This window comes from Patiria miniata, unplaced genomic scaffold (assembly GCF_015706575.1).
Source record: "Patiria miniata isolate m_02_andy unplaced genomic scaffold, ASM1570657v1 HiC_scaffold_10, whole genome shotgun sequence".
In the NCBI taxonomy this organism is placed as follows: Eukaryota; Metazoa; Echinodermata; class Asteroidea; order Valvatida; family Asterinidae; genus Patiria; species Patiria miniata.
Window position 1 is genome coordinate 16715835 of NW_024037048.1, and position 72089 is coordinate 16787923.

General features: G+C 39.6%; 1 protein-coding gene and 2 long non-coding RNA genes across 3 annotated transcripts in view; 1 reads left to right on the forward strand and 2 right to left on the reverse strand.

Annotated features, from left to right (window-relative positions):
- Positions 1-18989: 18989 nt before the first annotated feature.
- Positions 18990-35202, reverse strand: LOC119739055. The gene is made up of 3 exons (XR_005272530.1): positions 35162-35202; positions 21422-21488; positions 18990-19028 (listed from the first exon to the last, which is right to left on the reverse strand). It is a non-coding gene; the product is annotated as an uncharacterized LOC119739055 (long non-coding RNA).
- A 10585-nt stretch (positions 35203-45787) lies between these two features.
- Positions 45788-53576, reverse strand: LOC119739060 (intraflagellar transport protein 56-like). The gene is made up of 8 exons (XM_038213897.1): positions 53448-53576; positions 51732-51956; positions 50587-50647; positions 50132-50215; positions 48848-48914; positions 47782-47888; positions 46934-47068; positions 45788-46084 (listed from the first exon to the last, which is right to left on the reverse strand). Exons 2-6 carry the CDS (start codon positions 51842-51844, stop codon positions 47806-47808), a joined length of 408 nt encoding a protein of 135 aa, XP_038069825.1. The 5' UTR covers positions 51845-51956; positions 53448-53576; the 3' UTR covers positions 45788-46084; positions 46934-47068; positions 47782-47805.
- Positions 53577-66103: 12527 nt separating this feature from the next.
- The window catches only part of LOC119733988, a 15915-nt gene continuing 9929 nt past the window's right edge, over positions 66104-72089 (forward strand). The window contains exon 1 of the long non-coding RNA XR_005272000.1: positions 66104-66134. This is a non-coding gene — a long non-coding RNA (uncharacterized LOC119733988). The remainder of the gene's footprint in view (positions 66135-72089) is intronic.

The following is a 72089-nucleotide window of genomic DNA, read 5'->3' on the forward strand; positions in this document are numbered from 1 at the left end:
ACCAAAAAGATTGAATGCATAGAAAAAAAGGAACAGTCTCCTACCACATCACTGCTCTATTCTGATGCTTGAATGAAGAAAATTTTAACAGACACTCACCTAAGCACAGTTCTTGAATTCTCTCGCCGAAGCACTCTTCAACACTTGAGCGGATTGCTGGCTGAAAACAAATACCAACAACAATATGAGTCATTAAAAATCCTCTAGGAGATAACTTGGAGTCTGGTGGGGAGGCAAAGCTTAATTCCACAAGTACAATACGGCCAAAAAAATGTCTGTACAGTGAAAATGTAATTTGGGTTGACTATTTATCTCAAATGCGTTCTCCAAAAATCAAATCTATCCATGAATTCTACAAAATGCATCCAGCTATTGAACTTGTATAAAACTGTGTGCATCATCATGATCCAGTGCGTTTGTATTTGCGCCCTCTAGTCTATTCTGACCAGTGACACTTTTATCCTGCAATGCTTAAAAGTAACTTGATGAAACCGGAATGGCGCACTGTGAACTATAGCAAAATGCCAGTTGAACAACAAAGTTCATAGGCACTGAGAATATCCACAAATAATAACACAAATAAGACCGGCATTTTGAGATGTCCGGATACCTGTATACGTTCTTCCGTGGCCAACTTCCGCATAACTTTTCAATCTGATTGAGTTTGGGTGATATCCAGAAATCATGTGAGTACATCGCACTAGGATTTAATGTTTGGAAATTTAAACAATAAAGTCAATAGGAAAAAAGGAGGCAAATAATAAGAGTGTGCTTGACCCTGCCAAAAAATTGGCCAGGTTATAAAGAGTCCAGGTTTTGCGAGACTTTTTTTTTTGAAACGGAAAATGTGAAACACCGATTTGTAGTTCCTCTGAAATATATTTTGAATAAGCAGGTATAATCATACTGTTCTGAATCACAGCAGGGAACTTGCGAAAAAGTGCGGTCAGAAAACAGTCCAACATAACAGTCGAACCTAAATTTAAAAAAGTCCATGTGACTTTACAGTGTATTATCCATATCGACAAGAATCCAAATGATTTTTGTTGAAGAAGTAAAGAAACCAGTTAGTATTTTGACAATTTGTTATTGAGAGTGCACAATGGAAGAAGTAACGGAAATATTGCCAGACAGGAATTCCTCATTGTTGTTGACTTAAAATTTGACCTCACAAAACCGTGGTCTGCATCCGCACCAACTGTTAACAGTAAGAGCTAAAATAAAATAGCTCGATAATTTACAAAAGTGTTTGAAATTAACTCTTTCAGAAGGGCTTAGTGCATGTTATGCACAAACAAAGCTCGTCTGAACAAGTTAATTTCAAACACATGTGTAAATTATCGCGATATATATCAACTCCAAAGTGGTCGTTGGGAAAAGGCACAACATCTGGATTGGAATTAGCGCGCTGGTTTTGCTGTTAGCAGACGTGTATTAGTGAAATAAAAAAGAACAATTTGTTCATAAAAATCTTGGGTTTCTTTCAGTCCTCAAGCTACCACATTTTACAAGCACACAAAGACGAGAAAATATCAAGCCAACCACCGCGCTCGCTGTTTGGAGAATCATTGAATCAGCAACATTCAACAAAATCTGAATCCCGCATTGATTCAAACACATTGTGCAAAAACAACAAATTTCTTCAGAGGAAAAATGATTGTTTCAAACACTCACCGAGCAAAATCTTGTTCTTGCAGTCAGTTCTCTCTCTGGTTGTCGTCCGAAGGTGTTGATGACCTGTGGTGGCTGTGAAGGGTGGACGGCCCCACATGTCTTAAATAGTGCCATCGATTTCCTGAGCAGTGACTAAAAACTCGGACCTGGATTGTGATTGCATGGCTCCTGTGCGCTGTAAATCACACATCACCGACTCGCTTCATATTAATGATACGAAAGCAATGTTATGTCGCTGAGGCTATAAAATCACCATAAAAAAACTTGTCACCGACATTTAAATGGCCGCTTCTTATTGGTGGATATTGTATGAACGTCGGTGACACATCCAAACATGGAATTTATGATTGACACACACAACCTGTCAGTCACAGACCACTCACTTGTGGTCACCGACTTGTCGTCACCGACTTGTCACCGACAAACTGTGATTGGTGGATAGACAAGTGACGTATACACTGGCCATGATTCATTCATTGTACAGTTGGCGCTTCAGTCTATTAAATTGTGCGGATTTATTCGGGATTATATGAGGAATTAAATCGTACTCAAGCCAGCGGAGAAACTTGGGTTTAACTTGGGGTAGGGCACCTGGGGTGCGTTATTTTTTCAAAGGCTGCACTAAATGCAAAATAAAAGTATTATTACAACAGTGAATGTAATTCAGGTTTTCAAAATGGGGCGGGGGTGGGGGCGGCTTCCACTGAGAGTGGGGAATACATGTGCCTCCGTTTTGGTGCTTTATCAGCGACTTTGTGGGTCCTTTGCAAAGAAGATCCAGGCCCCACAATGCAGAAAAATCAGCATTCTGGTGGTTCACGATCGCCTGTGTAACCGCGGCGACTTCCCATTCAATTCAATACAAATCAACCGTCATCCGCAATAGCCCTCAGCGAACGCGGTTTTAGTTGATTTTGTGGCCTGAGTGGTTGCGTCCCCTTACATTAGAAAACTGCACGGTGGCCTCGGCGTACACCGCACCAAATATCAGTTCATAGGTGGGCCCATCAATAAAGCCAATTCACTGAGAAATTCGGAAACATGTAAAATGGAAGTATTTGTGAACTCTTGCTGCACAAATAGACACATGCCATACAGAAACAGTGAATTGGAACAAATTGTTAGCTGATCCTACGCATACAAAACACACAGAGCGTGAACCTTGCAAGTGAAGTGTTTCGTGCATGGTTCACGCTGCATTGCTTTGAATAAATTGGCCGTCCAGAAACATCGGCATTGTGGCCGTTTCACCCGCTTACTGCCACACCGCGCTGTTTTCACGTTCCCATTGAATAACGCACGGTGAGCGGTCCACACATTGCGCCGCATCAACCCCTCAGTGAACGCGGTTTGAGGGGATTTTGTGGCCCGTGCGGTGCTATATCCCTCACATTAGAAAAAAAGCATTGAACTCTCCACATTTCAGGCCATATCGGTGTTTCTGTAAACGCTGCGCCGACGTTGGGCCAGCTTTGGGCCAGCATCAAAACGGAATCGCTGAGACATTCGGAAACTCGTAAATTCAATCATTTGTTAAAATACATCAGACATGCAACAAATATTGACATGGTAGAAACAGCGAATCAGAACAAATTTAGCTATCCTGGATGCGTGCACAAAGCTACACGAAGCGCACACGGCGTGAACCTGGTAAATGGACATTTTTGTGCATGGTTCACGCTGCATCATTATGCATAATTTGACTTCCAGAAAGATTCAATATTTCAGCGGTCCATTGATATGTGTGAGCACTGCGCTGTGTTTTCAGTTTGTGTCCCGTTGAAATTGAACTGTCGACGGCTCCACAAGTACCGCCACATCAGGCCCTCAGCGAACGCGGTTTCGGGGGATTTTATTTCCCTTTAAAAAAAATCCTTCTAGCCAAAGTCTCCTCCATAATTCCCTTCTAAAATTATTCTCCTAGCCAAGATAGTGAGTCTCCTCTGTAATTTCCTTTTAAAAAAATATCCTCCTAGCCATGATGGTTGGTCTTCTCCATAATTCCCTTCTAAAAAAAAACCTCAGAGCCAAGCTGGTTAGTCCCCTCTATAGTTCCCTTCTAAAAAGAAATATCCTCCTATTCATGATGGTTATAGTCTCCTCCATAGTGCCCTTCTAAAACATATCCTCCTAGCCAAGATGGTCAGTTTCCTCCATAATTCCCTTCTAAAAATATCCTCCTTGCCAAGGTGGTTAGTCCCCTCAGTAATTCCCTCCTAAAAATATCCTCCAAGCCAATATGGTTAGTTTCCTCATTAATACCTTCTAAATAATACCCTTCTAAAAAATATCCTCCAAGCCAAGATGGTTAGTCTCCTCCATAATTTCCTTCTTAAAAAAACACCCTCCGAGCCAAGCTGGTTATAGTCTCCTTCATGAGCAGAGTCCACATTTGATGGAGCTTCTGACAGACTCTCATGAGAAATGGGTGGATGTTCAGAAGATCAAGGCATTCCCAGCCATGGTAGCAAGCCCTACGCTAAGAACCGGGGCACAGGCACTCATGCAGGTAGGCTTATGAGGGGGATCAGGGTCAGACCTGAGTATGCGTGGATAGCTCAAGTTTTGTGCATTTTGATGAGTTGTGTACCTTTTGACAACTACATGCGTTTCAGACTAGCATTCAGAGAAGTGCCGAACTAAATTATTCCAAAGAGTTGAATTAAGTTTGACGTTTGAAACATTGAAGAGCAACTAGTATGAAAGTCGTCCAAAGATTAAGTGGAAAATGAATACAAGAACTTTGCCTGTGTTTGCAACTTGAATCTATTTACGTTGAGTTTAGTTAAGTTAAGTTAGGGACTCTGGAACACCAGTTTTAAATGGATTGAGGTACTGTTTGATAACTCCAGTCTTTTAAGTCGAGTCTGCTTGACGAGTGAAGCAGTCTGCGATAAGTCGAGTATGAGTTGAGCATTTTTTTGACAAGTAGACTACCTTTTACTGAGTACTACATTTATGAGTCGATTCATTTGTTTTCAATGAATCCTGAGGTTTTGTATTAGTTGAGTACCTTTTTACAAGTCTTGTGTACCTCTGGTGAATTATTTTAATGAATATTTCGATGAGTATTAAGAGTACCGAAATGTGTACTCACAGTTGAGTACTTGAAGAAGACTTTGCGGAATGAATTTTGATGAACAGTTTGAGTAAAATGCAAGCAGGTCTTTAAAAAATTAAGTCAAAGTTGCAAAATGTATAACAAGATCATTAAACCAGATTTGTCCAGGTTTTTCGTTTTTTGCAGCGCTAACGTTGGTCTTTTCCAAGACCTGGTCACAATTTATTTAGAGCAAATGCATTCAAATTTTCTTTCCTGATTGGTTTTCGTCTAGATTGGTGGGTTGGGTAAGATCAAGACCAACACAATCATCAAGGAGCTCTCCAAAGCCTGGATGCGGGATGAGGAAGCAGCCTGGAGACCAATAGTTTCCTTGGAAGATCAGCAAGGAAGAAGTCACCACGCTCAAAGAGAAGGTAGAATCAGGTAGTTGGTCAGTAGTGCAGAATGATTCACATGTTAACTAATGCATGCAAAATAGAGAAAAAAGTGAAAGTTTAACGACTATCATCCTACTCTATATTTTTAGGCTATAGAAATGTCAAACCCCCAAAACAGATTTTTACCTACCCTACCACACAGTTGTTTTTTTTTATATGTAATAGAAAACACCACACTTTTTGTTCTTGGTTGGCGATATTATTTTAATATGTTTCAGTGTCCAATTCATTTCATGGAGCCTTTCAGAGATCTCTCAGGTTATTCTGGATGGCTGCATGTCTAAGGAAACACATGCTTTATGTCAAAGGGAAATAATGCTCCGTATAATTTTTAGTTGTGAACCCCTCCCACCCCCCCCCCCCCCCCCACACTTTGAAGGAGCAAGTGGACAGGGAGAAGATGAACATGGCCAACATGCTCAGCAAGTTCTGCATCAACTGCTCGGACGTGGAGGTCAACCCGGACCTGAACAAGAAGCCCAAGGAGTAGAGCCTGAGATGGTTCAAGGAGCTGTCCAAACCCTGGATGCTGGATGAGGAAGCAGGGGAAACCACGGAGAAGTTTCCTTGGAAGATCAGCAAGGAAGAAGTCACTACGCTCAACGAGAAGGTAGAATCTCCTTCTTTCGCTCAAGCACAGAGAAACTATAAACGAGGGCCATTTGGGTGCCATCATGGCTTATAAATGCTGGTACCAAATACACGATAACCAGCATGAGTGAACCAGTGAAGTGTCCCTCATTCCGGCTTCTGCTTGTTTGACTATTACGCGCACCCTCTTTTGTCCAAGCATGGAGACAATTACACTTAAAGCTTTCCCAGTATTCTGGTGGGTGACTTTTAATAATGAGATTGATCACTTTCAATCCATTTTTCCGTACAACTCTGAGTATACAGCACGCTAGCACAGAAATCCTGCGCTATCCCTGTAAGCACAGAAGTAATCCTCTCTGTTAAGGCCTTTTTCAAAAGCCGTAATTTCTAAGTGTCATGCAAAAATGTCTGTTGTAGTGTTGGCAATTCCCATGAAAATAATGAGTGGCTAAGGCCAAAAAAAAAGTCTCCGGCTTCTGGTATGGAGCTTGTCCAAAAAGTGGTGCGGCGACGCGGCTTTTTTTTGTTTACCCGACTTTTTTGCTTCAAATGTCGGCTGATGACTGCAAATGGTGCCCGACTAAACTTAGTGCAAATATATGGGAGTCCAGAGAGGCCACATAAAGCTTATTCTCGATCATAACCCCATCTAAAAACACGTTGAAATTGCGCAGCAGCAGAATTCCAGTCAAACCAGTGAGTTTGGCGGTTTTGAGACGTCATCTTTCACTGAAAAAAAAACCTTTTCCATTTTGCCGACGCGCATGGCTACGGCGATGCGCGCGCATACCAGAAACCGGAGACTTTTTTTTTTTGGCCTAATCTAAGGGCACTTACTTCACAATTACGCAAACCTATACTCACTATAGCAGAAACTAGTGTGAAATCCTAAACAGGGGTGGATCTAGCTTTAGCTGGGGGGGGGGGGGGGGGGTGCGATGTCAGGTATGGGGGGGGGGGGGCGGGGTCTGGAAAATGTTTCGATTGACCTTCCTTCAAATTTCAAAATCCTTTTTCCTTATTAACAAAGTAAGCCCCCTAGCATGCATTACAACTAATTCGTCCTTTGTCATGATATTTAATACTTGATGAATTTTATAAATAATACAACAATTAATAAAAAATGGAAAAAACACAATATATCCTCCTAGCCAAAATGCTTAATATCCTCTTTAATTCCTTTCAAAAAATATCCTCCTAGCCAAGCTGGTTAGTCTTCTCCATAATTCCCTCCTAAAAAATATCCTCCAAGGCAAGATGGTTAGTCTCCTTCATAGTTCCCTTCTAAAAAATATCCTCCTAGCCAAAATGGTTTGTCTTCTCCATAATTCCCTCCTAAAAAATATCCTCCAAGCCAAGATGGTTAGTCTCCTCCATAGTTCCCTTCTAAAAATATCCTCCTAGCCAAGATGGTTTGTCTTCTCCATAATTCCCTTCTGAAAATTATCCTCCCAGGCAAGATAGTTAGTCTGATCTCCTCCATAGTTCCCTTCTAAAAAAAAATACCCTCCTAACCAAGATGGGTTATCTACTCCATAATAAAAATATCCTTATTACCAATATGGTCGTCTTCTCAGTTATTCCCTTAAAAAAAGTCTGGGTCTTGCGCGTAACTTTGTACACACCTGTCCCAAGTTCTTTCCACTGACTATCCCTATTGCCGAGTATGACATGTCTATATCTTTTATAAACAGTCGTCATGCTCATTCAAAGGCATATTCATAGAAAGGTCGAAATCTCCTTGCTGCCACGGTGTCAGATTTAACGTTTGGTATACCGTGAGGTATATCTAGGTTGTGTTAGCTTAATGATTTACTGCGATCTTAACGATAACCAAGTTAACGATCATTAAATAACAATTGACTGGTTTTTCTTTTTCTGCAGGCTGGTACAAGGACAAGATTGTGCCCAAGATGGAGTTCTGTGCTGTTGGTTCTAGGCCGGGGGATGAGCCACGTAGAGCCCACATCCTGGTGTTCTTTATCACAGCTGCCTGCATAGCCATTGGTCAGTCAACACAATCTCCCTTCTTGTGATATTTGCAGAGTCGCATAACCTTCAATTTAGGATCAGCAGATAATCAATGATAAATGAACGTAGCTCGTCTATAGAAGCATGTTCACTTAGCCATTATCCAAATGATTAAAAAAAGCACTAAGCATAATCCAATGAAGCCATTAGTCCCTGCCCCTCAAAGTGCCCTGCCTGTTACTCCTTATACCGCCCCAAACCGCCCCAGCACTCTATGGTTGTATGGATTCATCCAGGAATAAATACAGTGTTGTACAATGGAATACAGAATTCTACAAAATATGACACTCATTCTTTAGAAACTGAACTGCACAAGCTCGCACATGAGGTGTTGCTGATCGCTGACAACATCAAAACCACATTGCATTATACAGAACTGTTTCTGAATTTTTAAAAGTGGGCAAGTATCTGTTTAATTTTAAAAGGAGGGTATACATTTAGACGGCGTTGATATCCTATAGCTTAATAAGAAATCGCCCAAAGCCAATGATGAAACCACGGATTGAAAATGCGTTTAAAGTCCGCTTCCGGAATATTTTGTGCGTTCCAGAACCACAAGGCGGGAGTCTGTGACACGTTGTATGTTTGTACACTACAAGCGGCGGCTGTACCGTACTGTATTTGCAAAGTAACGTGAACATAAATTCTGCATAAAATTGTGACTCGAGTCGACTCGAGTCATTACAACTCTGACCAATGCCTATTCTTAACATAGACATTGACGTGGGAGACTAAACACAATGGAGCTTGGTAGCTCAGTTGGTAGAGCACTGGAACGGCAATGCGGAGGTCCCAGGTTCTATTCCCTCTTTCTTTAAATTTGTGGATGGTTGTATTTCCCTGTACAGGCCACAGATTATTGCATTGACTGGTCGCCCTGGATGCAGGCCTGCCCTGGTTCACTTCGTCTCCCATATCACCAAGAGCACAAGCCTTCTCATATGCGGAGCAGTGCTGATCGTAAGTTATTGCTACAGTCGCAGGTTTTGTGTGATTTGATGAAAGCTTATCCTTATGAAACATTATGATCATCAAACAAGATTTGTCCAGGTTTTTGGCTTTTTGCAGCGTTAACGTTGGTCTTTTCCAAGACCTGGACACAATTTATTTAGAGCAAATGCATTCAAATTTTCCTTCCTGATTGGTTTCCGTCTAGATTGGTGGGTTGGGTAAGATCAAGACCAACACAATCATCAAGGAGCTCTCCAAACCCTGGATGCTGGATAAGGAAGCAGCCTGGAGACCACGGAGAACTTTCCTTGGAAAATCAGCAAGGAAGAAGTCACCACGCTCAAAGAGAAGGTAGAATCTCCTCCTTGCGCTAAAGCACCCCCCCCACAGTAAAAACTATCAATGTTAATTTTGGGTAAGTTGGTCAGTAGTGCAGAAAGATTCACATGTTAACTAATGCATGCAAAATAGAGAAAAAAGTAAATGTTTAACGACTATCATCCCACCCTATATTTTTAGGCTATAGAAATGTCAAACCCCCCAAAACAGATTTTTACCTACCCTACCACACAGTTGGTTTTTTTTTTATATGTAATAGAAAACACCGCAATTTTTGTTCTTGGTTGGCGATATTATTTTAATATTTGTTTCAGTGTCCAATTCATTTCACGGAGCCTTTCAGAGATCTCTCAGGTTATTCTGGATGGCTGCATGTCTAAGGAAACACATGCTTTATGTCAAAGGGAAATAATGCTCTGCATAATTTTTGTTTGTGACCCCCCCCCCCCCCCCCAGGCGTGACCCTACTCATCCCTCACCTCATCTCCATGAAATCCAACTGGGAGAAATGCAAGCTGCGCGTCTTTGCCACCACGGGCAAGAAGGAGCAAATGGACAGGGAGAAGATAACATGGCCAACATGCTCAGCAAGTTTCGCATCAACTACTGGGACGTGGAGGTCAGCCCAAGGACTGAGAGCCTGAGATAGTTCAAGGAGCTGTCCAAACCCTGGATGCTGGATGAGGAAGCAGGGAGACCACGGAGAAATTTCCTTGGAAGATCAGCAAGGAAGAAGTCACTACGCTCAACGAGAAGGTAGAATCTCCTTCTTGCGCTCAAGCACCCCCCCCCCTCCACAGTGAAAACTATAAAACTATAAACGAGGGCCATTTTCAATTCCCATGAAAATAATGAGTGGCTAATCTAAGGGCACTTACTTCACAATTACGCAAACCTACTCACTATAGCAGAAACTAGCGTGAAATCCTAAACAGGGGTGGATCTAGCTTCGGCTGGGGGGGGGGGGGGTGCGATGTCAGGTATTGGGGGGGGGGGGGATCTGGAAAATGTTTCGATTAACCTCTTTCCTTCCTTCCTTCAAATTTCAAAATCCTTTTTTTCTAATTAACAAAGTAAGCCCCCTAGCCTGCATTATAACTAATTCGTCCTTTGTCATGATATTTAATACTTGATGAAATATTCTTCTATAAAAATAAAACAATTAAAAAAAAAATGAAAAAGCAACAACAATAATTATATCCTCCTAGCCAAGATGGTTAATATCCTCATTAATTCCTCTCAAAAAACAATATCCCCCTAGCCAAGATGGTTTGTCTTCTCCATGATTCCCTTCTAAAAATATCCTCCCAGCCAAGATAGTTAGTCTCTTCCATAAATTCCCTCTAAAAATGTCCTTTTAGCCAAGGTGGTTAGTCTTCTCCATAAATCCCTTCTAAAACAAATATCCTCCTAACCATGATGGTTCCTCTCCTCCATAATTCCCTTCTAAAAAATATTCTCCTAGCCAAGATGGTTAGTCTCCTCTGTAATTCCCTTCTAAAAAAATATTCTCCTAGCCACGATGGTTAGTCTCTTCCATTATTCCCTTCTAAAAAATAATCCTCCTAGCCAAGATGGTTAGTCTCCTCCATAATTCCCTTCTAAAAAATATCCCCCTAACCAAGATGGTTAATCTACTCCATAATAAAAGTATCCTCATTACCAATAATTATGGTCGTCTTCTCAGTAATTCGCTTAAAACAAGTCTGAGTCTTGCGCGTAACTTTGTACACACCTGTCCCAAGTTCTTTCCACTGATTATCCCTATTGCCGAGTATGATATATGTCTATATCTTTTATAAATAGTCGTCATGCTCATTCAAAGGCATATTCATAGAAAGGTCGAAATCTCCTTGCTGCCACGGTGTCAGATTTAACGTTTGGTATACCGTGAGGTATATCTAGGTTGTGTTAACTTCAGGTTTACTCTGATCTGAACAATAACCAAGTTAACGATCATTAAATAACAATTGACTGGTTTTTTTTTTTTCTGAAGGCTGGTACAAGGACAAGATTTTGCCCAAGATGGAGTTCTGTGCTGTTGGTTGGGTAAGATCAAGACCAACACAATCATCAAGGAGCTCTCCAAACCCTGGATGCTGGATGAGGAAGCAGGGGAGACCATGGAGAAGTTTCCTTGGAAGATCAGCAAGGAAGAAGTCACCACGCTCAAAGAAAAGGTAGAATCTCCTCCTTGGGATCAAGCCCCCCCCCCCCCCCCACAGTGAAAACTATAAACTTTATATTTATTTTTGTGCAAGTTGGTCAGTAGTGCAGAATGATTCACATGTTAACTAATGCATGCAAAATAGAGAAAAAAAGTAAATTTCAATGACTATCATCCCACCCTATATTTGTAGGCTATAGAAATGTCTAATCCCCCAAAACAGATTTTTACCTACCCTACCACACAGTTGTTTTTTTTTATATGTAATAGAAAACACCACACTTTTTGTTCTTGGTTGGCGATATTATTTTAATATAATGTTTCAGTATCCAATTCATTTCATGGAGCCTTTCAGAGATCTCTCAGGTTATTCTGGATGGCTGCATGTCTAAGGAAACACATGCTTTATGTCAGAGAAATAATGCTCTGTACAATTTTTGTTTGTGAACCCCCCCCCCCACCTCCGCCCAACACCTCCCCCCCCCCCCCTCCCACCAAGGCTTGACCCTACTCATCCCTCACCTCATCTCCATGAAATCCAACTGGGAGAAATGCAAGCTGCGCTTCTTTGCCACCACGGGCAAGAAGGAGCAAATGGACAGGGAGAAGATGAACATGGCCAATATGCTCAGCAAGTTCCGCATCAACTGCTCGGACGTGGAGGTCATCCGGACCTGAACAAGAAGCCCAAGGAGTAGAGCCTGAGACGGTTCAAGGAGCTGTCCAGACCCTGGATGCTGGATAAGGAAGCAGGGGAGACCACGGAGAAGTTTCCTTGGAAGATCAGCAAGAAAGTAGTCACTACGCTCAACGAGAAGGTAGAATCTCCTTCTTGCACTCAAGCCCCCCCCCCCCCCACAGAGAAAACTATAAACGAGGGCCATTTGGGCGCCATCATGGCTTATAAATGCTGGTTCCAAATACACGATAACCAGCATGAGTGAACCAGTGAAGTGTCCCTCATTCCGGCTTCTGCTTGTTTGACTATAAAGCGCCCTCTTTTGTCCATGCATTGAGACAATACACTTAAAGCTTTACCAGTATCCACTTTACGCTTAGTCCCTGGTTTGTGTGATTTTAAGTCCAGTCTTGCAACATCTGTTAATTGTGTCAAACCTTTGACATTCTGGTGGGTTATTTTTCAAATATTAGTATTGATCACTTTCAGTGCAAATTGAACAACCCTTAAGTAGTTCATTTTATTTGCCAAGTGGAACTCGACATATTAAACATCAATATTCCAGTCCATTTTCCACCTAAAATCTTTGGTCTTCTTCATAATTCCCTATTAAAAAAAATATCCTCTTAGCCAAGATAGTTAGTCTCTTTCATAAATTCCCTCAAAAGCTCCTTTTAGCCAAGATGGTTAGTCTTCTCCATAAATCCCTTCTAAAACAAATATCCTCCTAACCATGATGGTTCCTCTCCTCCATAATTCCCTTCTAAAAAATATTCTCCTAGCCAAGATGGTTAGTCTCCTCTGTAATTCCCTTCTAAAAAAAAACCTCCTAGCCAGGATGGTTAGTCTATTCCATAATTCCCTTCTAAAAAATATCCTCCAAGCCAAGATGGTAGTCTCCTCCATAATTTCCTTCAAAAAAAGCACCCTCCGAGCCAAGCATGATTTAGTCTCCTCCATAATTCCCTTCTAAAAAATATCCCCCTAACCAAGATGGTTAATCTACTCCATAATAAAAGTATCCTCATTACCAATAATTATGGTCGTCTTCTCAGTAATTCGCTTAAAACAAGTCTGAGTCTTGCGCGTAACTTTGTACACACCTGTCCCAAGTTCTTTCCACTGTTTATCCCTATTGCCGAGTATGATATATGTCTATATATTTTATAAATAGACGTCATGCTCATTCAAAGGCATATTCATAGAAAGGTGGAAATCTCCTTGCTGCCACGGTGTCAGATTTAACGTTTGGTATACCGTGAGGTATATCTAGGTTGTGTTAACTTCAGGTTTACTCCGATCTGAACGATAACCAAGTTAACGATCATTAAATAACAATTGACTGTTTTTTTTTCTTTTTCTGAAGGCTGGTACAAGGACAAGATTTTGCCCAAGATGGAGTTCTGTGCTGTTGGTTGGGTAAGATCAAGACCAACACAATCATCAAGGAGCTCTCCAAACCCTGGATGCTGGATGAGGAAGCAGGGGAGACCATGGAGAAGTTTCCTTGGGAGATCAGCAAGGAAGAAGTCACCATGCTCAAAGAGAAGGTAGAATCTCCTCCTTGGGATCAAGCCCCCCCCCCCCCCCACAGTGAAAACTATAAACTTTGTATTCATTTTTGTGTAAGTTGGTCAGTAGTCGGCAGAATGATTCACAAGTTAATTAATGCATGCAAATTAAAGTAGAGAAAAAATTAAATTTTAATGACTATCATCCCACCCTATATTTTTAGGCTATTGAAATGTCAAACCCCCAAAACAGATTTTACCTACCCTTCCACACAGTTGTTTTTTGTATGTAGTAGAAAACACCACACTTTTTGTTCTTGGTTGGCCTTATTATTTTAATATACGTTTCAGTGTCCAATTGATTTCATGGAGCCTTTCAGAGATCTCATAGGTTATTCTGGAGGGCTGCAAGTCTAAGGAAACTCATGCTTTATGTCAGAGGGAAATAATGCCCTGCATAATTTTTATTTGTGATCCCCCACCTCCGCACCTCCCCCCCCCCCCCCCCCCTGCCCAGGCGTGACCCTACTCATCCCTCACCTCGTCTCCATGAAATCCAACTGGGAGAAATGCAGGCTGCGCGTCTTTGCCGCCACGGGCAAAAAGGAGCAAGTGGACAGGGAGAAGATGAACATGGGCAACATGCTCAGCAAGTTCCGCATCAACTGCTCGGACGTGGAGGTCATCCCGGACCTGAACAAGAAGCCCAAGGACTGAGAGCCTGAGACGGTTCAAGGAGCTGTCCAAACCCTGGATGCTGGATGAGAAAGCAGGGGAGACCACGGAGAAGTTTCCTTGGAAGATCAGCAAGGAGGAAGTCACTACGCTCAACGAGAAGGTAGAATCTCCTCCTTGCGCTCAAGCACCCCCCCCCCCCCCACAGAGAAAACTATAAACGAGGGTCATTTGGGCGCCATCGTGGCTTATAAATGCTGGTACCAAATACACGATAACCAGCATGAGTGAACCAGTGAAGTGTCCCTCATTCCGGCTTCTGCTTGTTTTTACTATAAAGCGCCCTCTTTTGTCCATGCCATGCATGGAGGCAATACACTTAAAGCTTTCCCAGTATCCACTTTACGCTTAGTCCCTGGTTTGTGTGATTTTAAGTCCAGTCTTGCAACATCTGTTAATTGGGTCCAACCTTTGACATTCTGGTGGGTGATTTTCAATAATGAGATTGATCACTTTCAATCCATTTTTCGTACAACTCTCAGTTTATTTGATTTGCCAAGTGCATGGAACTCGACTTTAGTAAACATCAATAAATCACGCCATTTTTCGCCTGAAATCTTTTTTTTCCTTTCAGACCAACAGACAGATGCGGATCCGTGAATTGCTTCGCCAACATTCCCAGGAGGCTCAGCTCATTGTCATGTAAGTACAAACCGGCGATAATGGCCACTATCGGACAATTAACCTATCACGGTGGAATTGCGTCAACGCAGCTTGTAAAATATTGTCTATACATGATATACAAATGGACGCAGAACGCCAAAATCTGAGACAAACAAAAATTAACGTACAAAATTCCATGAGCCGTTTCGCGGATACCGCCATCTTTGAAATGGGGGGGGGGGGGCATTACATTGAAAAGTCATCCATTCATTCTCAGCTACAGTTGCATGATGAGACGTATTTTCATTGTAATGCCCCCCCCCCCGAAAAAAAAAAAAAATTCAAAGATGGCGGTATCAGCGAAAAGGCTTATAGAGTTGTCTAAGGGGCGTGGTTAACTCGCAAACGGCGGTAGGTCAATGGGTGGCGCTTTTCATGGCGGCACAATTGCTGACGTATACACGAAATACCAAAAATTCTTTACAAGCCGCTGGCGTAACAAGAAACTTTTTAAAGAAAACTAAGGACACTTGTGTAAAAACTAAAACGTTACTTGTGTAAAAAGGGCACTCTTTACAGAATACTTGGGGGGGGGGGGGGTGTTAACCGCTGGTGCAAAAAAATGGGGGCGGGGTGAGCAATAGATCTAACAGTGCTTGTGACCCAGTCTGACTGAGCTACTGTGGTCACCTGATCAAAAGTGATGATCTGATTGGTCGGTGTGCACTGTTGATTGACGTGCAGGAAGGGTCCATTATAACCTTTTCTTTGATTTCTTGCAGGAGTCTACCTATTCCCAGGAAGCGTACTTGTTCAGCCTACATGTACATGTGCTGGCTGGAGACATTATCCAAGGATATGCTGTCAGCAGGGATGCCAAATATGGCATCCAAATAAAAGTCAATACACAGAAATTCACTTGAAATGATAAAGTGACATAGGACAATTCCAACCAGTTGAAAGACCCTCCTCACTTGAATGGAATTGTGCTTTGTTTTGATTGATTTCGTTGAGATTGTTTCTTTACCATCTAACGGGCTGACACTTTCACTGATGTTTTCAAAGTGAGTTTCTTGAATGCAATCAAGTAATGCTGATTAAGAACAATAAAAGTCTTCAAATAATTTGGAGTCTTTTGATCAAGAAACACTTGTCGCACTTTTACGGGTTTAAAAACAACAGCCAACTCCACTTTTTTCATTACTGTGGGCACGTTTCTGTTTCAACTGAAACTAATTAAAATCATGGGGTTTTTTTCATAACGAAGCCAAGCGAAAAAAAGAGAGTATTTATCAACAATGGTGGTGCTTTTGGTAATCCTCAGAATGAGGTTTTATGCATACTGTTTTCATAGCCAGTCAATTGTTACTTTTACATAATTCTCACATATTGTAACGTTTAAAATAATGCAATCATTTAATAAAATCCAGTGTGTTCTATTTGCTGTAAATAGCATTAGCATATTTCAAACAATTGTTAATCCAAATGCCAAGCTTAAAGTTTATATGAAAATCAGATTCACTCACTCGAGACTTTTTTCGTGACATGAAATAAAAATTGATACATGCAGGGGATTGATTTAATTGACATCATCTGTGCTGGGCATACAGGGAACATAAGGCAAAGAAAATAACAAGTTACAGTAAACGCCCTAAAATTATCCAGGTATGTAGCAAAATATTTTGTTTGTTTGTCTGTATGTCTTTTATACTTTGTTTGCTTTAGGATACAGTTATTGTGTTTAATTAATCTGTTTTAAATACCCAATACTACAAACAAGTTGCATTTATTTTTGGAAAAAAAAACACGTTATTTTTATGTTGACCAAATGTGGCAATAAAAAAAATGGCGGTCAGAAACATGCCCTTAAAAATCCAAGTTGGTCGAGATAACACCATAAACACATTTTTTTTTTAGTTGTTAACATTTCTGGATACATGGTGGCACTGCTTTATTGGAAACCTTTTGTTTCAAAAAAAAAATGATGACCCAGCTTGCTTTGAAAAAATATTAAATCAAAATACTTCTCGATAGGCCTACAATGGGTACAAAAAATCATTGTTAAAAAATGTAACGCATACTTTTCACTATATGTCAGTACTCATGCATAAAGCTAAATATTTTGTTTTGCAGAAAGTCAAAAAAAATTGGCAAATCCATTGTAGTATACAGATCGGCGCATGCGCAATGCAACAACATTAATAATAATAATTTGTGACATTGTCCTTGATCATTATTTGTTTTAATTCATTGGTTATTGTTTCGGCAAAATGGAAAGCGATTAAAAAAATCAGCAACACGATGCTCGTGTATCTTTATGTGTTGGATTGTGTTTATTCGGGGTAAAGGAGGAAGCCACTGAATGAGGTGTAGTGATTGGAATTACTATACGCCCTACCGGACATAGTGAGATACATCGTATCTCCACGCTGCAGAACCACCACCGCGCTCCCAGACACCTGCTCATTGTGACTTGAATCATTGCTATAGCCAGAGACAACCGCGTCGCCGTTCTTCCGGAGATGAACGTACAGGCGGCTGCTGGAAGGATATTTGCACACAGAAAACATGAACACGTAGGTGCCCGGCACACCACACGTGAACGTGCCGGTCTCGAGATCGAAGCTGGTACCCGGCAGAAGCGTCTCGGTCGCCTGGAAGGGCAAACGGTAGTCGTAACTCGTAGAGTCATCCGAGTGGCTCGTCCTCACCACGGTGAATGCTACCCGCTGGTTGGAGTCGTCTGGTGCCTCCCCTGGCTCACCCTTTTGACCTTTGACACCAGTCTGACCGGTTTGCCCGACTGAACCTTTAGGCCCAGTGTCACCTTGACGGCCAATCTGTCCGATTAGCCCTGGCTCGCCTGCAATACCAGTACGGCCTTGGAGCCCCAACTGACCTTTGACACCACGTGCTCCCCGCTGACCCCGGGGGCCGATATCACCCTTTTGACCTTTGACACCAGTCTTACCGGTTTGCCCGACTGAACCTTTAAGCCCAGTGTCACCTTGAGGGCCAATCGGCCCGATTAGCCCTGGCTCGCCTGCATGACCTTTGACACCATGTGCTCCCCGCTGACCCCCTAGGCCGATATCACCCGTTTTACCTTTGACCCCAGTCAGACCGGTTTGCCCGACAGAACCTTTAGGCCCAGTGTCACCTTGAGGGCCAATCGGTCCGATTAGCCCTGGCTCGCCTGCATGACCTTTGACACCATGTGCTCCCCGCTGACCCCCTGGGCCGATATCACCCTTTTGACCTTTGACACCAGTTTCCCTGTTGGCCCCACAAAACCTCTTGGTCCCATCTTGCCCGGCAGGCCTCTGCCGTCGTCACCCGGCTCTCCTTTTGACCTGCATCACCCTTTGACCCTTGTAAAATTCCGACAATTGCAGCTGTTTCCTGGCAGCACGTTTGGCCCGCCTGAGACGCAGGACCATCACCGTCCGAGGCAACCGGCCCAGTAACGGAAGCTCGGAGGTTGACGGAGTTACCCAGAAGGAGGGCGATTGAAAGAACGGTTGCCACGAAGATCTTCATTCTGTACAGAATAACAATGATTAAACTGAAACAAATCAGGTGAGAATTTCTTTTAAATAAAATAGTTAAAAAAAATAGCGACGAGTACAGAAAAAGGGAAAAGTGTTGCAACCTGACGCCACTTTATCTCAATGAAGGTCATTCATTGAAAAAATGGTGATAAGACATGAATCTTGGACTGAGAAACATTTCCATTTTTGTTAGGAAATACTTTTCTAGATCCTCCATAAACTTTGTACACAATCGCGGAAGTGGCGTCAGGTTGCAACCGTTTTTTTTTCGAGAAAAATATTGATGTCAGATAAACTGCAGAGTTAGTCTAACTCATGACAATCGGATTTGAAAACAAAACAAAACATGAGATTGAAGAAATCGCTGTTCAGAGAATGTGTTCTTCGTGATAACAGTGACGTATCAGGGGGCTGGAGCTAACATTGATGAAAAGCTTAATTTTTAAAACTGGTTGTCATGGCAACACATTGAATTGTTTAATAAAGATCTCCAAATTGCATGCCGATAGGATAAAGCGCATTGGAGCTGTAGTATTTTTTTTTGGGGGGGGGGGGGGGGGGGGGGAGGCGGAGCACATTTTGCCCCTTCCCAGGCCCTTATAGAATCATTAATTAAACCTCACCACACCCACCTCGATGGTTCGTCCTTGAAGATCAGGTCCAAGAAGAGATCACAAGGAGTTCAGTGAAGGCTGAAAAACATACGAAGGAACACTGATTACCTTTTATACTTTAGTAAGAAATAATATTTTAGTATTCAATTTAGATAAACTCGTGAGTTTTTTTCTCATTTAATTTTGATGGCACAAACTGTTTTTATGGCACATTGTTGGATTTCTCACGACATTGACTGATGCTTGAAATTAGTCCAATATTTCTATTGAAACGTTTATTCAAATCGCCTGCATCTACTTATGACGCAGTAGTAAGTCTTTCAAATTTCAATGTCACATATTTAAAAAAATGGGCAAGCGCTTTGAACACCCGGTTGAATTTAGCGAAAGTTCACAATTTTTCAGAGTATTTTCATGCACGAGTAAAAAAGTAGGCATCAAAACGTGACTTGTGCCTTGATTTTCTTGCGCTTTGGATTTCAGTCCCGCTCGAGAATTCAATTTGATGCGTACGTTTATTAAAGTAGCACATGTTCAATGACATAAGTTGCTTAAGATGTTGTGTTATAGTGTTGCAAAACAGTTTAAAATTAATGACATGGCTTTTGAAAAAGTTTGATAAAGGAATTTACAGCTATTTCGAAGAAAATATTGAATGCCTAACAAATTTCAAAACAGAAGTTTGAAAATGTAAGGTGTCAAAGTGATAGAAGAAAATACATTCTGAGCACTCAAAAGACAGATCTGTAAACCGAAGTGAGCAGTTAGTTTATTGTTGTTATCACTCTGTGGAAATAAAAAGAGCGAATTATTAAATTTTCTTTCTTAACGCCAATGCGATTGACGTTTAGCGAATCGCTAATGCCAAATTAAGTTGACCCCTAATTTTACTGCACTTTCGCTGAATATGAATACTTCCTCTATAACAAATACGCCTACTCGGTGAAAACTCCAATAAAAAATTGAATGATTTTTTTAGCACGAAAAATGCTGTCCACACGCCTTTTGTTGTTGTAAATATCCCAAAAAATCGAACGCTCTAACTGCGACCATTTGAAGAGTAAACATTGCGACTTCATGAGTAAGTTGCGAAATTGGATGGGAAAACTATATTATGATTTACTGACGTTATAAACAATCACAAACGAATAACAACGTGATCAACGAACAACAAAGAATTAGAACGGTAATTGCGGACACAATTTAGTAAATCATGAGAACATGATTAAGAATATAACATTACATGTATATACATGCTAACTAATCCGCTTAAACAATAACTAGCAATTGATGCAATCAATACTTATTTTCATTTAGTTATTTTTTTACTTTTGCGAATCTAAGGCCAAAAAAAAAAAAATCGGTCTCTGGTCAGACCAAAGTTCCGGAATTGACGCGGCCACGCGGCTTTTTTTTTTTTTCTTCAAGCTTGGATTGTACAGACAAGGTGGGTACTATTTTGCTTTTTTGGTGTCCTCATGTACATTGGTGTCCTCCATAATTTGCCTTGGTGCTTTCGATCATTTGCCTTGGTGCAATTTCCCATTCCTTGGTGCTCTTTGGTTAAAAACACATTGAGGAGGTGCGGAAATAGAGGGCGCTGTTGGAGCTACCGCGGAACATTTTGGAAAAAAAAAGATCGACGCGCATGATTAAAATCGACGCGCGCGCTGACCAGAGACCGACTTATTATTTTTTTGGGGCCTAATTGTGAATAGATAAAACAAAATGACAATTAAACTTTAAGTTAGCGTGTTTCGCCATTAGTTCGAGGCACCCTGGAGAATTTGACGAGGAATCTGATTGTCTGAGAATGAAATCTCAATTGATGGTGTTGCTATACAAAAAATGGCATGTCTAGCAACGGTTTGAGTGTCTGTATTATCAACATTGCTTTAGTTTAAAGATGCAGTTCCCGTACTACCTTCGAGTTTCACCTCCACAATTTGATTTCAATTGCTATTTTTCTGAAAATATATAATATATTTACTTTTGAATTAGTAATGGAACGGAAAAAAATCCGACAAAGTTTAGTTACTGAATTATTGCTTCACAAACTTTAAATTATTGGCTGTCAGACAATAATTCGCTTCTCGCAGGGCGGGTTCAATTGTGCGCAAAAAATGAAAATTCCTTTGGCATGCAGACGCCCAAAATCGGATCAAAGTAGTTGTTTTTACCTTAATAAACAAAACACATATACACATCGACAATTCGTAAGAGAAACAAATCTATTTTGAATAGCAAGGGGTATGCATCCCTTACTTTGAATAAAGGAAATTGAATTTGAATGCACATTGGACAAATTCGATCGGAAAACCTATATTAATGATAAATTTCCTTCAAGGACGTTCTCTGTTACAGTTTTGACAACAATGTTTATCGATGCACACAAAAAGATAAAGTCTGCCATTAAATAAACGCTCAATTCTGACAGTTGTGTGAGGATATGTCAAATAACAGATACTCACCTGAATCAGTGTAACGTTCTTGAATTCTCTCACGAAAGGAATCCTCAGCACTCGAGCAGATTGCTGGCTGCAAATAATATCAACAAAAACGAGTCATTGAAAGTCAGATGGGAGATAACTTGGGGTGGTGGGGGAGGCATAGCTGAATTGTATCAGTAAAACGCCGCAAAAAATCTCTGTCGGGTGAAATGTGATTTGGATTGATTATTTATTCCGGTAGGAATTCGTTCATCAACGGCCCTGACTAGACTCACGCACGGGCGTTTTTTTTTTGGAGAAACATCTAAACAAAAACAAGTTAAAATTAGTTAAGATCATTTGCAAATGTACAGAAAGTGTACTTCACAATAGAACTGGTTTCAAACAACCTGTAAAATTATTCCACCTGATTAAACGTAAAATAAAATAAGTAAAATGAAGGCTTTGCTGTTTTCAAAATAGTGTGCCGGCGGGCACACTCTTTTGCGTGTGTAAGAAACGGCATCCACTTACGATAAAGCAAAAGTTGTGCATACGCATACATTGAGGAAAAAGTTTGATAAAGGAATTTACAGCTATTTCAAAGAAAATTTTGAATGCCTAACAAATTTCAAAACAGAAGTTTAAAAATGTAAAGTGTCAAAGTGATAGAAGAAAATACATTCTGAGCACTCAAAAGACAGATTTGTTTATGTAAACCAAAGTGAGCAGTTTGTTTATTGTTGTAATCACTCTGTGGAAATAAAAAAAAGAGCGAATTATTAAATTTTCTTTCTTATCGCCAATGCGATTGACGTTTAGCGAATCGCTAATGCCAAATTAAGTTGACTCTTAAATGAGAAGATATAGAGGATATTTTTTAGAAGGGATGATTGAGGAGACTTACCATCATGGCCAGGAGGATATTGTTTTAGAAGGAATAATTGAGAAGACAAACCATCATGACTAGGAGGATATTTTTAGAAGGGATTATTAAATGAAAACCATCATGGCATGGAGGATATTTTGAAGGGATAATTGAGGAGACGACTCATCACGGCTTGAAGGATATTTTTAAGAAGGGATAATTAAGGAGACTAACCATCACGGCGAGGAGGATATTGTTTTAGAAGGGATAATTGAGAAGACAAACCATCATTGCTAGGTTGTTTTTTTTAGAGGGGATTATAAAAATAAAAACCATCATGGCATGGAGGATATGTTTTAGGGTAGATAATTGAGGAAACTAATCATTTTGACTTGAAGGATATTTTTTTTCTAAAGAGATTATTTAACACACAATCCATCACGGCTTGGAAAATATTTTTTTGAGAGGGGATAATTGAGGAGACTAATCTTCACGGCTAGGAGGATATTTTTTCAGAAGGGATTATTGAAATAAAAACTATCATGGTTAGAGGATATTTTTTAGACGAGATTATTGTACAGACAATCCATCATGGATTGGAAGATATTTTTAACATGTGATCATTGTGGAGAATAAACATCATGACAAGGAGGATATTTTTTAGAAGTGATAATTGAGGAGACTAAACCATCATGGCCAAGAGGATATTTTAAGAAGGGCTAAATGAGGAGACTAACCATCATGGCTAGAAGGATTTTTTTAGAAGGGCTATAAATGAGAAGAATAAGCATCATGGCCAGGAGGATATTTTTTAGAAGGGCTAAAGGAGGAGACTAACCATCATTGCTAGGAGGATATCTTTTAGAAGTGATAATTGAGGAGACTAACCATTATGGCCAGGAAGATATTTTTTAAAAGGGCTATAAATGAGGAGAGTAAGCATCATGGCTAGGAGGATATTTTTTAGAAGGGCTATAAATGAGGAAAGTAAGCATCATGGCCAGGAGGATATTTTTTAGAAGTTATAATTGAGTGGCTAACCATCATGGCCAGGAGGATATTTTTTAGAAGGGCTAAATGAGGAGACTAACCATCATTGCTAGGAGGATATCTTTTAGAAGTTATAATTGAGGAGACTTACCATCATGGCCAGAGGAGGATATTTTTTAGAATAGTAATAGAGGAGACTAGCCATCATGGCCAGGAGGATATTTTTTAGAAGGGCTAAAGGAGGAGACTAACCATCATTGCTAGGAGGATTTCTTTTAGAAGTGATAATCGAGGAGACTAACCATCATGGCCATGAGGATATTTTTAGAAGGGCTAAATGAGAAGACTAACCATCATTGCTAGGAGGATATCTTTTAGAAGTGATAATTGAGGAGACTTACCATCATGGCCAGGAGGATATTTATAGAAGGGCTAAATGATGAGACAAACATCATTGCTAGGAGGATATTTTTTTAGAAGTGATAATTGAGGAGACTAACCATAACGGCTTGGAAGATATTTTTTTGAGAAGGGATAATTGAGGAGACTAATCATCACGGCTAGGAGGATATTTTTTCAGAAGGGATTATTGAAATAAAAACTATCATGGTAAGAGGATATTTTTAGACGAGATTATTGTACAGACAAACCATCAAGTCTTGGAAGATAATTTTAAGATGTGATAATTGAAGAGACTAACCATCATGGCTAGGAGGATATTTTGAGAAGTGATAATAGAGGAGACTAACCATCATTGCTTGGAGGATATTTTTTTAGAAGGGATAATTGAGGAGGCTAACCATCATGGCGAGGAGGATTTTTTTTAGAAGAGATAATTGAGGAGACTTATCATCACGGCTGAGGGGAAATTATTTTAGCAGGAATTATTAAAATGACAACCATCATGGATTGGAAGAAATATTTTAGAAGGGATAATTTTGGAGACTAATCATCACGGCTAGGAGGATATTTTTGAAGGGATAATTGAGGAGATCAACCATCATTGCTTGGAGGATATTTTTTTAGAAGAAATAATTGAGGAAACTTATCATCACGGCTAAGAGGCTAATTTCTTTTTTAGAAAGGATAATTGAGGAGACGAACAATCATGGCTAGGAGGATATTTAAGAAGGGATAATTGAGGATACTAATCATCACGGCTAGGAGGATATTTTTTCAGAAGGGATTATTGAAATAAAAACTATCATGGTTAGAGGATATTTTTTAGACGAGATTATTGTACAGACAATCCATCATGGATTGGAAGATATTTTTAACATGTGATCATTGTGGAGAATAAACATCATGACAAGGAGGATATTTTTTAGAAGTGATAATTGAGGAGACTAAACCATCATGGCCAAGAGGATATTTTAAGAAGGGCTAAATGAGGAGACTAACCATCATGGCTAGAAGGATTTTTTTAGAAGGGCTATACATGAGAAGAATAAGCATCATGGCCAGGAGGATATTTTTTAGAAGGGCTAAAGGAGGAGACTAACCATCATTGCTAGGAGGATATCTTTTAGAAGTGATAATTGAGGAGACTAACCATTATGGCCAGGAAGATATTTTTTAAAAGGGCTATAAATGAGGAGAGTAAGCATCATGGCTAGGAGGATATTTTTTAGAAGGGCTATAAATGAGGAAAGTAAGCATCATGGCCAGGAGGATATTTTTTAGAAGTTATAATTGAGTGGCTAACCATCATGGCCAGGAGGATATTTTTTAGAAGGGCTAAATGAGGAGACTAACCATCATTGCTAGGAGGATATCTTTTAGAAGTTATAATTGAGGAGACTTACCATCATGGCCAGAGGAGGATATTTTTTAGAATAGTAATAGAGGAGACTAGCCATCATGGCCAGGAGGATATTTTTTAGAAGGGCTAAAGGAGGAGACTAACCATCATTGCTAGGAGGATTTCTTTTAGAAGTGATAATCGAGGAGACTAACCATCATGGCCATGAGGATATTTTTAGAAGGGCTAAATGAGAAGACTAACCATCATTGCTAGGAGGATATCTTTTAGAAGTGATAATTGAGGAGACTTACCATCATGGCCAGGAGGATATTTATAGAAGGGCTAAATGATGAGACAAACATCATTGCTAGGAGGATATTTTTTAGAAGTGATAATTGAGGAGACTAACCATAACGGCTTGGAAGATATTTTTTTGAGAAGGGATAATTGAGGAGACTAATCATCACGGCTAGGAGGATATTTTTTCAGAAGGGATTATTGAAATAAAAACTATCATGGTAAGAGGATATTTTTAGACGAGATTATTGTACAGACAAACCATCAAGTCTTGGAAGATAATTTTAAGATGTGATCATTGAAGAGACTAACCATCATGGCTAGGAGGATATTTTGAGAAGTGATAATAGAGGAGACTAACCATCATTGCTTGGAGGATATTTTTTTAGAAGGGATAATTGAGGAGGCTAACCATCATGGCGAGGAGGATTTTTTTTAGAAGAGATAATTGAGGAGACTTATCATCACGGCTGAGGGGAAATTATTTTAGCAGGAATTATTAAAATGACAACCATCATGGATTGGAAGAAATATTTTAGAAGGGATAATTTTGGAGACTAATCATCACGGCTAGGAGGATATTTTTGAAGAGATAATTGAGGAGATCAACCATCATTGCTTGGAGGATATTTTTTTAGAAGAAATAATTGAGGAAACTTATCATCACGGCTAAGAGGCTAATTTCTTTTTTAGAAAGGATAATTGAGGAGACGAACAATCATGGCTAGGAGGATATTTAAGAAGAGATAATTGAGGAGACTTATCATCACAGTTAGGAGCATATTTTTAGAAGGGATTATTGAATGAAAACCATCATGGCTCGGAGCATATTTTTTTGAATGGATTATTGAGGAGACTTATCATCACGGCTGAGGGGAAATTATTTTAGCAGGAATTATTAAAATGACAACCATCATGGATTGGAAGAAATATTTTAGAAGGGATAATTTTGGAGACTAATCATCACGGCTAGGAGGATATTTTTGAAGGGATAATTGAGGAGATCAACCATCATTGCTTGGAGGATATTTTTTTAGAAGAAATAATTGAGGAAACTTATCATCACGGCTAGGAGGCTAATTTCTTTTTTTTAGAAAGGATAATTGAGGAGACGAACAATCATGGCTAGGAGGATATTTAAGAAGAGATAATTGAGGAGACTTATCATCACAGTTAGGAGCATATTTTTAGAAGGGATTATTAAATGAAAACCATCATGGCTCGGAGCATATTTTTTTGAATGGATTATTGAGGAGACTAATCATCTTGACTTGGAGGATATTTTTTAGACGAGATTAGTAAACACAATCCATCACGGCTTGGAAGATATTTTTTAAGAAGGGATAATTGAGGAGACTTATCATCACGGCTGAGGGGAAATTATTTTAGCAGGAATTATTAAAATGACAACCATCATGGATTGGAAGAAATATTTTAGAAGGGATAATTTTGGAGACTAATCATCACGGCTAGGAGGATATTTTTGAAGGGATAATTGAGGAGATCAACCATCATTGCTTGGAGGATATTTTTTTAGAAGAAATAATTGAGGAAACTTATCATCACGGCTAGGAGGCTAATTTCTTTTTTTTAGAAAGGATAATTGAGGAGACGAACAATCATGGCTAGGAGGATATTTACGAAGAGATAATTGAGGAGACTTATCATCACAGTTAGGAGCATATTTTTAGAAGGGATTATTGAATGAAAACCATCATGGCTCGGAGCATATTTTTTTGAATGGATTATTGAGGAGACTTATCATCACGGCTGAGGGGAAATTATTTTAGCAGGAATTATTAAAATGACAACCATCATGGATTGGAAGAAATATTTTAGAAGGGATAATTTTGGAGACTAATCATCACGGCTAGGAGGATATTTTTGAAGGGATAATTGAGGAGATCAACCATCATTGCTTGGAGGATATTTTTTTAGAAGAAATAATTGAGGAAACTTATCATCACGGCTAGGAGGCTAATTTCTTTTTTTTAGAAAGGATAATTGAGGAGACGAACAATCATGGCTAGGAGGATATTTAAGAAGAGATAATTGAGGAGACTTATCATCACAGTTAGGAGCATATTTTTAGAAGGGATTATTAAATGAAAACCATCATGGCTCGGAGCATATTTTTTTGAATGGATTATTGAGGAGACTAATCATCTTGACTTGGAGGATATTTTTTAGACGAGATTAGTAAACACAATCCATCACGGCTTGGAAGATATTTTTTAAGAAGGGATAATTGAGGAGACTAATCATCACGGCTAGGAGGATATTTTTTCAGAAGGGATTATTGAAATAAAAACTATCATGGTTAGAGGATATTTTTAGACGAGATTATTGTACAGACAAACCATCAAGTCTTGGAAGATAATTTTAAGATGTGATCATTGAAGAGACTAACCATCATGGCTAGGAGGATATTTTGAGAAGTGATAATAGAGGAGACTAACCATCATTGCTTGGAGGATATTTTTTTAGAAGGGATAATTGAGGAGGCTAACCATCATGGCGAGGAGGATTTTTTTTAGAAGAGATAATTGAGGAGACTTATCATCACGGCTGAGGGGAAATTATTTTAGCAGGAATTATTAAAATGACAACCATCATGGATTGGAAGAAATATTTTAGAAGGGATAATTTTGGAGACTAATCATCACGGCTAGGAGGATATTTTTGAAGGGATAATTGAGGAGATCAACCATCATTGCTTGGAGGATATTTTTTTAGAAGAAATAATTGAGGAAACTTATCATCACGGCTAAGAGGCTAATTTCTTTTTTAGAAAGGATAATTGAGGAGACGAACAATCATGGCTAGGAGGATATTTAAGAAGAGATAATTGAGGAGACTTATCATCACAGTTAGGAGCATATTTTTAGAAGGGATTATTGAATGAAAACCATCATGGCTCGGAGCATATTTTTTTGAATGGATTATTGAGGAGACTTATCATCACGGCTGAGGGGAAATTATTTTAGCAGGAATTATTAAAATGACAACCATCATGGATTGGAAGAAATATTTTAGAAGGGATAATTTTGGAGACTAATCATCACGGCTAGGAGGATATTTTTGAAGGGATAATTGAGGAGATCAACCATCATTGCTTGGAGGATATTTTTTTAGAAGAAATAATTGAGGAAACTTATCATCACGGCTAGGAGGCTAATTTCTTTTTTTTAGAAAGGATAATTGAGGAGACGAACAATCATGGCTAGGAGGATATTTAAGAAGAGATAATTGAGGAGACTTATCATCACAGTTAGGAGCATATTTTTAGAAGGGATTATTAAATGAAAACCATCATGGCTCGGAGCATATTTTTTGAATGGATTATTGAGGAGACTAATCATCTTGACTTGGAGGATATTTTTTAGACGAGATTAGTAAACACAATCCATCACGGCTTGGAAGATATTTTTTAAGAAGGGATAATTGAGGAGACTTATCATCACGGCTGAGGGGAAATTATTTTAGCAGGAATTATTAAAATGACAACCATCATGGATTGGAAGAAATATTTTAGAAGGGATAATTTTGGAGACTAATCATCACGGCTAGGAGGATATTTTTGAAGGGATAATTGAGGAGATCAACCATCATTGCTTGGAGGATATTTTTTTAGAAGAAATAATTGAGGAAACTTATCATCACGGCTAGGAGGCTAATTTCTTTTTTTTTAGAAAGGATAATTGAGGAGACGAACAATCATGGCTAGGAGGATATTTAAGAAGAGATAATTGAGGAGACTTATCATCACAGTTAGGAGCATATTTTTAGAAGGGATTATTAAATGAAAACCATCATGGCTCGGAGCATATTTTTTTGAATGGATTATTGAGGAGACTAATCATCTTGACTTGGAGGATATTTTTTAGACGAGATTAGTAAACACAATCCATCACGGCTTGGAAGATATTTTTTAAGAAGGGATAATTGAGGAGACTAATCATCACGGCTAGGAGGATATTTTTTCAGAAGGGATTATTGAAATAAAAACTATCATGGTTAGAGGATATTTTTAGACGAGATTATTGTACAGACAAACCATCAAGTCTTGGAAGATAATTTTAAGATGTGATCATTGAAGAGACTAACCATCATGGCTAGGAGGATATTTTGAGAAGTGATAATAGAGGAGACTAACCATCATTGCTTGGAGGATATTTTTTTAGAAGGGATAATTGAGGAGGCTAACCATCATGGCGAGGAGGATTTTTTTTAGAAGAGATAATTGAGGAGACTTATCATCACGGCTGAGGGGAAATTATTTTAGCAGGAATTATTAAAATGACAACCATCATGGATTGGAAGAAATATTTTAGAAGGGATAATTTTGGAGACTAATCATCACGGCTAGGAGGATATTTTTGAAGGGATAATTGAGGAGATCAACCATCATTGCTTGGAGGATATTTTTTTAGAAGAAATAATTGAGGAAACTTATCATCACGGCTAAGAGGCTAATTTCTTTTTTAGAAAGGATAATTGAGGAGACGAACAATCATGGCTAGGAGGATATTTAAGAAGAGATAATTGAGGAGACTTATCATCACAGTTAGGAGCATATTTTTAGAAGGGATTATTGAATGAAAACCATCATGGCTCGGAGCATATTTTTTTGAATGGATTATTGAGGAGACTTATCATCACGGCTGAGGGGAAATTATTTTAGCAGGAATTATTAAAATGACAACCATCATGGATTGGAAGAAATATTTTAGAAGGGATAATTTTGGAGACTAATCATCACGGCTAGGAGGATATTTTTGAAGGGATAATTGAGGAGATCAACCATCATTGCTTGGAGGATATTTTTTTAGAAGAAATAATTGAGGAAACTTATCATCACGGCTAGGAGGCTAATTTCTTTTTTTTAGAAAGGATAATTGAGGAGACGAACAATCATGGCTAGGAGGATATTTAAGAAGAGATAATTGAGGAGACTTATCATCACAGTTAGGAGCATATTTTTAGAAGGGATTATTAAATGAAAACCATCATGGCTTGGAGCATATTTTTTTGAATGGATTATTGAGGAGACTAATCATCTTGACTTGGAGGATATTTTTTAGACGAGATTAGTAAACACAATCCATCACGGCTTGGAAGATATTTTTTAAGAAGGGATAATTGAGGAGACTAATCATCACGGCTAGGAGGATATTTTTTCAGAAGGGATTATTGAAATAAAAACTATCATGGTTAGAGGATATTTTTAGACGAGATTATTGTACAGACAAACCATCAAGTCTTGGAAGATAATTTTAAGATGTGATCATTGAAGAGACTAACCATCATGGCTAGGAGGATATTTTGAGAAGTGATAATAGAGGAGACTAACCATCATTGCTTGGAGGATATTTTTTTAGAAGGGATAATTGAGGAGGCTAACCATCATGGCGAGGAGGATTTTTTTTAGAAGAGATAATTGAGGAGACTTATCATCACGGCTGAGGGGAAATTATTTTAGCAGGAATTATTAAAATGACAACCATCATGGATTGGAAGAAATATTTAAGAAGGGATAATTTTGGAGACTAATCATCACGGCTAGGAGGATATTTTTGAAGGGATAATTGAGGAGATCAACCATCATTGCTTGGAGGATATTTTTTTAGAAGAAATAATTGAGGAAACTTATCATCACGGCTAAGAGGCTAATTTCTTTTTTAGAAAGGATAATTGAGGAGACGAACAATCATGGCTAGGAGGATATTTAAGAAGAGATAATTGAGGAGACTTATCATCACAGTTAGGAGCATATTTTTAGAAGGGATTATTGAATGAAAACCATCATGGCTCGGAGCATATTTTTTTGAATGGATTATTGAGGAGACTTATCATCACGGCTGAGGGGAAATTATTTTAGCAGGAATTATTAAAATGACAACCATCATGGATTGGAAGAAATATTTTAGAAGGGATAATTGAGGAGACTAATCATCACGGCTAGGAGGATATTTTTGAAGGGATAATTGAGGAGATCAACCATCATTGCTTGGAGGATATTTTTTTAGAAGAAATAATTGAGGAAACTTATCATCACGGCTAGGAGGCTAATTTCTTTTTTTTAGAAAGGATAATTGAGGAGACGAACAATCATGGCTAGGAGGATATTTAAGAAGAGATAATTGAGGAGACTTATCATCACAGTTAGGAGCATATTTTTAGAAGGTATTATTAAATGAAAACCATCATGGCTCGGAGCATATTTTTTTGAATGGATTATTGAGGAGACTAATCATCTTGACTTGGAGGATATTTTTTAGACGAGATTAGTAAACACAATCCATCACGGCTTGGAAGATATTTTTTAAGAAGGGATAATTGAGGAGACTAATCATCACGGCTAGGAGGATATTTTTTCAGAAGGGATTATTGAAATAAAAACTATCATGGTTAGAGGATATTTTTAGACGAGATTATTGTACAGACAAACCATCAAGTCTTGGAAGATAATTTTAAGATGTGATCATTGAAGAGACTAACCATCATGGCTAGGAGGATATTTTGAGAAGTGATAATAGAGGAGACTAACCATCATTGCTTGGAGGATATTTTTTTAGAAGGGATAATTGAGGAGGCTAACCATCATGGCGAGGAGGATTTTTTTTAGAAGAGATAATTGAGGAGACTTATCATCACGGCTGAGGGGAAATTATTTTAGCAGGAATTATTAAAATGACAACCATCATGGATTGGAAGAAATATTTTAGAAGGGATAATTTTGGAGACTAATCATCACGGCTAGGAGGATATTTTTGAAGGGATAATTGAGGAGATCAACCATCATTGCTTGGAGGATATTTTTTTAGAAGAAATAATTGAGGAAACTTATCATCACGGCTAAGAGGCTAATTTCTTTTTTAGAAAGGATAATTGAGGAGACGAACAATCATGGCTAGGAGGATATTTAAGAAGAGATAATTGAGGAGACTTATCATCACAGTTAGGAGCATATTTTTAGAAGGGATTATTGAATGAAAACCATCATGGCTCGGAGCATATTTTTTTGAATGGATTATTGAGGAGACTTATCATCACGGCTGAGGGGAAATTATTTTAGCAGGAATTATTGAAATGACAACCATCATGGATTGGAAGAAATATTTAAGAAGGGATAATTTTGGAGACTAATCATCACGGCTAGGGGGATATTTTTGAAGGGATAATTGAGGAGATCAACCATCATTGCTTGGAGGATATTTTTTTAGAAGAAATAATTGAGGAAACTTATCATCACGGCTAGGAGGCAAATTTTTTTTTTAGAAAGGATAATTGAGGAGACGAACAATCATGGCTAGGAGGATATTTAAGAAGAGATAATTGAGGAGACTTATCATCACAGTTAGGAGCATATTTTTAGAAGGGATTATTGAATGAAAACCATCATGGCTCGGAGCATATTTTTTTGAATGGATTATTGAGGAGACTAATCATCTTGACTTGGAGGATATTTTTTAGACGAGATTAGTAAACACAATCCATCACTGCTTGGAAGATATTTTTTAAGAAGGGATAATTGAGGAGACTAACCATCACAGCTAGGAGGATATTTTTAAGAAGGGCTTATTGAAAAAAAAAACCATCATGGCTTGGAGGATATTTTTTCAGACGAGATTATTGAACAGACAAACCATCACGGCTAGGAAGATAATTTTTAGGAATGATCATTGAGGAGCCTAACCATCATGGCTAGGAGGGTATTTTTTTAGAAGGGTAATTGAGGAGACTAACTATAATGGCTAGGAGGATATGTTTTAGAAGAGATTATTGAGCACACAATCCATAACGGTTTGGAAGATATTTTTTTGAGAATGGATAATTGATGAGACTTATCATCACGGCTAGGAGGATATTTTTTAGAAGGGATGATTGAGGAGACTGTATACCCATCATGGCCATGAGGATATTGTTTTAGAAGGGATAATTGAGGAGACTAACCATCATGGCTCGGAGGATTTTTTTTTTTAGAAGAGATGATTGAGGAAATTTATCATCTTGACTTGGAGGATATTTTTAGAAGAGATTATTGAACACACAATCCATCACGGCTTGGAAGATATTTTTTTGAGAGGGATAATTGAGGAGACTAACCATCACAGCTAGGAGGATATTTTTTAGAAGGGCTTATTGAAATAAAAACCATCATGGCTTGGAGGATATTTTTCAGACGAGATTATTGAACAGCCAAACCATCAAGGCTTGGAATATATTTTTTAGGATTGATCATTGAGGAGACTAATCATCACGGCTAGGAGGATATTTTTTAGAAGGGATTATTGAAATAAAAACATCACGGCTTGGAAGATATTTTTTAGATGTGATTATTGAGGAGACTAACCATCATTGCTAGGAGGATATTTTTTGTAAAGGGATAATTGAGGAGGCTAATCACCACGGCTAGGAGGTTTTTTTTAAGGGATAGGCCTAACTGAGGTGACTTATCATCACGGCTAGGAGGATATTTTTTAGAAGGGATAATTGAACAGACAAACCATCACGGCTTGGAAGATATTTTTTTAGATGTGATCATTGAGGAAACTATCCGGTTCGTAAGTGTGACGTCATCTCAACTTTCTGTACATGGTGTAGCATGGCACCAATGGAACCGGAAGTTAACGCAACTTGAGTGTTTATCCAATGGGCGCTCGTAATCAGTGGTGCGTGCGCGTGTATGACGAAGTCACTTACGAACCGGATAACCATCATGACTAGGAAGATATTTTTAGAAGTGATCATTGAGGAGATTAACCACCATTGCTAGCAGGATTTTTTTTAAAGGGATCATTGAGGTGACTTATCATCACGGTTAGGAGGAGATTTTTAGAAGGGATTATTGAAATGAAAACCATCATGGCTTGGAGGATATTTTTAGAAGAGATAATTGAAGCGACAAACCATCATGGCTTGGAGGATATTTTCTAGAACAGATAATTGCGGAGACTCACACTCATGACAAGGAGGTATTTTTTAGAAGGGATTAATGAAATGAAAACCATCATGGCTTGGAGGATATTTATTCAGAAGGGATAATTGAGGAGACTAACCATCACGGCTTGGATGATATTTTTTAGTTTAGAAGGGATAACTGAGGAAACTAACCAGCTGAATGGGAGGATATTTTGTTTTAGAAGAGATTATTGAACACACAAACCATCACGTCTTACCAGCTATTTTTTTAGAATGGATAAAATTGAGGAGAGTTATCATCACGGCTAGGAGGATATTGTTTTAGAAGGGATAATTATTAAGGAGACTAACCATCATGGCTAGGAGGATTTTTTCTAAAGGGAGAATTATTGTTGAGACTAATCATCACCGCTAGGAGGAATATTTTGAAGGGATTATTGAAATAAAAACCATCATGGCTTGGAGGATATTTGTTAAGAAGGGATAATTGAGGAAACTAACTATCATGAATGGGAGGATTTGTTTTAGAAGAGATTATTTAACGCACAAACCATCACGGCTTGGAAGCTATTTTTTAGAATGGATAATAATTTAGGAGAGTAATCATCATGGCTTGGAGGATATTTTTTAGACGAGATTATTGAACAGACAAAGCATGACGGCTTGGAAGATATTTTTTAGATGTGATCATTGAGGAGACTAACCATCATTGCTAGGAGGATTTTTTAGAAGGGATAATTGAGGAGACTATGGCTGGGAGGATATTTTTTAAGAAGGGAAATTGAGAAGCCTAACCATCATGGCCAGGATGATATTTTTCGTAGAGGTAATTGAATGACGTTTTCTGGTTTCTAATTTTGACCAAAAAGATTCAATGCATAGAAAAAAGGAACGGTCTCCTACCAAATCACTGCTCTATTCTGATGCTTGAATGAAGAAAATGTCAACAGACACTCACCTAAGCACAGTTCTTGAATTCTCTCGCAGAAGCACTCTTCAACACTTGAGCGGATTGCTGGCTGAAAAAAATACCAACAACAATATGAGTCATTAAAAATCCTCTAGGAGATAACTTGGAGTTTGGTGGGGAGGCATGGCTGAATTCCACAAGTACAATACGGCCAAAAAATGTCTGTTCAGTAAAAATGTAATTTGGGTTGACTATTTATCTCAAATTCGTTCTCCAAAAATCAAATCTATCCATGAATTCTACATAATGCATCCAGCTATTGAACTTGTATAAAACTGTGTGCATCATCATGATCCAGTGCGTTTGTATTTGCGCCCTCTAGTCTATTCTGACCAGTGACACTTTTATCCTGCAATGCTTAAAAGTAACTTGATGAAACAGGAATGGCGCACTTTGAACTATAGCAAATGCCAGTTGAACAACAGAGTTCAAAGGCACTGAGAATATCCACAAATAATAACACAAATAAGACCGGCATTTTGAGATGTCCGGATACCTGTATACGTTCTTCCGTGACCAACTTCCGCATACCTTTTCATTCTGATTGAGTTTGAGTGATATCCGGAAATAATGTGAGTACATTGCACTAGGATTTCATGTTTGAAAATTTCAACGATAAAGTCAATAGGAAAAAAGGAGGCAAAAAATAAGAGTGTGCTTGACCGTGCCAAAAATATTGGCCAGGTTATAAAGAGTCCAGGTTCTGCGAGACTTTTTTTTTTTTGAAACCGAAAATGTGAAAACCGATTTGTAGTTCCTCTGAAATATTACTTTGAATGATCAATACATCTTTACTGTTCTGAATCACAGCAGGGAACTTGATGTTTTATACTTGCGAAAAACTGCGGTCAGAAAACAGTCCAACCTAACAGTCGAACCTAATTTAAAAAAAAGGCCATAAATGTGACTTCGTAGTGTATTATCCATATCGACAAGAATCCAAATGATTTTTGTTCAAGAAGTAAAGAAGCCAGTAAGTATTTGGACAATTTGTTTATGAGAGTGCACAATGGAAGTAGTAGCGGAAATATTGCCGGACAGGAATTCCTCATTTTTATTGCCTTGAAATTTGACCTCACAAAACCGTGGTCTGCATCCGCACCAACTGTTTACATTAAGAGCTGAAATAAAATAGCACGATAATTTACAAAAGTATTTGAAATTAACTCTTTCATATGGGCTTTGATTAGTGCATGTTATGCACAAACAAAGCCCGTCTGAACAAGTTAATTTCAAACATTTGTAAATTATCGCGATACTTTATCAACTCCAAAGTGGTCGTTGGGAAAAGGCACAACTTCTGGATCGGAATTAGCGCGCTGGCTTTGCTGCTAGCAAACGTGTATCAGAGTCATAGTAAAAAGAAATTGAACATTTGTTCCTAAAAAAAAAATTTCAGTCCTCAAGCTACCACATTTCACAAACGTTTCACAAAGACGAGGAAATATCAAGCCTACTACCGAGCTCGTTTGAAAAATAATTGAATCAGCAACATTCAACAAAATCTGAATCCCGCATTGATTCAAACACATTGTGCAAAAGACAACAAATGTCTTCAGAAGAAAAATGATTGTTTCAAACACTCACCGAGCAAAATCTTGTTCTTGCAATCTGTTCTCTCTCTGGTTGTCGTCCGAAGGTGACCTGCGGTTGATGTGAAGGGTGGACGGCCCCACATGTCTTAAATAGTGCCATCGATTTCCTGAGCAGTGACTAAAACTCGGACCCTGGATTGTGATTGCATGGCTTCTGTGCGCTGTAAATCACACATCACCGACTCGCCTTATATTAATGATATGAAAGCAATGTTAAATGTCGTTGAGGCTATAAAGTCACCATAAAAACTAGTCACCGAGATTGAAATGGCCGCTTCTTATTGGTGGATATTGTATGGATGTCGGTGACACATCCAAATATGGAATTTATGATTGACACACACAACCTGTCAGTCACAGACCACTCACTTGTGGTCACCGACTCGTCGTCACCGACTTGTCACCGACAAACTGTGATTGGTGGATAGACAAGTGACGTATACACCGGCCGTGATTCATTCAATGTACAGTTGGCGCTTCAGTCTATTAAATTGTGTGGATATATTCGGGATTATGAGGAATTAAATCGTACTCAAGCCAGCGGAGAAACTTGGGTTTAACTTGGGGTAGGGCACCTGAGGTGCGTGTTTTTTTTTTCAAAGGCTGCACTAAATGCAAAATAAACGTATTATTACAGCTTACAGTGAATGTTTTAATTCAGGTTTTCAAAATGGGGCGGGGGAGGGCTGGGGCCGGCTTCCACAGGGGGTGGGGGTATATGCCCCGTGTCCCCGTAGTTATGCCCCTGAGGTAGGCTTTGCTCCTTGATTGGGACTTTGAGGAAATAAAATACAGTTAAATAAACTTCCATGAACTTTACGCATCATATACGGCCCGTGTATAATCGTGGCCTTCTAAATGTGGAAAAGGTTTTTACACTTGAATATCTCCCAGTTCGAATAATCATTTCCAGAAATGTTAGAATGTATGACCGGTGATGATGAACCTAAAAAGCAAACGTTCACTACCTAAAGTAATGACACAGTTCCAATAAAGCATGTTAAGTGATTTAAACGAGAAAGGCTTGTATGGAACGACCAGACTTCCTACATTTGCTAGTTTGTGGCCTCCGCATAAAGCGCACGATTCACCCTGAACTAGCCCTGGTGATATCCGGACAAATCACACAAGAGTTTGCCATTCTGTATTGCGAACCACCTCGATTTATAATAATCTCTGAAGCAATGACGTAGCGACGATGGGGGTGGGGTGGGATAGTTGAACGATCACAGCCCCCCCCCCTTCCCCCTCCCCTCCCCCATACCAGTGAGACCATACCATACAAGTAAATGACAAAGCCACTTGTCTGATTAGGGGCCTTACATGGCCTTGTTCCGAAGCCGGGCATGAAGCCTATGTTTACAAAACGACCGAAAGTCATCGAGGTCATGAGACATACCGGCGTTTCTCAAACTCCGGCTTCGTTCCGTAAACCGGTTTCGGGCATGCGGCTTGGCAATAGAGCTGGATCCGGTATTGGAATGAAGCTAGGATTTGGAAAACCTCGCTTGTAGCTCACTCGACGTGTGTCAAGTCGCCGTTCAAAACGCCTCGCTGTTTCGTCCCTCGGTTAACTGCCGGCGCTTGTCAGGATGACCTTGTGGAAAGGCTACAGTTAGGCCTCTTGACCAGCAGAGGCAATCTCTTGTTCATATTTGCGGAGCCACCAACTTGGAAAGTTGGAAAAGCTGGGGTGGAGGGGGTTGGGCTAGACGCTACCTGACTATTGAGGGCACTGTTCGAAAATGCATGTATACATACCCGCGTACTATAGCTATAGTGGTAGATAGTGGTAATGACTTGAAATAAAAGACATTCTTATTAAAAATAACACTTAAAATATTTTTGATTTTATTTCTAGAAGATAACATGCTTTATACTTGGTGCACATAATCATGGTCTCAAGACGTATCTGCGTCGTTTGGAATACATTGTGCAACCAATGTGTCTATGTCGTTCAGAAAATTGCACAACGAACAATGTCCAGCTTTCGTTTCAGGTAGATTGCGAAATCAGAAATCGTTGCTTTTCGTTTGATAAAACTGCGCAAGAAAAGAAGGGGAAACAAAATAATTCCTTACCATATAAGGTTATATGTGGTTGATATTTAAAAAAACAAAATGGGTCGACGAATGTTGACCGAAGCTTCTCCTACTTTCCAAGGAATGTTTGCATAATTGTTTTGGAGAAAAGTTTTTTTTGTTGGCCAAATTGAATTGAAAATATGAGGCTAATCATCAGGATTTTCATTTAATCATCAGGATTCATTTGACGACTGAGCCGCCATAGCAGCAGATCACTGACAGAACAGCAGCAGTGCTACAAGGGGTCTCAGCTGTCCGATACAGCAGAGAGGAAGACAAGCTGAGACAAAAACAAAGACAATGACACAGGATGAGTATCTACAGTTGTGTAACAAGGTGCTTAGTGCAAGTCTAGGGACAGTAGTTGACTCAGCTGGGATCCATGGAGGACATGCCGTGACTGTTTCATCATGGCAACTCAGTCTCAGACAAGATTGTTCCAGGTGATGATGCGTTACATTATGTTCAGCGAGGATGCTGCCGAGCTGTGGGGGTTTTTGTACGCTCCTTGCAGCTGATGTGGCATCCAGACTATTTCCTGCAGAAATTTGATCAGCAGGTTGGTGGAGAGAGACGGGATAAGATCATCGAGAGGGTCACCCAGCTATCATGGTGCTGAACCATGGATACTGGATTGCAGATGATGAAACAGTTAGGATACTGGATTGCAGATGCTGAACCAGTTAGGATACTGGATTGCAGATGCTGAACCAGTTAGGATACTGGATTGCAGATGATGAACCAGTGAGGATACTGGATTGCAGATGCTGAACCTGTTAGGATACTGGATTGCAGATGATGAACCAGTTAGGATACTGGATTGCAGATGCTGAACCTGTTAGGATACTGGATTGCAGATGATGAACCTGTTAGGATACTGGATTGCAGATGCTGAACCAGTCAGGATACTGGATTGCAGATGCTGAACCAGTTAGGAGTGGATTGCAGATGCTGAACCAGTGAGGATACTGGATTGCAGATCCTGGACTGGATTGGACTGGTCCTGCCTTCAGTAAACATCCATGCGGTTTAGATTGTTTTGCATGTTTAGTAACTCAGAGGAATGTGGTTTGGTTATTCACTCAAATATTGTGCTCCATGTAATTCCTTTTACCAAGTTTTCAGTTACTTGCTTATAGGCAATAAACAGTCATTGAATGATGCAAGGTTGGGTATGGGTGCATCGTACCCATCGATTGAACACATCATCATCAATATCTCTCACTTGGATATAATTTTAAATTAAAGTCTGAGAACAGTTGAGAAGAGTAGTTTTCATGCCCTTTGTTGGTCCATGCGATCCTGGGTCAATGTTAGCTGTTATTTCAGTATATTTCCTATTTCCTTAGTAGGCGTCTACATACATGAAATTTAGATTTTTTTATAACCACAGTCTGTGCAATTACTGAGACTCCGACCCCCAAGAAAAGTTCTTTATTGCTGTATATTCTAACAATACAAAATGTATGCACTTTTGCATGAGAACAACAAATTTGGCCCATATTTGGTTATGTAATAAATTATACTTAGATTGTCATTATATGTAGCCCTGTAATAAGTCAGTTCTTGTAGGGAAAACTGGTTCCCGATATCCCTGTCGGAAATGATAATGTAGGCAAACAGTCTCGTGTACTCAGTAGGGAAGGAGACCTGTTTGCATGAAAAAGCTGCCAAATTAAATGCTACTTGTTCTGAGGGTTGTAAATGTCCCAAAACAGAACAAAAGAGTTGTTTTCTTCTGTTAAAATAACAAAGGGATAGAAAATTGGTAATTGGAAAACAAAACAATTTGTAAATTTTGGACAATGAGTCATCTTTAATGCCGAAACCCAGTTACTAGTCCTTATCATTGATTTTTTTTTTAAACTGTACGCATGCAGTACTGACATGTGTGAAATGTTTTGGTTAAAGGGAATGTACAACATTTGCCTTTGCTGCAATTTTCAAAAATAAATGGATTTGGAGGATTATTATGTTATAGCAAATATTGTTCAACTGACTTGTTTCACGTTTTGGGCTTGTATATGCTGGAAAACCAAGAAAACCAATCATGTTCATGTAAGTCTGGTTCCCTGAACCACTTAAGATGAAGCAGAGCAATAGGTAGACTTTGGGGAATTGTAAGGTCAGAGAATAAGTCTAGAAGGCTTGTACCCTTTCACCATTGTGTAATTCAATTGCAACGATAACGCGAATTAACTAAACATGAAAAATTAGGAACTGTTTTTAAGCCACTTTTTTCCCAATGCTGGTTGGCTAACCAGTTTTGGAAAAATACACTTTTTCTTGAAAAATGTCAGCACACCAGGAGCCATGATTTACAGGATGCTAAGCTTTAGACTGTCATTCCCTAACAATCCAGTGAAGTATTTCGTGAAAATTTGACCATGTCGTTTTTTTATGCTTGCAAACGTTATATCCACCCTTAAAATATGTTTCATTTTTGCAATAAAATGCTCTTCAACTATTTCAATAATAACACAGTCAGTGACAACTATGTGTTAAGTTCCATATACGTGTAAAGTGTTAAACGCTGTTGAAAGAATTAAAATGAAAATCATTTTCAGAAAAAAAATCCAAACTTGTCTCTTCTATAGTTTTCAATTTCTTGATCCCATCATGGATGGAGGATTAAATAATATTAAAAAAAAAAGAGAGAGAGAAGAATATAACATACAATTTTAGTGTTTATATTTTTGAAGTATTATATTCTGAAAACAAAACTTCATTTTTTTTTAAAAGATAAGTTCACCAAATTTATTTTTGGGTAAAGAAAAAAAGAAGAAAAATAAGTAATAATATAATCATGGTGGGATTCGAGCCCGAGTCGCCAGATTGGGAGTCTTACGCCGGTCCAGCAGACTATTAACGCGCTCAAATGCATTATAAGTTCTTTTTAATTATAACTGTAAGATAGACTTATCGCGGCTTTTCACGTACACGCCCATGCACGCTTAGACGTCAAACACAGTCTGACAACGTAAATCACTCGTTTGATTTTGGGTTTAGCTGTTCAAGTTGATCTAAATTTATTTGGAAAAGGATAAAGGGTGTCAACTGAACTGAAATTCAGAAATTCCATGGAATAAAACTCGACTATCCTTGGTTTCAGTACGAAACACACGTGCTCAACGGATGCAGAGAAGCCCATTTCCTTTGTTAAATTCCTTTGTTGAATCTGGCGTTAACAATAAAATGTTTCCATTGTGGCGAAAGGATTAAACGCCGCGATCTTTTTTCACGCTTGAGTGTCTCTGAATGGGGAATATTGAAGCGGAAAATCACGAATTACAGCACTTAGGCAGCATTTTATCCCACATAATGATACTTTTTGAAGAGGAAATTGCATACTGAATATAACTATAGTTTCAAAATTCAAAAATTCGCCGTATTTAAAAAGTCGAGGTAATTTTTTTGGAAAAATTTCACCAAAACTTTCCTCATCCTAACGTAGGCGGCGCTATACATATTTCATTCTCGCACGTGCACCGTATTCAGAGTTGGCTAGCGCATTAGCGTGTGTGTATGGCATTGCAAGGGGATGGGGGGCGGGGCTGGCTGCCTGTTTTGTATACATGTACAGTTTATAGCCCTTTTGTAAAAAACATTTCTCCACTTACGACTTTTAATAAATATATTTTGTTTGTCCCCCCCCCCTCCCCATCTCACACGACAAAAAAAAAAAATTCCCGCCTCCCTCTTGTTCATGTGTATACCGGGGCCCTTTTATTAATATCCTTATACGCGTCTCTTTTGTTCCATTAAAGTTGACTTTTATTCGGATTGCATTTTTTTCACTGACCTTAATTATCTATTGTTTTAGTTGTAGACCTATTCAACTTTTATTCGTGAGAAAAATTGAAATTGTGATGCTAAAATAAGATTGGGTAAACGGGTGATACACAGATCGGGCGGCGGCTATCGCGCTAACAATGCGTGCACTGAGAATGAAATATATATATAGCGCCGCCTACGATAGGATGAGGAAAGTTTTGGTGAAATTTTTCCAAAAAAATTTCCTCGACTTTTTAAATACGGCGAATTTTTGAATTTTGAAACTATAGATGTATTCAGTATGCAATTTCCTCTTCAAAAAGTATCATAATGTGGGTATAAAATGCTGCCTAAGTGCAGTAAATCGTGATTTTCCGCTTCAATATTCCCCATTCAGAGGCACTCAAGCGTGAAAAAAGATCGCGGCGTTTAATCCTTTTCCCTCAATGGAAACATTTTATTGTTAACGCCAGATCCAACAAAGGAATTTAACAAAAGAAATAGGCTTCTCTGCATCCGTTGAACACGTGTGTTTCGTACTGAAACCAAGGATTGTACGAATTTTATTTCATTGAAGTTCACAATTTTAGTTCAGTTGACACCCTTTACCCTTTTCCAATTAAATTTGGATCAATTAGAACAGCTACACCCAAAATCTAACGAATGTTTTACATCGTCAGACTGTGTTTTACGTCTAAGCGTGCATGGGCGTCAACGTTGAAAAGCCACGATAAGCCTATCTTACGGTTATGATAAAGCAGAACTGTAGCTTTGTTTAAGTGCGACAATGGTCTGCTGGACCGGCGTAGGACTCCCAATCTGGCGACTCAGGTTCGAGTCCCACCATAGTATTGTTGTTCAATTGTCTTCCCTTTTTTTTCTTTCCCAAAAATGAATTGACTGAGCTTACTTTTAAACAAATTGAAATTATATTACTTTTTTTCAAATTGAAATTATATTATTCTTTTTTTTTTTTACCTTCCCAACTTTTTATAGCCCTATGCCCAAACATAAATTTACTAAACTTATCTTTTAAATAAATTGAATTAAGTTTTGTTTTCAGGAATCCCAAACAAACTACCAAGAAAACAAACAAATCAATAACAAACAGGTATTTTTTTCACTTTTATTTATTGTGATGATTTAATATCTCTTTATTCAAAGAACTATGCACAGCATTTCAACAATCCTTAAAGTAACATTTACTTTTAAAATTCACCTACACAATATTTACACTGCAAGATAAGATTTATCGGACTTGAAGGGAATGTACAACATTTGCTTTTGCTGCAATTTTCAGAAATAAATGGATTTGGAGGATTAGTATGTTATAGCAAATATTGTTAAAATGACTTTTTTCGCATTTGGGCTTGTAGATGCTGGAAAAGCCAAGAAAACCAGACATGTATTTGCAGTCTGGTGACCCCACTTATAAGATAAAACGGAGCAATTAATAGACTTTGGGGAATTGTAAGGTCAGAGAATCAGTCTAGCAGACTTGTACCTCTTCACAGGTGTGTAATCAATTGCAAAGAAAATGCGGAATAACTAATTATGAAAAATTCGGAGCAATTTTTGAAAAATAGCCAGTTTTCTCCAATGCTGGTCGGCCGACCAGCGTTGGAAAAGTACAATTTTTCTTAAAAATGTCAGCACATCAGGAGCCACGATTTCACAGGATGCTTTAGACTGTCATTCCCCAACAATCCAGTAAGGTATTTCGCGATATTTTGATCATTTCGTTTTGTGATGTTTGCAAATCTTGTATCTTCCCTTTAAAGAAAGGCAGTAAACATTTAATGTTTTTACAGATGAAATAAAGAAATGAAGTCAGAATATCACACAATATTGGAAAAGAATGTTGCAACCTGACGCCACTTCAGCGGTTGTGTGCAAAGTCTATGGAGCGTCAAGAAATTTTTCTCTTAAGTATTTCCCAGTCCCAGATTCATGTCTTATCATCATTTTTGAAATGAATGACCTTATTGAGATGAAATGAAGAAAAAGCAGCATCAGGTTGCAACATTCTGTCCCAATATTGTACATGAAAAAAATATAGTATTGACAATGTGATAGATAGACGGAGAGGCTCCTGCTGCACTCTAAAAACAACTTAGTCAAAATATTGACTAGTTTTCCCAGTTATTGGAAATTGAATAGGAATTTAGTTAAACATGCAAAGTTCAATACTATGACTAGAAACGTAGTTGGGTTCGACTCCAATTTCAGTTATTTGCATAACTACTTTTCCAAAGTCAATAATACTGACTGGAAAAATCTAGTCAGATTGACTGATTTTCAGTTGCACCCAGCTGACCCTGAATGGCTAGTCAAATTTGACTGGTTTCTAGTCAAATCTGACTAATGCTTTTTTAGAGTGTGGCAGAAATTGTGTGCTTAGCAGCGCTATGAAATTGGGCTCAGTTCAAATCACTCATCTTCAATTTGTTTCATGCCTTCTGGACCTTACACCCTAATTACCTGACAAACGTGATCTGAAAACTTGTACATGTATATTTATATCAATATAAACCATTAATTAGTATAATTACATTACGTACAGATGACTACCCCCCTCCTTGAATAACCATTCCTGGCCCATTCTCATGCCGTTGGCTTGTCTCTAAACAGGCCCCAGAAACTCCAAGAAAACAAACTTGCAGAGTTGTCCTAAGCAACATTTATGACGAGAACCTTTATAATTATGATATGAACATTTCAATGCTACCTGACTTCAACTGTCTGACTGAGTCATCTGAGTATCGAGTCAGTCACTATTAGTCACGTACTGACTGACCGAGTCATTGAGTTACTGAATGAGCCACTGACTGACCGAGTCACTGAGAGAGTCACTGACCGAGTCACTTACTGAGTCACTGACCAAGTCACTGAGTAGATGACAGCCACTGAGTCGCTCAATGAGTCACTGAGTCATTCACTAACCGAGTCACTGACCAAATCACTGACGAGTCACTGACTGAGTCACTGACTGAATCTGACTGAATCATGGAGTCGCTGAATGAGTCACTGAGTTGTTGACTGAGTCACTGACCAAGTCACTGACTGAGTCACAGAGTCCAGCTTAACTAGGCAAGCCTACTTTGTTTATGCCATGAGAAACCAGCCTCTCTCCAGAACTGTTGTTTTTTTCTCCTGCATAACTATCTTGCCAAAGCTAAACAGAGAAATATTTCAAGGCAAATTTCCCATGCGTCAAGAATAATTAAATCACCCCTAATCAACAGTATCGTTCCATTATTTTATTTTTGGAAAATCCCTTTGCAAGCAAGGGTTTTTGGAATGTACAAATTTAAACAATCTCAAGACTAGGATAGGGACCACCTCAGGAAACTGGTACCCTGTTGTCCTTGGCCCACTTCTTCATGACACGGATGATGTATTCCACCTGTGGGTAACCGGTGTTGCGCAAGATTTGGAGGATGTCTCGCAGTGTTTCTCTGTAGAGGAAAAAAAATGACAAAAATCTAGTGGCTTGAACTTCACTGGGTTTTGTGCACATGAAAATGAAAGCTATTAACATGGATTTTGCGTCGGGGTGATGTAAATCAATGTTAGGTTTTGCCCTTCACCGATGTATAAACACTGTATACTCAGTGTGTTACCTCCCGAGTGAAAGTTGGAAAAATAATCACTTGGGTGGGATTCGAACCCACGACTCGACCATCGAGCTTACGGGGTTGGTTGGCTGGCCAGGCAACCAATTCTGTAAGCTCGGTGGTCCAGTGGTAAGATGTCTGCACTAGAAAGCAGGAGGTCATAGGTTCGAGTCCCAACCGAGTGATTTATTCCAACTTTCACTCGGGAGGTAACAAACTGAGTAAGCAGTGTTTTTACGTCAGTGAAGGGCAAAACCTAATAGTGAAACTGAAAGCTGTTTATAGAATATGGGGACAATGGAAAAATCCATAGAGATCAATGAAGTTGAACTAGAGGGCTAAGAAGTTGAAAAGTATTCATGAAAATTTGTAATAAAAAGCCGTATCCTCTCTGAGTGATCCCCGCTTGATATTTGCCAGGTCTGCATCGTGACTTTGGGCGTGATCCCTGGCTGCATGGCATATGCGGGTTGAGGGCTTCTGACTAGCGCCCCTTTGACAGAGACATTGACAATTAGGGAACCGCCAACATTGGGCTGGATAGCTCAGTTGGTAGAGCACCGGAGTGATATACTAATTGAGATGTAATTGGTCAGTACGCACTGTTTGATCGATGTATGTGGTCACCTGACCAAAGGTTGAGATCTGATTGGTCAGTGTGCACTGCTGATTGACAGAGATGACACCCACCTTGGTTCATGACCAGCTATGATCTGCTGGAATACGCCCAGTCGCACGCCCCTCGCTTGCCTTCCCAGTATTCAGGATTGGGGTCCAATCTTTCCAGGACATCGAAAGCCTTGGTCGCATAGTAGAACTGGCCATCTACCGATAGAAAAGATGAGATTTGAGGATCGAGAGACCGTGACAATTATATGTTGAGGTCGAGCAAAAAACATCAGAAGTTCGAACGAAAAGCCTGTAGTTTTCGATCATATCGCCACCGTGTTGACAAAGTGATGAATTTGTCCCAAATCAATTTTTTTTAAGCAGTTGGGATTTTTGGCTATTCTAATATTTTATGATGCCCTCTACATGCTTACTAAAGTTTGCGACACAAAAGTGCATCCTTCATAATTCAAGCTAATGACACAAAGTAGTAAATGTGCAACGAATCATTTTTTTTCTTTTTGACGGGGATTTGTATTCTCGTTGATTTTACACGTGAAAACAATGTTGCAATCAGACGCCACTTTTGTCTTCACACATCATCTCAATAAAGATCAGTCATTGCAAAAATTTTTCACAAACACGAATCTGCAGAAACATTTCCAATTTTGTTCAGAAATACTTGGAAAGTTTTCTTGACTCGCCATAGACTTTGTACACAACGGCTGAAGTGGCGTCTGGATATGTGCATTCTTTTTTACAAGTGTGTTATATTTAGATTGACATTTCCTCTACGATTTGGGTTTTGACGGAGTGACAAATGTGTTTTGTGAAATCGGCTGCAGGTTGAGATTGAGTGACTGGATACTAATTTGGGGCTAATGCCAAAATCTTGACCAAACATACAAAATTAGGGGATGATGTTTTACCTTGAAGCCGTCGTTGGCAATGAGCTACAGCAGGCTGAACGATTCGCCAGACGTCTCCATCTTAAGGTACAACTCCCAGGCTAGTCTGGCCTTAGGATTCACGATGTCTGAACAACGAAAACACACAAAGAAAGGTTATAAATACATAGGATACTGCTGTAAGAAAACACATCGGGTCTACAAAAGATGGTTCGGTTCAGTGGATGCTCGTTTCAGCAATTTTTGGCCAGCAATGCTCAGTGTAACTGTGTACAATATTTGGGAGCCAAGAGGGATGTTCAATGTAGCAAATTTCTGTCGTACAATCTGCTTGAAATGTGATAGAACAAATCCAACATGGCAAATGTACGACTAAGATGTGAAGTTTACACGTTTAAACAAAAAAACTTTTAACTCCGTTTACAAATTTCTCAAAACATGTAAACAAAACCAGAATTAAGAAAAGGGACCTCCGTTCACGCGATCTTCCTTGGAGATATCCACACATAGTACAAATAACTAACGTTGTTTTCAAACCTACTTAATTTACAAAACCTTAGAAGCACCGTAGTACTTGATTACATTTGGGGAACACGTAGAACATTTTTACTTTATCAACGACTGCCCGCTATTTACTATGTCAACCATTGTTGATTTATCATGTCAATCACGCTGGTCTGCAGATCAGACATAATGGGTAGGCAAAAGCCACTGTCAATGGCTAAACGTTTAAAACAGTTCTGAAAATATTTGCTTAACGTTTACAAAATGAAACGCAAAGTCACATCCTTAATATACGATCAGGGCGATGATTGCATGCTGGTTATGTCATTGTTAGAGACCCTTCAGTCTACCTCACACATGGGCAACATGTGCATCTCCCTAATGCCACTCTGGATTTTCCAGCAGTACATGAAATGCATGCACGCAACATGTCGTGATTTTAGTTGGACATTTGGTTGTGCAGTCACAATTGTGAGTGGTCAATACATCATGAGTTGAGGCTTAACAGGTGGATTCATTCCCATAATTAGCAACTTGGAAGTTGGAAAAGGAAACGTCATTCACAATTGACGGTAATACTCACAGCATCTTGCCAACCAGAGACACGTGTAGTCATTCTTGATCTTCTCACTCTGAATGAGCACAAAAATCTGGAAAAACAAGAGAAACGAAACCCACTCCAATTAAATCATGGTAAAACCAAGTGTCCCACCAAAACAGTGGACTAGGAGTCACAGAAAGATCCCCATCCGGGTTTTAGACTTGTTTTTTTATGCCTATTCACCCTGAACAAGGCTAAAAGCCACTCCAGATATACAGGGCTACAAGTCGGAGCAAAGCAGCTAAATCAACCACACCATCTCTGCCCTCATAGGCACCCACTTATAAGCCATCAGTGTGGGGGTTTGGTCAGTATCAAATGAGGGGAATAATGCTCATTGTGATTTTTGGCAAGGTATGCACCCCTCTAGTCAGAAAATATGTGACAGCATTGCAGCGGTGGCAGCTTTTTGGGTGCTATCACTTGTTTTCTTTTTTTTAAATGGCAGCCAAAACATGCTTGTTACAACATACAATTGATCCGGTTCAAGCATATTGACGGCAATTTTGAAAACAAAAATCAAAAGTGATAACACTGCCACCACTCACACTGCAAAGCTATCACACATTCTCCAACTCTAGATGTGCCTTTCAAAAAATCGCTATGAGCATTGCTCTTTTCAATCGTCTGGTACCGGTGGCCCAATTTTTGGACCAAAGCTGATAGCCTATTACTCCTGGGTGAGGAGAAGCAATGAGTGACAAAGTGCCTTGCCCAAGGGCACACGCACCATGACCCCAGGCTGGACTTGAACCCACAACCTCCAGCTTTACCCGCAGACCACGAATCCAACGCCCTTAACCACGAGGCCACAGCACTCCACACTCCTCTTGAATCAGGACAGATCATAGGTTGGAGGGAAATAAGCACCAGGCAAGGAATTCCAAAGAGATGCAGCACATGGGAAAATAAGCTATTGCAATATCCTTTTGTTCTACATCTAGGTATACGGCAACAGCATATGGATGAGAACAGACAGAAAGTCGAGCTTCTCTCTCAAACAGGGCCGACCATCAGCAGAAATTGATACAAAATTCCACTTTTCTTAGAAATGACAGCACACCAGGTGCCGTGATTTCACAGGATGCTTGAGACTATTACTCCCTAACAGTCAGGTATTTCATAATAACTTGGTAGTTTTGGTTTTTGATGTTTGCAAATGAAAGGCACCATGACTAGTTCAGGCACCATGACGAGTCACTGCGCCATGACTGGCCAACTATTGAGGGTGCAACAACAAAAATTGGGTCCGGGAGTCCAACCTACCTCCTCTGCTTCCTTGTAGTTGCCTGCTGTGGCTTTGGCCTGCGCATAGTTGTAGTTGAATATATCGTCGTTGTAGAAGTAACTCTAGAAACGTAAACACACAAAAATGTCATCTTGGTTTTTCTGATAATTTTCCCACCTGCACTACTTTTTTTCCCCCAAAAAGGACAAATACAGCTAAACCATGCCACAGAAACAACTATGAGCAAGTTGGGGCAAGACTAGTGGTCGATTCCTGACGTAATTTGATGCCTGAGCACTAATATCAACATGCAAACGCCTCTAGTCAGACGATGGTCACAATTGTTCACCAAATAAAGAGAATGGTCAAGAATAATTCCAAAAAAAATTGGTCCTGAATAATAGAGGGTGATTGGCAATAAATATTTTCAGGTTTTTGGAGTAAAGTTCAAAAACGAATAGTGTCTAACATTAAATGCATTAGATAAAATGACCTGAGAGCAAATATGCAGTCCTATGCCCCCTGTCTGTCTGGCCTCAACTCCATTTTCAAAGCTGTTGATGAAATAAAATGAATCAATAAACATTCACTGCAACAAATACAGCGGTGCTGTTGAAACCCCTCGGCCTGAGTTGATATAAGGTGCAAAATTACATGTAGTAGAATAGTTAATACTGGTCAATGAATGACCTAGACCTTGACCAATGATGTTGACCTTTGACCTTTTGACCCCCAAATCAATCCAAACTTGATTTTCCTGAAGGGCAACCCCTGAAGTTACAAACCCAAATCATATTTCTAACTCAAATTATCATCGGGAAACAGTTTACCTTCAACTCACCACTGATATACTCACCCAAAAATAAGAAAATAATTTTCTGACATTCTTCTAGTTGGCTAATGTAGACATAAATGATATTTATTAATTAGAATTTGTTAACTTTAAATAACTTTTTTAGTGTTAACCTGGAATTTTCCAAGATTTACGCAAGTGCGCTGTGTTAGGGAACACTGATCAGCTGATTTTTGGCCCAATTTCCGGACGCCACCGTTTTAAAATTTTGCTCAAAATTGTATGACAGTGAAATTGTTTACAGAAGTTAAATGGCAAACACTACTGAAAAAGTACCAGTAATAACTGAATGAATTCGAAGTTTATCAACAAAGAAGTTTGGCAACCGTGCATGAGGAAAGTCAGGAGAAACGTCGCAGTGCGCCACGTTAGGGAACACCACTATATGTGTGCATTGATACTGGGTTCTTAATTGGGGTAGGTGCGGTGAACTAAAAACAATAGGCCCTGGCCCTGCTGACTATATGACTATACAATCATGGAGCTATAAAAAGAGGTCTTACCCAACAATGTATGCAAAGCATTCAAATATACTCTGGAAAGACACCCATACCTCAGACGTCACTGACCAACAAAGACTAGGAAATGTCCTTTGACATGTTTTCTCAGTAGGCATGCCATGGTAGCAACTTTTCCCTGCTAAATCCGACATTTTGGACATATTATCCCTTTAAATGGTGGCATAGGTCACTGTAGGGAAATATTAGTGATGTCCAGATATATGGGAATCTTTCCAGTACGCCGAAAGGAAGTTGAATTTTGAGAAATAAATAGTCCAGACTTACCTGACGTACAGGCCTATATAGCCTACCGCTGCATTATCTGCTGCATAATCTTGATCGATAACCAAACAACAGGTGGCGCTCTTTACAATTAACGGTGTCAGGTACAATCTCATTCAAGTGATGTTGAGCGGTACGCGTTGCCATGGTGATACGTCATCAGTGTGCTCTGCATCCTGTATGTGCTCCACAGTTGACATCCTTGGTAGAACCTTCAAACTCTGTCAACTTCACGAAACAAAGGAAAACAAGTTATTTTAACATCTTAACCTTCTAATTCATAAGGTTTCGTTCAAATATTGTTTTCATCTGCTATTATTGGAAGGGGCATTGTTTGAAGAATTTGGTTGACAATAATTACTGTGAAATTTGAGAAGCAATTTCCCAAAAAAATGACAAATTTACAAAAGATAAAAATGGGGCCTGTAGGGCCTGACCATACTTCCTGAACTTAGTTTAAAACTCTTACACTTACAGTTCTGGAAGAATGACTATACAATCATGGAGCTATAAAAAGAAAGTCTAACAATGTATGCAATTAAAGCATTATTCATAAATACCTCAGACAGTTTAGCTATTCCTATTGGTCGAGAGCCCGTCACGCGGCCGGTATTAAACGGATGATAAAGACATGGCTAGCTGGTCTTAAACACTTTTCCAGTGTCACAATAAAATGTGGACTCCTAAAAATCCAGTGCCTCTTACCGTTTCATTGGTTGAACGTTCACAATCCTCACGTAGGCATGCGCAACACTACAAGCGAGTCAGAATTTTATAGTTCTAAATTCAAAACGCAACGCCCCAGGTGCGTTCTGCGTGACATCGCGCAGAACATGTTACGCGCGCGTCAATCTCCATAAAAGGGTTGTTTACATCTTACTCGCCAGCTGAACACTCCATTATTTTGCTAGAGGGATGTTTCAAAAAGCATGAAGTGAACTTGTTGAACAAAATCGGGATTTTTTGAACGAATTATTTGAATTTTTTTACGGATAAGGTATTTATGAATGGGAATAAATATGTGCTCGGTCGGTATTTATCACTCGTTTAATACCGCTTAGAGTCTGGGTGTTGATAATTACCCTCGCCTCCGGCTCGGGTAATTATCAGCACCCAGACTCTAAGCGGTATTAAACGAGTGATAAAAACCTCCGGAGCACACATTTATTCCCTTAATAACCCCCTAGGCCCTTTTTGCTCAGAACCATCCTCAATCCTCCAAAATTTTGCAACTCCACCTAAATTTTTCAAAATTGTCAGACAGTCCTGCCTCAAAATGCATTCATCGTCTATCCTCCAAAATCCTCCTCATCCCAAAATTTTGCACTCGTGTTTAAATGAAGGATAACCAACGCCAAATCCTTCAAAATCATCAGACAGTCCTGCCACAAAATGCATTCACCCTCATGGAGGAACTTCCTCCAAAATCCTCATGTGCTTCAATCACCATTCATCCTCAATCCTCCAGAATCCTCATTTGATTCAATCACCATTCATCCTCAATCCTCTAGAATCCTCATTTGATTCAATCACCATTCATCCTCAATCCTCCAGAATCCTTCTATGCTTCAATCACCATTCATCCTCTATCCTCCAGAATCCTCATTTGATTCAATCACCATTCATCCTCAGTCCTCTAGAATCCTCCAAAACCGCCAGGAGGATTTTGGAGGAGTGAGGTGGGTTAGGGTTAAAAAATACTCCGGAAAGATTCCATACCTGGAGTTCTGGACATTTAGTGAAATGTCCTTGGTGTTTTTTCAGACAGTAGGATGCTGGCAGAGGCAGTAAGCATGTAGGATGGAACGCCTTATTATCGCGGTACTTATCACGTTTCTTGTTTGGACAAGAGATTGCCCGCTAACCTTCCCGAATTGTCCTGTCTCTTAGGTTGTATAACTCTTCCTTTTCAAATACCTGTGAAAATAGACATGATCGGAATGTGCGAATGGAGGTGGATATTATCACGGTATGTGGGAATTGTGGTTTTTATAACTCAACTTTTTTTCAATACATGTAGTTAATGTTTTACCAAAACATCCCCTGAATAAAGTCTGATCTTTTCCCTGTAACGTTCAAGTTGATTAAACTTTGACAGCCTATATCCCTGCAGGATGATTTCTTAAAACCCTGCCCTTCCCCGAAAGGAGAAGAAAAATTACTGTGACAATTCTAGTGATTGGCGATTGGGGGCGCCATTCAGTTTACACGGTGTGCCGTTTTATTTTTTTACGCGCTGTCCTTATTTTGATCCCGTAAAAGTTTTTACGATTTCGCGGTGGAAATATCGTCCTACGACTTCATTTTGTGTTTGCAGCTGTAGAAGGGGAACCAGACAATGGAACTTCCATGGACAGAGCACCATTAATGGTTTATGTTAAAATATAGACGGTACCTTTTAGTTTTAACAGACACGGTGAGGGAAAATTTGCAGGTTTTGGAAAATGTGAATATTTATTAAAAATCGTTAAAAGTCCCGAAAAACACAACATTTTTTAATCGTCCTTTTTTAAATACGACTCGGCAGTAAGTCCTTATGGCCTGGAGGACCTGGATAAAAATCGCCACTTAAAGGAGTTTAGTCAACACAAAATGAGAAATTGGCCATGCCGCGATAAAGGGATGCCGCGATAAGCCGACGATAGTTTTTAGGTAACAAATTTCCCTGCTAAATCCAATATTTTTGGACATTTTAAACCGGAATTGTGGCATAAATCACTAAAGGGAGAAAATGAGTAATGTCCAGATATGGGAATCTTTCCAGTACGCCGAAAGGAAGTTGAATTTTGACAAGTAAATAGTCCAGGCTTACCTGACAAAACTAGCCCTGCTGGTGGACTCCCTTTCCTCCCTATGTGTCAAACCCCTTTGAATGTGTCAAACCCCTTTGATATTCTCAGTGACTTGATTAACACCGTGACTACGAATGGGAGTGGTAACGGTATTGCCCCCGAACATGTACAGGGCATTGGTAGCCCGATACACTCCTCCAGCCCAAAGCAACAAAACTTCAAACCAAACATGCCAAAGAATCACCAAAAACCTGGCCATCGTAATCAACGCAAGAAACTGCTTAAAGTACTGAACATAAATTTTCAAAGCATTTGTAATAAAATACCTCAATTCCAAGCAATGCTAGAAACTGAAGACCCGGATGTAATCGCAGGAACAGAGACTTGGTTGCACGACTCAGTCTACTCCAGCGAATTCCTGCCCTCATCATACCAGATTTTTCGAAATGATCGACAAACCGATACCTCCGGCGGTGGTGTTTTCTTGGCCATTAAATCCAATCTTATGGCTAAAGAAGAACCTGATCTGAACACAAACTGTGAATCTGTATGGGCCAGTATCCACATCAAGGGCAACCCTACCTTATACCTCGGCGCCTTTTATAGACGCCATTTTGGATCTACCGCAACCAACCAGGTCTACTTAAAGGAACTAGATGCTGCTATTTCAAAACTCACCAACAACTGCCAAATTATCTTAGCTGGAGATTTCAACCTCCCTGACGTGGATTGGGAGAAAACTTATTTCACTCCCGGGGGTCGATACCCAGCCCTTAGCAAGCAAATGATCGACATCGCTCAAGATCATAATCTGCATCAGGTTGTGACTAGCCCTACTAGGGAAGATAACATTTTAGATCTGGTCTTCACAAACATTCCCTCACTCGTCCAGAATGTCAACATCCTGCCTGGTATATCCGACCACGATATCGTGTCTGTGGAGATTCTTACTTCTTCCAAAAGAATCAGGCAACCACGTAGGAAGATATTCTTGTTCAAGAAGGGAAACTTTGATAAAATCAAAGAGGACATTAATGAATATGCCGACTCCATCTCCAAAGAAGTTTATTCCGCCCAGTCTACAGACACACTCTGGATGGGATTCAAACACGCACTAACAACTGCAATGGAAAGACACATACCCACTAAGATGACAAGTACCAACAGCAGTCTTCCTTGGTTCAAGCAGTCGCACAAACGCATCATGAGACGTAAGCGTAAAGCCTATGATAAAGCCAGAAGTACGGGTGCTACCTCTGACTGGGAAATCTTCAGACAGCTGCGCCGCCTCTTAGACCGTACTTTAAGAAAATCTCGTAGTGAACATCTGCTGGATTTAGGTGAAAACTTGACATCAAACAACACCAAGCCCTTTTGGAGATACATTAAAAGTCTCAGGCAAAGCTCAACTGGTGTCTCAACACTCAACACTGCTAATGGTATTGCTACAACACCCATTGACAAAGCAAATGCCTTAAACAGTCATTTTCAGTCTATCTTTACTAAGGAAAACTGTGACAACATCCCAAACCTTGACAGTCCGAAGTTTCAACAAATGTCTTCTATTACCATCACAACTGCGGGCATCAAAAAGCTGTTGAAAGAGTTAAAACCACAGAAAGCACCAGGCCCTGATGGCATCCTTCCAACGATCCTGAAGGAATGTGCTGACAGTGTTGCTCCACTCCTACAACAAATTTTCCAGAAATCCATTGATACCGGGGAGCTGCCAGACGACTGGCTCAGGGCTAACGTCTCACCTATCTTCAAAAAAGGAAACCGTTCAGATCCATCAAATTACAGGCCAATTTCACTGACATCCATCCCTTGCAAGTTGCTTGAACATATTATCCACTCTAACATCATGTGTCACCTTGATCAGTACAACGTTCTCAACAATGAACAGCATGGGTTCCGCAAAGGCCGATCGTGTGAAACCCAACTCACCCTGACCGTAAACGACCTCGCTAAAATCCTAGATAACCAAGGGCAAGCCGATGTAATCATCATGGATTTCAGCAAAGCGTTTGACCTAGTTCCACATCAGAGATTATTGTCAAAGCTGAAACATGTTGGGATCTCTGGCTCTCTACTCCACTGGATCAACACTTTCCTTACAAAAAGATCTCAACAAGTAGTCTTAGAGGGCAGTTCATCTAGTTCAATAGCTGTGACATCAGGAGTGCCCCAGGGCACTGTGCTTGGACCGCTACTCTTCATCTTGTATCTCAACGACCTTCCGGAAGGAATCTCATCTCAAGTGAGACTTCTGGCAGATGACTGCATATTATACCGTGAAGTTCAAACTCCAGAAGACAACAAGAAACTACAAAACGACATCGATACCCTTTGTAACTGGGAGTCCAAGTGGCAGATGCGATTTAACGTCACCAAATGTTACGCCATGCACATGACCCACAAAAGGAAACCTCTTCTGTCATCTTACAAGATAAACGGCAATTCTCTCCAAACAGTCACAAATCACACCTACCTGGGAGTAGAATTAAACAACAAACTGAACTGGGCCGAACACATAAGTAACTCTACTACTAAAGCAAACAAAGTTCTTGGACTGTTGCGCAGGAATCTGTTCAGCTGCTCCACCAAAGTTAAAGAAACTGCATATAAGACCCTGGTCAGACCCAAGTTAGAATATTGCGCCAGCATATGGGATCCATACCATCAGGACCACAAAAATAAACTTGAAGCTGTCCAACGCAGAGCGGCCCGGTTCGTCTGTAAGGACTTCAGGCGCACAAGTAGTGTCTCATCCATGATCACCCACCTCGGATGGAAATCATTGGAGGAACGCAGAATCATATCCAGACTAACCTTGCTCTACAAATCCATTCACCACAAAATCGCAATTGATGTTGATCAGTACCAAGTTGATTCCAAACGGGACAAAATGTCAACTAGAAAATCATCTTCATTATCCTTTGTTCACCCTACATCTAAGAAGGACTGCTACAGATACTCTTTCGTACCAAGAACAACAGCTCAGTGGAACCTACTTCCTCCAGAAGTCAGGGAAGCTACTTCAGTGGAGTCCTTTAAGTCAAGACTCCATGAGATGCAGTTGTCTTCAACACTAAGGGGGCCTACTAACAAAATTGTTTAGGGATGCTGCTAGCCACCACGCGCCTGCAACCGTATATCCCATAGTGGAGTTTGCTTGCAGTACGCTACAGATACAGATACGTTAGTCGTATTGCAATGAAGACTTCGTCCAACCTGGGCTACTGACAAAACATGCTTGGTGCACAGGCCTAGCCTACCGCCACATACATTATCGGGAAAACCAAACAACAGGTGGCGCTCTTCACAATTAACGGTGTCAAATACAATCTCGTTTACGTAGTGTTGAGCGGTACGCACTGACAGGTACTTAATACAGGAAAGAAAGTTACGACATAAAGTTAACCCTGGGGACAAGGTTGCGAAAAAGTTTCGAAGTCCGAATTTTCCCATCATGCATTGAGAAATCCCAATTCCTTTCTCGATAGGAAGTGGGGGGGGGGGGGGGGGGGGAATCGTTATTCGTTATCCGTTTTGCTGTCGAGAATGGATTTTGGATTCGAAGTCCGTTATCCGTTTTTCTTTTTGCTTAGGAAATAGGAATTGGTTTCGTTATCCATTTTTCTTTTTGCTTAGGAATTAGGGAAGTGGGTTTCGTAATCCGTTTTTCTGTTTGCTTAGGAATTGGGAAATGGTTTCGTTAGGAAGGAATTAATGCGACCGAGAATTTACGGGTTATGAGAGTGTCACTCTTCACACCGTTAATTGTGAAGGGCGCCGCCTGTTGTTTGATGATATCCCATTATTGTCCGCATGCAGTAGCAGACATGTAAGTCATCACGTCTAGACTTTTTATTCACACTTCAATTAGTCAATTCATTATAGGCAGAGCATTTGAAGAGTACATTTGCTAAAAAAAAGCAGATAAGAGCCAATATTACATTCTATAGTTGTACCAAATTGGAAAAAAAACACCAACTAAATATTTTCGGTATAAATCCTTACTTTTTTTAGGACCCCATTCCTATATACGCCTAAGGTTAAAAGACTCACCAAAACAGCTGACTAAATGACACTCAAAAGTGACATTCTGATATTTATTGACACATTTGACAATTTGGTAATGACACCTCTTGAATATCAGCAGGTTTGATTTTGTAGAAAGAGGGCAGGGTTTTGATTTATGAGGGGTTAAAGACGACGATGACAAACAGAAAATAAATTTAAAAAGCAATTGAGATGGCAAACTGCAAAAAAAGGTAGGAAAGTCACATTTTCTTTGAAATTGCTTTCAAAATTATAACTAACATGAGTTTGTCTGAAGAAAAAAGACTTCTTTAGCCTGCCAAAGTCACTTTGGTACTGGACAGTTATCTGCAAAAGTCAGTTTTGAACAGAACTCGTACAAAATAGAGGTGTCCTAAAAGTAAGGATTACCATATTTTCCCTGATCACCTACAATCATTTTTCAAATTCAATAAACTGAGCAGTGACTGAAAGTATACAAAATAAAATGTGCTTAAAGTCCGATTCCGGAATGGGAAAGATTTCCATATATACATGTAAGTTCACTGATTTTCCTCTGTATTGACTAACAATGTACATCAAACCATGAGCCTAAGTTACGAATAATGGGTGCAGGTGTAACCATACAATCACCAACATGAATGGAATCAAGGTTAACTTTAGACAACTGCTTGTGGGTCCCAATAATCATAAACTCAGTTGTACTAGCTGTCATTCAGCATTAAACCATTAGCCAACAACCAGTTACGTAAATCCTGAATACAGCTCTCCATAGCTGCTAAGGACAATCTTTGAGTTTTCTGAGTTGTCAGTGCTAAAAGAAATATACAGCTGGGTATCATCAGCATATCAATGAACCTGTGGAAGATGGGTCTTAATGATGTCAAACAGTGGGCTTGTATACAAAATAAATAACAAAGGCCCAAGACAAGAGCCTGGTGGAATGCCATAATCAATGTTAAATTGCTGAGAGAAATTACCATTTATAGAAACAGTCGTTGGGATCTACCAGACAAGTAAGAATGAAACCATTTTAAGAGCAGTACCATAAATACCAAATTTACTCTGGAGGGTATTTAGTAAAATGTTGTGGTCTAATTGTGTCAAAGGCGGCACTCAAATCAATGAAAACTAACAAAGAAACGTGTTGTCCATCCATAGCCATTAATAAATCATTTCTTATCTTAAGTAAAGCTGTCTCTGTGCTATAATACTGACGGTAGGCAGACTGGGCAATTTTTAATTATTATTTTAGTAGAGTATTAATTTCTTTAGTAAAGTATAGATGCTAAGCTTTAAGGGGAAACATTTTGTCCCGCCTTTCATACAGGGTGAGCAGAGTCCACATTGGATGGAGCTTCTGACAGACTCTCAGGAGAAATGGGTGGATGTTCAGAAGATCAAGGCATTCCCAGCCATGGTAGCAAGCCCTACGCTAAGAACCGGGGCACAGGCACTCATGCAGGTAGGCTTATGAGGGGGATCAAGGTCAGACCTGAGTATGCGTGGATAGCTCAAGTTTTCTGCATTTGATGAGTTGTGTACCTTTTGACAACTACACACGTTTCAGACTAGCATTCAGAGAAGTGCCAAACTGAATTATTCCAAAGAGTTGAATTAAGTTTGAAGTTTGAAACATTGAGGAGCAACTTACACATGAAAGTCGTCCAAAGATTGAGTGTTGCAGTCGTTCAGAATGACTCCAGCGTCTGATCAATGGAAAATCAATACAATAAATTTGCCTTTGTTTGAAACTTGAATCTATTTAAGTTGAGTTTAGTCGAGTTAAGTTAGGGACTCTGGAACACCAGTTTTAAATGGATTGAGGTACTGTTTGATAACTTCGGTCTTTTCAGTTGAGTCTGCTTGACGAGTGAAGCAGTCTGCGATAAGTCGAGTATGAGTTGAGTAGTTTTTTTGACAATTAGACTACTTTTTACTGAGTACTACTTTATGAGTCGATTCATTTGTTTTCAATGAATCCTGAGGTTTTGTATTAGTTGAGTACCTTTTTACAAGTCTTGTGTACCTCTGGTGAATTATTTTAATGAATATTTCGATGAGTATTTTGAGTACCGAAATGTGTACTCACAGTTGAGAACTTGAAAAAGACTTTGCGGAATGAATTTTGATGAACAGTTTGAGTAAAATTTAAGCAGGTCTTTAAAAAATTAAGTCAAAGTTGCAAAATGTATAACAAGATCATTAAACCAGATTTGTCCAGGTTGTTCGCTTTTTGCAGCGCTAACTTTGGTTTTTTCCAAGACCTGGACACGATTTATTTAGAGCAAATGCATTCAAATTTTCCTTCCTGATTGGTTTCCGTCTAGATTGGTGGGTTGGGTTAGATCAAGACCAACACAATCATCAAGGAGCTCTCCAAAGCCTGGATGCTGGATGAGGAAGCAGCCTGGAGACCAAAAGTTTCCTTGGAAGATCAGCAAGGAAGAAGTCACCATGCTCAAAGAGAAGGTAGAATCAGGTAGTTGGTCAGTAGTGCAGAATGATTCACATGTTAACTAATGCATGCAAAATAGAGAAAAAAGTAAAAGTTTAACGACTATCATCATACACTATATTTTCAGGCTATAGAAATGTCAAACCCCCAAAACAGATTTTTACCTACCCTACCACACAGTTGTTTTTTTATATGTAATAGAAAACACCACACTTTTTGTTCTTGGTTGGCCTTATTGTTTCAGTGTTCAATTCATTTCATGGAGCCTTTCAGATATCTCTCAGGTTATTCTGGATGGCTGCATGTCTAAGGAAACACATGCTTAATGTCAAAGGGAAATATAATGCTCTGTATAATTTTTGTTTGGGAAACCCCCCCCCCCCCACCTCTGCCCCCATCTCCCACCACCCCCCAGGCTTGACCCTACTCATCCCTCACCTCATCTCCATGAAATCCAACTGGGAGAAATGCAATCTGCGCATCTTTGCCACCATGGGCAAGAAGGAGCAAATGGACAGGGAGAAGATGAACATGGCCAACATGCTCAGCAAGTTCCGCATCAACTGCTCGGAGGTCATCCCGGACCTAAACAAGAAGCCCAAGGAGTAGAGCCTGAGACGGTTCAAGGAGCTGTCCAAACCCTGGATGCTGGATGAGGAAGCAGGGGAGACCACGGAGAAGTTTCCTTGGAAGATCAGCACGGAAGAAGTCACTACACTCAACGAGAAGGTAGAATCTCGAGCCTTCCTGCGCTCAAGCACCCCCCCCCCCCTCCACAGAGAAAACTATCATCAACGAGGGCCATTTGGGCGCCATCGTGGCTTATAAATGCTGGTTCCAAATACACGATAACCAGCATGAGTGAACCAGTGAAGTGTCCCTCATTCCGGCTTCTGCTTGTTTGACTATAAAGCGCCCTCTTTTGTCCATGCATGGAGTACAATACACTTAAAGCTTTCCCAGTGTCCACTTTACGCTAAGTCCCTGGTTTTTGTGATTTTAAGTCCAGTCTTGCAACATCTGTTAATTGTGTCCAACCTTTGACATTCTGGTGGCTGATATTCAATAATGAGATTGATCACTTTCAATCCATTTTTCCGTACAACTCTCAGTTCATTTGATTTGCCAAGTGCATGGAACTCGACTTTATTAAACATCAATAAATCACTCCATTTTTCCGCCTGAAATCTTTCTTTTTCTTTCAGACCAACAGACAGATGCGGATCCGTGAATTGCTTCTCCAACATTCCCAGGAGGCTCAGCTCATTGTCATGTAAGTACACAAAGCCACTACTAACTCAATGGACTCAATTTCATGGTTTAAGCACACAATTCTGTGCTGATGATCTAGCACACTAGCACCGAAATCCTACGCTATCCCTGTAAGCACAGAAGTTATCCTCTGTAACTGATTGTTGACACTTTTGCAAAAGCCGTAATTTCTAAGTGTCATGCAAAAATGTCTGTTGTAGTGTTGGCAATTCCCATGAAAATAATGAGTGGCTAATTTAAGGTCACTTACTTCACAATTACGCAAACCTACTCACTATAGCAGAAACTAGCGTGAAATCCTAAACAGGGGTGGATCTAACTTTGGCTGGGGGGTGCGATGTCAAGTTGGGGGGGGGGGGGAGATCTGGAAAATGTTTAGATTATTTGCGCCGGGGGGGGGGGGGGGGAGGTGACCGTCTATACATGTAGATCCACCACTGTTAAACCACATGCTCGCCATTTGAGAGCTGTGAAAATTACTTTTAATGTCTATAGAGATTGCACGATTTTAAGCCAAGTTGTTTTTTATGGGAGGGGGGGGGGGGGTCATTTAGACATGAAAAGGGCACTCGCCAATTCGTGCTGAAGGAACATGTAGATAGGTTTTTTTTCACTAGTCACCCGGCCTCCGTAAAATCCAAAAGCGGGGCGTAGGGGGACGGGGCTGGGTACCATCTTCCTATGGGGTGCTTTTCAAACCGGCGATAATGGCCACTATCGGACAATTAACCTATCACGGTGGAACTGCGTCAACGCAGCTTGTGAAATATTGTCTAAACATGATATACAAATGGACGCAGAACGCCAAAATCTGAAACAAACAAAAATTAATGTACAAAATTCCATGAGCCGTTTCGCGGATACCACCATCTTTGAAATGGGGGGGGGGGGGGGCATTACAATGAAAAGACATCCCATCATTCTCAGCTACAGTTGCATGATGAGACGTATTTTCATTGTAATTCCCCCCCCCCCCCCGAAAACAATAATTCAAAGTTGGCGGTATCAGCGAAAAGGCTTATAGAGTTGTCTAAGGGGCGTGGTTAACTCGCAAACGGCGGTAGGTCAATGGGTGGCGCTTTTCATGGCGGCACAATTGCTGACGTTTACAATGTACACGAAATACCAAATATTCTTGAAAAGCAGCTGGCGAAACAAGAAACTTTTTTAACAAAACTAAGGACACTTGTGTAAAAACTAAAAGTTACTTGTGTAAAAAGGGCACTCTTTACAGAATTAATACTCGCGGGGGGAGGGGGGGGGATTAACCGCTGGTGCAAAAAATGGGGGCGGGGTGAGCAATAGATCTAACAGTGCTTGTGACCCAGTCTGACTGAGCTACTGTGGTCACCTGATCACAAGTGGTGATCTGATTGGCCAATGTGCACTGTTGATTGACATGCAGGAAGGGTCCATTATAACCTTTTCTGAGTTGATTTCTTGCAGGAGTCTACCTATTCCCAGGAAGCGTACTTGTTCAGCTTACATGTACATGTGCCGGCTGGAGACATTATCCAAGGATATGCTGTCAGCAGGGATGCCAAATATGGCATCCAAATAAAAGTCAATACAAAGCAATTCACATGAAATGATAAAGTGACAAAGGACAATTCCAACCAGTTGAAAGACCCTCCTCACTTGAATGGAATTTGTGCTTTGTTTTGATTGATTTCGTTAAGATTGTTTCTTTACCATCTAACGGGCTCACACTTTCACTGATGTTTTCAAAGTGAGTTTCTTGAATGCAATCAAGTAATGCTGATTAAGAACAATGAAAGTCTTTAAATAATTTGGAGTCTTTTAATCAAGAAACACTTGTCGCACTTCTACGGGCTTTAAAAACAACAGCCAACTCCACATTTTTCATTACTGTGGGCACGTTTCTGTTTCAACTGAAAGTAATTAAAATCATGCTTTTTTTCATAACAAAGCCAAGCGAAAAAAGAGAGTATTTATCAACAATGGTGGTGCTTTTGGTAATCCTCAGAATGAGGTTTTATGCATACTGTTTTCATAGCCAGTCAATTGTTACTTTTACATAATTCTCACATATTGTAACATTTAAAATAATGCAATCATTTAATAAAAACCAGTGTATTCTAATTGCTGTGAATAGCATAAGAATTTTTCAAACAATTGTTAATCCAAATGCCAAGCTTAAAGTCTATAAGAAAATCAGATTCAATCACTCGAAACTTTTTTTGCGACATGAAATAAAAATTGATATATGCAGGGGATTGATTTAATTGACATTATCTGTGCTGGGCATACAGGGAACATAAGGCGAAGAAAATAACATGTTACAGTAAACGCCCTAAAATTATCCAGGTATGTAGCAAAATATTTTGTTTGTTTGTCTGTATGTTTTTTAAACTTTCTTTGCTTTAGGATACAGTTATTGTGTTTAATTAATCTGTTTTAAATACCCAATACTACAAATTAGTTGCATTTGTATTCGGGGAAAAAAACATGTTATTTTATATGTTGACCAAATGTGGCAATAAAAAAAAATGGCGGTCAGAAACATAGCCTAAAAAATCCAGGTTGGTCGAGATAACGCCATAAACACAATTTTTGTTTAGTTGGTAACATTTCTGGATACATGGTGGCACTGCTTTATTGCAAACCTTTTGTTTCTAAAAAAAAATGATGACCCAGCTTGCTTTGAAAAAAATTTCCATCAAAATACTTCCCGATAGGCCTACAATGGGTACACAAAAAAAAATCGTCAAAAAACTTAACGCAAACTTTTCACTATATCTCAATACTCATGCATAAAAAGCTAAATATTTTGTTTTGCAAAAAGTAAAAAAATGGCAAATTCATTGTTGTATACAGATTGGCGCATGCGCAATGCAAAACCATTAATAATAATATTTTGTGACATTGTCATGATTGTCATTGAACATTATTTCTTTTAATTCATTGGTTATTGTCTCGGCAAAATGGACAGCGATTTAAAAAAATCAGCAACACGATGCTCGTGTATCTTTATGTGTTGGATTGTGTTTATTCGGGGTAAAGGAGGAAGCCACTGAATGAGGTGTAGTGATTGGAATTACTAAACGCCCTACCGTACATCGTGAGATACATCGTATCTCCACGCTGCAGAACCACCACCGCGCTCCCAGACACCTGCTCAATGTGACTTGAATCATTGCTATAGCCAGAGACAACCACGTCGCCGTTCTTCCGGAGATGAACGGCCAGGTGGCTGCTGGAAGGATATCTGCACACAGAAAACATGAACACGTAGGTGCCCGGCACTCCACACGTGAACGTGCCTGTCCCGAGATCGAAGCTGGTACCCGGCAGAAGCGTCTCGGTCGCCTGGAAGGGCAAACGGGTGTTGCCAAGCGTATCCGAGTGGCTCGTCCTCACCACGGTGAATGCTACCCACTGGTTGGAGTCGTCTGGTGCCTCCCCTGCCTCACCCTTTTGACCTTTGACACCAGTTTCCCCCGTTGGCCCTACAACACCTGGGACTCCTCTTGGACCGATTTTTCCGGGCTGGCCTATGCCTTCCTCCCCTTGAGGCCCAGCTGCTCCACGCTCACCCATAGGTCCACTCTGTCCAATATCACCCTTTTGACCTGGCTCGCCCTTTGACCCTGGCTGACCTAGGGACCCAGGCAGACCTGGTATGCCGGGAATTGCAGCCGGCCCCTGGCAGCACATCGGACACGCCTGAGACGCAGGACCATCACCGTCCGAGGCAACCGGCCCAGTAACGGAAGCTCGGAGGTTGACGGAGTTACCCAGAAGGAGGGCGATTGAAAGACCGGTTGCCAAGAAGATCTTCATTCTGTTCAGAAAAATGATTTAACTGAAACAAATCAGGTGAGATTTTTTTTCAAAAAAATAGTTTTTAAAAACGGGAAGAGTAGAGAAAAATATTGAGGTTTGATAAACATGAGAACTAATCTAAAATTCTTGACAATCCGCCGTCAGATTTGAAGAAAAAAAAAAAAAAAAATGAGATTGGAAATGGAGGAATCGTTCGAATAATGCATGTTTTCTTTGTTATATAACAGTGGCGTATGAGGGATCAAGGGGCTAACATTTATGAAAAGCCTAGTTTATAAAACCGGTTGTCATGGCAACCCATCGAATCGATTTGTTTTTTTTCGCCCGCCAATAAGAGTTAAGAAAGGTCACCAAAATGCATTCCGATAGGGCGAAGCGTTCCGGAGCTGTAGTATGGGGGGGGGGACGGATTACATCTTGCCCCTTCCCCGGTCCTGATAGAATCATTAATCAAACCTCACCACACCCACCTCGATGGTTCGTTCTTGAAGATCAGGTCCAAGAAGAGATCACAAGGAGTTCAGTAAAGGCTGAAAAAAACATACAAACGAATACTGGTTAAGTTTACATTTTAATACTATTTTATTATCAATTAAGATAAATGAGTGAGTTTTTTTTTCTGATTGGGATCCATTGCCACTCAAAAGCATGATACTCACCAAGTTATTAGGGTCAAGTGATTAAAATAGTAGGTTTTCTCGGCCGAATTCGTCAAGAAAAACAACCTGTTTTAATGTCGCATTGTTCAATTTCTCTCGAATTGACTGATTCGTGAAATAAGCTTTCAATTTGTTTACACGTTATTATTGAACGATTTTTTTTTCAAATTAAAATTTGTGAAGGCATGTATCTTTTTTTTGAGACACTAGTAACTCGGTCAACAGTCTGTTGGCATTCTAAGCTTTTGTTGCACTTGTCCAGGCAAATGTACTTTTAACTCCAGTTCACTATGAGTTTTAAAGCAGAAATGAACTTTTTCATTCACTATGAAATATTATAGGGTTTCCCGCCCAATTTCATACTTTGCTAATAATAATAATAAAACATTTTTATTCAAAATCGCATAAAACATGCAGACCTTTTCACACCCGAATGAACTTTAATAGCGACAGCTCAAAATATTTGAGGTTATTCTTCATTCACGCTTGAAAAGTAAGCAACACATTACGTGACTTGTGCATTGAATTTCTTGTGCTTTAAATTTCAGTCCCGCTCGGGAATTGACTTTGATGCATACGTTTACAAAAGTAGCACGGTTCAATGATATTTGGAAGTTGCATGAGCAAGATATTGTATTAGAGTGATAAAACGGAGTATAAAATGACATGGCTTTTGAAAAGTTTGGATTAAGGAATGTACAGCTATTTCAAAGATTGGAATGCCTGGGAAGGGAATATGAAAAAAGCAGAACAGAACTGTATCAATGTAAAGTGTCAAAGTGATAGAAGGAAATACATTTAGAACACTCGCCGATAAAATACTATGTCAAAATACAGATTTTTATGTAAGGACAATTAAGTCACCAGTTTGTTAACTGTTGTAATCCCTCTTTGGAAGTAAAAAAAAAAAATAACATTAATTTGTTTTTTTTTGTGGCCAATACGATTGGCGATTTGCGAATTGCAAATTAAATAGACTCCTTATTCCATTGCACTTTCGTTGAAAATGAATACTTCCTCTTACAAATTCGCCGACACTCAGTGCAAAATCGAAAACCAACAAAAGAAATGGATTTTCTTTTGCACGAAAAGTTGCCTTCACGCTTTGGTGGGTGTAAAATATTTTTTAAAAAATCGAATGCGCTAAATGCGACCTTTTGCAGTGTAATGAACAGTCTCTCAGATTGGACGAACAAGTTGCGAAATTGGACGGGAAAACCTATATGTTATGATTCCCGAAGTTGATAAACAATCACAAACGAATTACAACGTGATCAACGATCAAAAAAGAATTAGGACAACGGTTGCGAACACAATTCCGATTTAAAAAATAAATAAAAGAAGACAAATTCCAAAGAATCTGATTACACAGCAACTAAATATTGGTGTGATCAATATTTGTTTTCATCTTAGTTCTCTTTTTTTGACAAACTGATGTACGTGCATAAAAAAAATGTAAAGGAAATTTCAGCGTGTATCCGCTATTAGTTCGAGGCACCCTGATGCGTTTAACGAGGAATTTGCAAAGACTGCATGCCAAAATGTCTGGCATAGTTCTTCGGTGGGTGTTATAGGGAGGGAATATCACTCGAGCGATGTTTTCTGTTAAAATTTTGACCAAAAGGTGTATAAATATTGAGAAAAAAATACAGTCTCCCACCAAAATCACTGCTCTGTTCTGATGATTGAGTGAGGAAAATGCCAAATAACAGACACTCACCTCGATGTAACGTTCTTGAATTCTATCACGAAGGGAATCCTCAACACTCAGCAGATTGCGAGCTGGAAATAATACCAACGATAATGAGTCATTGAAAATCCGCTGGGAGATATCCTGGGGGCTGTTGGGGGAGGATAGCTGAATTTCACAAGTAAAACACCCCCAGATCAAAATCTCTGTCGGGCGAAATGTGATCTGGATTGATTATATATATTTTTTTAAGCGGAATGCGTCCTGCATGCAACGGCCCCAAACAGACCCACGCACGAGCAACAATATTCATGTCTTCTTTGAAGGATTTAATATTTTCGAATCAAACGCAGTAACTAACAAAACAAATGCCCAGATTTTCTGAGAGAAATCTGTATGCAAAAAGAATTTAAGGCCACGTAGGATCATTTGCAATTGCCCGGAAAAGTACATTTAATGACAGAAACCTTGCAATGCTGAGAGTGAAGATAAGACTGGTATCAAATACCCGGTGAAAGTATTTCGCCTGATATATCGGTTGAAAACTTTGCAGGTGTTTTTAAAATTAAAAAAAATAGTTAAGGTGTTATAAAGCACGGAATCAAGTAACGAGATCCAACAAAATAGTGCATACGTTTTCTCTGCTTTTTCTCAATGATAGTATCCACTGAGCTGAAACTTCAACAGGTTAGTTGCGAGCTTCTTACGTTTTTAAGCCATTTGTTGCTTCTCACGAAAAAAAATGCATCAAAAGCAAATGATCCTAAGTTTTTCATTGCTTGCATTTAAAATGGTTGGAATCACAATGAGCATACACTTTCTGCATTATCAAGGAAAATCGATCTCATACCAAGGAAGTATAGCGGAAATATTACAGGTGGACACCGCAGTCAAGTTACAGTCATTACATCAAGATATATTTTCTGGATCGGAAATCAGCGCACCGGTTTGGCTATTAGCATCAGCCACCATCTGTTTGTTATCTGAATAATGTCCCATATTTTTTTTCATTATCTGTGTACTCAAAAAAAAGTTGGTTAAAGTGGTCAGAAATTGCCTCAGATCGCACCACAGAGCAATAATAATCAAAAAAAAAAAAAAAAACATTCGGGACCCTTGAACCCGGGCCCTGAACTCCACTCCGTATTTTTTTGGGCCCACTTTTTGGGGGACCAAATGTTTTTGAGGCTACCCCCCAAAAAATTGTGTTCTGGATACGCCCTTGACAGGGAACAGAAGGGACGAATAATGTGCACAGACATCAACGCTGTGCATGATTGCTACAAATGAATCCAACTAGATAAAGCAATTTGAACTTGAATAAAACTGTGAGCATCATCAGGATCCGGTCCGTTTTTGTTTGCGCCCTCTTTATTCAGTGACACGTTCATCCTGCAGTGATTGAATGTTTGATGATCAAACCGGAATGGCGCACTGTGAACTCTAGCGAAATGACACAGTTGAACAACAAAGTTCAAAGGGTACTGAGTATCCACATAAATGATAACACAAAATTAGACAGGCATGTTTGAGATGTCCGGATTTCCTGATAAACGTTCTTCCGTGACCAACTTCTCCATAACTCTTCATCCTGAATTAGTTTGAGTGATTGCCGGAATACAATGTGAGAACATCGAATCAGGATTTCATGTTTAAAAATTAAAATGATAAATTAAACAGGAAAAAACGAGGCAGAAAATAAGGGGGTGGTTGATCATACCTATATATGTTTAGGTTAAAGAGTCGAACATTCGCAAGATTGTTTTCTTTAAACCAAAATGTTAACGCAGTAATTTTTTACCTGAACTATTACAAGTGCGTGAATTATTTTGAATAAGTGCGAATCCCGATCAATTTCAACTATTCTGAAGCACAGCAGGGAACTTGATGTAATGAGCTCTTTAAAAAAAATGCTCCCAAAATTTGATTCAAAACCAGTCGAGTCTGAACAGCTTTGTTTTTGACACTGAATTATTTCGTGTTTGTGTAGTGTTATATCAGACAAGATATATCGTCTTAAAAAACTGAAGACGTTTTCGAAATAGTGTGCCGGTGGGCAGACTATTAACGTGTGTTAGCAACGAAATTCAGTGACAAGAACCAAAAAAATAATCCCTTTAATTTATCTGTTTTGGTCAAATGTATAGCATCAACTAAGCTAAAAGTTCAAAAGTTAGTTGTGCTGCATCATACTTAAGATTGTGAGCAATTTATCAAATGTTGTTCTCTAACTGGTTCAAGGTTGCTTGAACCTGTAGTTATAGGAATCACAATGAGCATACAGTTTCTGCATTAGTGAGGGAAATCGATCTCATACCAAGGAAGTAGAGGCGCAAACATTACAGCTGGACTACCGCAGTCAAGTTACAGTCGTTACATAAAGATTTATTTTCCGGATGGGAAATCAGTGCACCGGTTTGGCTCTAGTAAGCCACCATCTGTTTGTCAACTGAAACTTGTCTAACAAAATATTTCAGATTTGTGAAAATCTGTACCAATCACCAAAAACTTGCGAAAAATAAGCCAAAAATCGATATGGCTGTTTGTCCAAATATCCAACAGAATCTCAGCGGCATGCTGAGTGGAACCCTACATGCAAATACATGAGTGAATTCATCGAGAGCTTTTGCTTCAATCTCTTCAGGCGAACAGAAAGCCTGAGTAATTTGTACAAACACCAACTCTACACATGATTTCTACAAATTCACCCAGTTAAATAAAGCAGTTTGAACTTGTATAAAACTGTGTGCATCATCACGATCCGGTCCGTTTGTATTTGCGCCCTCTATATTCATGACACGTTCATCCTGCGATGATTGAATGAAACTTGATGGTAGCAGACCAGTAAATAAACTTCCATAGACCCCAATGGTAAATGCTCCCACTTCAAAAATTCGGGAAAAATACTCATAACTCTCCAAGGTGTTCGAGACGCACATGAAATTAAAGCTTATTTCATCATCTTTCATTTTCTTTTCAATTTTTGGGGGGTCAACTTTTAGGAGAAATTTCCATCTGAAGATGATCACCCCTGAAAATAGTCCTGAAGCCCATCGCCATTTTGAAAAACGATGCCTACACTCCATTGCAAAATAGAGCGCTTTTAGGGTCCAAATTACATCAAAATTACACAGAACGGCAAGCTCCCAGTCCTGTGCACGGCTTCCACCCATATTTTTTACAAACCCTCAAGTTCATGGCCCAAAGCATGCCCAAATACCGAAGATTTTGAGGGCATGCAAATCGTGATTTGGCCGGCGCAGGCAATTTCGGACCGATTTACTGGTCTGCACCCTATAGAGAAGCGAGGTTTTGAAAAATTTCCCCAAACCACTTGTACGGCACGAGGAAGGATGGATGACTCATATTTCATCAAAAAATTGCAAGAAAAAAAATCTCTGACTGCGATTTCTGGCCTGAAAACAAGCCCTCTGTTTGCGGCTACCTTACTGTAGGGCGCCCCCAACGGGCGTTAATTGAGTTTTTGCTCCTTCCGACCCCAAATTACCCCCCCCCCCCTCTTGTTCGCTCGAAATTGCTGTGATCGGACGACGGTCCATCGGCCCTATTCAGATTTTGGGCGCATTTGTTGCGGAAACGCCATTGGTGACCCCGTTTGAAACGCTGCCCCCCCCCCCA

Coding starts and splice junctions, on each gene's coding strand:
- LOC119739060 (XM_038213897.1), bottom strand. CDS start 51,844: ATGAGATTGTACCTGACACCGTTAATTGTAAAGAGCGCCACCTGTTGT. Junction 48,915..50,131: donor ACTACAAGGAAGCAGAGGAG/GTAGGTTGGACT, acceptor TTGTTTTTCCAG/ATTTTTGTGCTCATTCAGAG. Junction 47,889..48,847: donor TCTCTGGTTGGCAAGATGCT/GTGAGTATTACC, acceptor TTCGTTGTTCAG/ACATCGTGAATCCTAAGGCC.